Source organism: Salvelinus sp. IW2-2015, linkage group LG23 (genome assembly GCF_002910315.2).
Source record: "Salvelinus sp. IW2-2015 linkage group LG23, ASM291031v2, whole genome shotgun sequence".
NCBI lineage: Eukaryota > Metazoa > Chordata > Actinopteri > Salmoniformes > Salmonidae > Salvelinus > Salvelinus sp. IW2-2015.
The window spans coordinates 47,844,785-47,916,873 of record NC_036863.1 but is presented as its reverse complement, the minus strand read 5'-3'; the positions used below and the strand labels follow the sequence as shown (position 1 = coordinate 47,916,873).

The following is a 72,089-nucleotide window of genomic DNA, read 5'->3' as shown; positions in this document are numbered from 1 at the left end:
AGTCTGATGGCCTTGAGATAGAAGCTGTTTTTCAGTCTCTCAGGCCCAGCTTTGATGCACCTGTACTGACGTCGCCTTCTGGGTGGTAGCAGGATGAACAGGCAGTGGCTCGGGTGGTTGTTGTCCTTGATGATCTTTATGGCCTTCCAGTGACAGCAGGGGGTGTAGGTGTCCTGGAGAGCAGGTAGTTTGCCCCCGGTGATGCGTTGTGCAGACCGCACCACCCTCTGGAGAGCCTTGCGGTTGTGGGCGGTGCAGTTGATGATGATACGGTGATACAGCCCGACAGGATGTTCTCAATTCTGCATCTGTAAAAGTTTGAGGGTTTTGGGTGACAAGACAAATTTCTTCAGCCTCCTAGCTGAGCATGCAAACGTGTGGGGCCCCAGTGTTGAGGATCAGCAAAGTGGAGATGTTGTTTCCTACCTTCACCACCTGGGGGTGGCCCGTCAAAGTCCAGGACCCAGTTGCACAGGGTGGGGTTGAGACCCAGGGCCTCAAGCTTATGAGCTTGGAGGGTACTATGGTGTTGAATGCTGCGCTATAGTCAATGAACAGCATTCTTACATTGATATTCCTCTTGTCCAGATGGGATAGGTCAGTGTAATGGCGATTGCATTGTCTGTGGACCTATTGGGGCGGTATGCAAATTGAAGTGGGTCTAGGGTGGCAGGTAAAGTGGAGGTGATATGATCCTTGACTAGTCTCTTAAAGCACTTCATGATGACAAGTGAGTGCTACGGGGCGATAGTCATTTAGTTCAGTTATCTTTGCCTTTTTGGGTACAAGAACAATGGTGGCCATCTTGAAGCATGTATGGACAGCAGACTGAGATAGGGAGCGATTGAATATGTCCGTAAACACACCAGCCAACTGGTCTGAGCATTCTCTGAGAACGTGGCTAGGGATGCCGTCCGGGCCAGCAGCCTTGCGAGGGATAACACGTTAAAATGCCTTACTCACATCTGCCACGGAGAAGGAGAGGGGGGCCCCGCAGTCCTTGGTAGTGGGCCGCGTTGGTGGCACTGTATTATCCTCAGAGGGCAAAGAAGGTCTTTAGTTTGACTGGAAGCAAGACGTCGGTGTTCGTGACGTGGTTGGTTTTCTTTTTGTAGTCCGTAATTGCCTGTAGACCCCGCCACATACGTCTCGTCTCTGAGCCGTTGAATTGCGACTCCACTGTGTCCCTATACCGACATTTACCTTGTTTGATTGCCTTGCGGAGGGAATAACTACACTGTTTATATTCTGCTATATTCCCAGTCATCTTTCTGTAGTTAAATGCAATGTTTTGCTCTTTCTGTTTTGCGCGAATGCCGCCATCTATCCACAGTTTCTGGTTAGGGTAGGTTTTAATAGTTTTAATAATACAACATCTCCAATGCACTTCCTTATAAACTCACTCACCAAATCAGCGTATAAATCAATGTTATTCTCTGAGGCTGCCAGGAACATTTCCCAGTCCGCGTGATCAAAACAATCATGAAGCATGGATTCCGATTGGTCAGACCAGCGTTGGATAGTTCTAGTCACGGGTACTTCCTGTTTGAGTTTCTGCCTATATAGAACGGTAGGAGCAAAATGGAGTCGTGGTCGGATTTGCCGAAGGGAGTGCGGGGGAGGGCCTTGTATGCATCGCGTAAGTTAGAGTAGCAGTGATCCAGTGTATTGCCCGCACGAGTGCTACAATCAATATGCTGATAGAATTTAGGTGTCCTTGTTCTCAAATTTGCTTTGTTAAAATCCCCAGCTACAGTAAATGCAGCCTCGGGATATATGGTTTCCAGTTTGCGTAGAGTCCAGTGAAGTTCCTTGAGGGCTGCTGTGGTATCAGCTTGAGGAGGGATATACACGGCTGTGATAATGACTGACGAGAATTATCTTGGGGGATTATTTGGTCAGCATTTGGTATGTAAGGCATTCTAGGTCAGGTGAACAAAAGGACTTGGGTTCCTGTATGTTATGATTACACCATGTGTCGTTAATCATGAAGCATATACACCCCCACCCTCCTCCTTCCCAGAGAGATGTTTATTTCTGTCGGCGCGACGCATAAAGAATGGCTGTACCGACTAATTTCGTCTACCTTGTTATCTAGATACTGCACATTGGTGAGTAATATACTCGGAAGAGGTGGGTGGTGTTGCATGCCTTCGAAGTCTGACCAGGAGGCCGCTACGTCTACCTCTTCTGCGGCGACGTTGTTTTAGGTCGGCCTCTGGAATCAGATCCAATGTCCTTGGGTGGTGGTGCGAACAAAGGATCCGCTTCGGGAAAGTAGTATTCCTGGTCGTGATGTTGATAAGTTGACGGCGCTCTGATATCCAATAGTTCTTTCCGACTGTATGTAATAACACTTAAGATTTTCTGGGCTAACAATGTAAGAAATAATACATTAAAAAAAGAAAATAATGCATAGTTTCCTAAGGAATAGAAGCGAGGCGACCATCTCTGTCGGTGCCATCAATCCAGACTAATAATTTGCAAAAGATAAGATCATAATGAATACTAGTATTATATGGACAGAGTAGACCTGATCCTAGATCAGCACTCCTACTCTAATGGCGAATTCTGTCTCTCCCTCATCCTTTCTGTAACTTCAGATTGACCCCCTGGTCTATGCTTAGTAGATGTGAGTGGACATACCTATCTGGGACTTGCCTAGCAACAGTAGCTCTTAACTATTGGAAAGGATTTATTAGATATCCAATCACCATGAGAGATGCTTTATCCTTTTCAACACTTCTTTTGCAGGAGAGGTGAGCCCCTTGGTGCATTCTGCTGAACATCGCTGAGGCCAGGAAGAATTCCGAAGTAGGAGCCATGTTCATCTCCATGCAACGCTCTACTGACCGAGGTAGACTATGCTTTGAGTAGCAACTGAAACGCACTCACATTTGACTTGACCTTATAGTGACAGCACTCTACTCACAGGTAGCCTCATCTTCCTTTCTATCCCATTCACCTCCCTTTCTCCACTTTAGGTGCCACGTGGTCTCCCATCTACTTCATAGTGGCCTCAGCTGGCTTTGGCTTCCAGGTGGATTACAGTTACAATCCCGTTTGCTTCCACCAGCCTCATTTATCAACTAGGGTCTTCACATTCTTCTAGAGGCGCTGATTTTACTTTATAAATTAAATGTTATCAGGGTCGGATGACTTACAATAGTGAATGATTATATTCCCTCAGGGGACAGTACCGGGGACTGTAAGTGGGCTGTTGCCTGATTAGGAGTTTACAGAAGTTTTTGGGGAATAAATTATTTTCTATATTATACTGAACAAAAATATAAACGCAACATGCAACAATTCCAAGGATTTTGCTGATTCACAGTTCACATAAGGAAATCAATCAATTGAAATAATTAAATTAGGCCCTAATTTATGGATTTCACATGACTGAGCAGGGGCGCAGCCATGGGTGGGCCTGGGAGCGAAAGGGCTTTATTACAGACAGACATACTCCTCCGTTTCATCAGCTGTCCGGGTGGTTGGTCTCAGACGATCCCACAGGTGAAGAAGCCGGATGTGGAGGTGCTGGTGTAGTTACACGTGGTCTGCGGTTGTGAGGCCGGTTGGACATACTGACAAATTCTCTAAAATAACACTGGAGGCAGCTTATGGTAGAGAAATGAGCATTCTATTCTCTGGCAACAGCTCTGGTGGACATTCATGCAGTCAGCATGCCAATTGCACGCTCCCTCAAAACTTGAGACACCTGTGGCATTGTGTTGTGTGACAAAACTGCACATTTTAGAGTGGCCTTTTAATGTCCAACACAAGGTGCATCTGTGTAATGATCATGCTGTTTAATCAGCTTCTTGATATGCCACACTTGTCAGATGGATGGATTATCTTGGCAAAGGAGAAATGCTCACTAACAGGGATGAAACAAATTTGTGCACAACATTTGAGATTAAAACCTCTACTTCATCACCCTCCCGGATCCGGGATCCTCCTCATCAAAAAAGCTGACTAGCATAGCCTAGCCTAACGGGACAGGGATATCATATAATATAATTTTCATGAAATCACAAGTCCAATACAGCAAATGAAAGATAAACATCTTGTGAATCCAGCCATCATTTCCGATTTTTTAAATGTTTTACAGCGAAAACACTATGTATTTCTATTAGCTAACCACAATAGCCAAACACACAACCGCATATTTTCACCATGTTTCCACCGCATAGGTAGCTTTCACAAAACCGACAAAATAGAGATAAAATTAGTCACTAACCAAGAAACAACTTCATCAGATGACAGTCTTATAACATGTTATACAATACATTTATGTTTTGTTCGAAAATGTGCATATTTGAGGTTTAAGTCATAGTTTTACATTGCAGCCACCATCAAAAATAGCACCAAAGCAGCCAGAATATTACAGAGAGCAACGTGAAATACATAAATACTCATCATAAAACATTTATGAAAAATACATGGTGTACAGCAAATGAAAGATAAACATCTTGTGAATCCAGCCAATATTTCCGATTTTTTAATTGTTTTACAGCGAAAACACAATATAGAATTATATTAGCTTACCACAATAGCCAACCACACAAACGCATTTTTTCATTGCAATGGTAGCTTTCGCAAAAACCAGCAATAGATATAAAATGAATCACTAACCTTAGGACAACTTCATCAGATGACAGTCTTATAACATCATGTTATACAATACATTTATGTTTTGTTCGAAAATGTGCATATTTAGAGCTGCAAATCGTGGTTATACATTGTGAATACGTAGCAACATTTCCCCAGAATGTCCGGAGATATTTTGGACACTCACCTAATGTGACCAAAGAACTCATCATAAACTTTACATAAAAATACTTGTTGTATGGCAAATGAAAGATACACTGGTTCTTAATGCAACCGCGGTGTTAGATTTTAAAAAATAACTTTACCACAACATACAGCTTGGGTTATTGTGAGACAGCGCTCACCAACACGGCGGAGAATAGGCATCAACATATTACACAGAAATACGAAATAACATCATAATTCCATCAGAATGTTGTGCAAGGAGTCCTATTTCCAGAATAAATCGTTGTTTGGTTTTAGAATGTCCATTTCTTCTGTCGAATTCGCGCCACAATGCTAGCCAAGGTTGCTAACATTCCCATCCTCTCTTGGCGCAAAGAACGGAAAACTCCAAAAGTCCCAATAAACGTTGAATAAACTGATAAAACTCGGTTGAAAACCTACTTTATAATGTTATTATCATATGTATCAAATAAAATCAGAGCCGGAGATATTCGCCGAACGTATATGTATACCGAACGCTTTTCAGAAGACAATGTCGAGGTCCCTCGCGCGCCGTCGAAGACAAAGAAAATACCGGACCTGTCACTCCAAAAGCTCTTGTTCGGCCTCAGCTCAAGCTAGACACCCCATTCCACCTTCCACTGCCTGTTGACATCTAGTGGAAGGCGTATGAAGTGCATCCCCCCAAGTAAGGGATGTTGTGACACCAAATTGGCCTAAAGTTGCCTGGTTACCGCCTCCTTTCTCCGAAAAGTAAAATGCATGCACTTTTTATATTATGTGTATCCTAATTGACGTGCTTGTATCTCCATTCCAGAAACCACAAACGTTGCTTCCTACCACAAGCATCCTACAGTACTCAACTCCAACTACTGAGCCTCCACTCCAACCAACTGTGTTTCATTACCTGAAAATGTTGAAATACCCTCCTGTTGTGATTCAGAGCATATTACTTAACTCTTCTCCTTGCATGTCATGCCCTCTGCCTCTTTATAACCTGTAGTCCACCGGTGTTTGTGGTCGATCACCTCTTAGGGGAGCAGGACCTCACAGGCCATCCCGTTGCACCGCAGCTCAGATTAATAGAACTCCCTCATTGTGCAAGGGCAGTGTTTCCCTACTCCGTTCCTCAACAGTACACATTTTGTTGTAGCCCTGGAAAAAACACACCTTATTCAACTCAAGGGCTTGATGATTAGTTGACAAGTTGAGTCAGGTGTGCTTGTCTGGGGCTACAATAAAAATGTGTACTGTTGGGGGTACTTGAGGACTGGAGTTGTGAAACACTGCGCTAGGGCAATAATGCGGATACGGCAGTGACGTAGGAATGCCGGATGTCCCAACTCCGCCCGTTCCTCAATGCCAAACTGACGTTTTTTTTACGTGCAGACGTATAAGCCGGTACATTGTGGGAGGCAACCCGTCTGAGACTACCAGCCGGCTATGTATTATTGATTGATGACTGTTGGAACTGGCTAACAAACAGGAAGTGCCAGTTGTTTTAATCTTGTAACTTAAAAATACACTTTTTATAAAGTGTTGCCTGGTCCATTGTAATGCTCAGAACTCATTAACCAATTCAATGGGTGGCTTGACACGAACCAGTCTTCCTATGGTTCCCCCTCAGTAAAAAGGAACTGCTGTAGTCTGGTAGTTGGGCCATGTTAGGTAACTCTATAGGCGGTAGGTGTTACATAGTCATATGGCCAATGTATTCTGTAAATATAATTACAATACAGACATGTACATGCTCTTTAGTGAAGTTCTGTCCACTTTGTTGGAAACCTACATTGAACAAAAATATAAAAGCAACATGTAAAGTGTTGGTCCCATGTTTCATGAGCTGAAATAAGATTCCATACGCACAAAAATATTATTTCTCTCAAATGTGCACAAATATGTTTACATCCCTGTTAGTGAGTGTTTCTCCTTTGCCAAGATGATCCTTCCACCTGACAGGTGTGGCATATCAAGAAGCTGATTAAACAGCATGATCAGTACACAGGTGCACATTGTGCTGCACTCTAAAATGTGCAGTTTTGTCACACAACACAATGCCACAGATGTCTCAAGTTTTGAGGGAGTGTGCAATTGGCATGCAGACTGCAGGAATGTCCACCAGAGCTGTTGCCAGAGAATTACCATAAGCTGTTTTCGAGAATTTGGCACTACGTCCAACCGGCCTCACAACTGCAGACCACGTGTAACCACACCAGCCCAGGACCTCCACATCCGTCTTCTTCACCTGCAGGATCGTCTGAAACCAGCTACCTGGACAGCTGATGAAACTGAGAATTATTTCTGTCTATAATAAAACCCTTTATTGGGGGAAAAACCCATTCTGATTGGCTGGGACTAGTTCCCCAGTGGGTGGGCCTATGCCTGCACCCCTGCCTAGTCATGTGAAATCCATAAATTAGGGCCTAATCCTTATATGATCTGTAACTCAGTAAAATAGTTGGAATTGTTGCATGTTGCGTATATATTTTTGTTTAGTATAGTTGCGTACTACTTAGAAAAATTGTAACAAGGCACTTGTCATCTCCCGTCTGGATTACTGCAACTCGCTGTTGGCTGGGCTCCCTGCCTGTGCCATTAAACCCCTACAACTCATCCAGAACGCCGCAGCCCGTCTGGTGTTCAACTTTRCCAAGTTCTCTCACGTCACCCCGCTCCTCCGCTCTCTCCACTGGCTTCCAGTTGAAGCTCGCATCCGCTACAAGACCATGGTGCTTGCCTACGGAGCTGTGAGGGGAACGGCACCTCCGTACCTTCAGGCTCTGATCAGGCCCTACACCCAAACAAGGGCACTGCGTTCATCCACCTCTGGCCTGCTCGCCTCCCTACCTCTGAGGAAGTACAGTTCCCGCTCAGCCCAGTCAAAACTGTTCGCTGCTCTGGCACCCCAATGGTGGAACAAACTCCCTCACGACGCCAGGTCAGCGGAGTCAATCACCACCTTCCGGAGACACCTGAAACCCTACCTCTTTAAGGAATACCTAGGATAGGATAAAGTAATCCTTCTAACCCCCCCCCCCTTAAAAGAGTTAGATGCACTATTGTAAAGTGGTTGTTCCACTGGATATCATAAGGTGAATGCACCAATTTGTAAGTCGCTCTGGATAAGAGCGTCTGCTAAATGACTTAAATGTAAATGTAATGTAAATGTAACCTGTTTGTTGAACACCAGTGCATTTTTAGGACAAGAATGACTGCGTAACCTTTAGGACAATGTTTCCATCATAGGTCCACAAGGCTACAGTAAGGGTATATTGTTAAATGTTCAGATTGGCCATGACAAATCAATGAACTAATGATATCAACGTTATTTACATTATACCTCACACAACCTTTTCATGTTGACAGTGGCAAGTAACCACTTGATATGCATTTATTGTAGGATTTTCTATCTCGTGAAACAAGATGTATCTTTAAAAGTATTGACTCAAGCAACAACTTTATTGTTCAAGCAAATATGGTGTAAACAGTAGTGGAGGGACAGAGCAAGCAGATGTGCTTCCCCCATCTTTGGGGATACACTTAGGGTGGAGTTTCAGAGGAAGCCAAAGATGGTGGATAAATTCAGATTGTTTACTCAGGCCGTGTACCATTGTCTATTTAAGGGGGTGGCTCTCCCATAGACACCCAATCTGATAGCAGCTGGGTCTGCTCTACTTAGTTCATTGACTTGAATTGAAACAGAAAACATTTGGGAGTGGGATGTCTCACTTCTACTTCCGCCTCTGGTGAAGCTCTTGATTCACCTTTCTAGACCAAGAGGTTATGCAGCGGGGTCCAGCTAAGGCTACTATGAAGGAGATGGGAGACCACTTGGCACCTAAGGTGGTGAAAGGGAGATCAATGGGAAGGGAGAAGCGGGTACCTATACCGACGAGTAATGTAAAATGTGTGTGTGTGTGCCTGCCTGCCGGTCAGTTAGTTGCTACTCAAAGAATAGTCTACCTCGGTCAGTAGACCGTTGCATGGCGATTAACATGGCTCCTACTTTGGCTGGTGGGAGTTATTCCTGGCCTCAGCGATGGTCAGCAGACTGCACCAAGAGGCAAAGGACAGCAGGGGGATCTGATAGGTGCTCTCCTCTCCTGCAATAGAAGTGTTGAATGCAAGATAAAGCATCTCTCCTGGTGATTGGATGTCAAATGAATCCTTGCCAATAGTTGAGAAGAGCTGCTGTTGCCAGGCTAGTTCCAGATCTGTATGTCCACTCACCCACATCTACTAATCATAGACCAATCTGAAGTTATAGAAAGGATGGGGGAGAGAGAATTCGCCATCAGAGTAAGAGTGCTGATCTAGGATCAAGTCCAATCTGTCCATATTCATTATGATTTTACCTTTTGCAAAATCTTAGTCTGGATTGTTCTCTTGGGTCAAAGTGGACCCTGTACATCAATGAAATATGATTAGTTCTGTAAATCCATATGTACATGTACTAGCTAGCACTGTAGTAGTGCCTAATATAGAATAGTCCAAGACAGACGGACAGGCTGGCAAACAAACACACAATCTGAGACCTGGGCAAAATAGGCAAATGCTAAACAAATGTTGCTATTCATAGGTTGCACCTCAGTCATTGGGCCATGTCATGCCATTGGTGGAGTTCGTTTTGCATGTCCAGATGCCCCGGGTGAGGGGATATTTCACTTAAGAAATAATGCAATGGAATACAATTGACAACCTCCGCTCACCCGGGGCATCGGGCCATGCAAAATTAACTCCACCATTAAGAACGTTCTCAAGCCGTTCTTACATCTGGACATGCAAAACGAACTCCACCAATGGCATGACATGGCCCAATGACTGAGGTGCAACCTATGAATAGCACCCTCTACCGGTGGCGCCATACTGGGATCGGAGGGTCTAATTGGCATCTACACCCTCAGTTTTGGGTTGCTTCCGCATAATGACAGGCGCGTGTAAATGCCCAAATGGGAAGGGAAGTGGAGAGGTTTGGAGGCGGACTTCAGGTTCCAGGAAATCGAGGAATACGGGAGAAAGAGAGCGTTGAGGTAGATATTGGTAAAGAAGAACATCAAGACGAAGTGGCTGCTTTACAAGTGGGATGCATTGTTGAGTGCTACATCCGGAGGGGTTTGTGCTGGTTGTACGGAGATTGTGACAGCTGGTTAAATGGTCATAAGGCAAGAACAAGATGTATGTCAAGAGAAGTGCAGCATTATCATAAGGAGAAAAAAGAGGCGGTCAGAGAGAGGGAGGAAGAGGGTGAGCTTGAGTTGGTTAAAAATTGTGGGAAAAAGGAGATGGTTTGTTAAAGAAGAATGGTAGAAAGTGTAAGCAGAGGGAGCTGAAGACAGACGGAGAAATGGAAGTGAATGAGGGCGAAGTATTGGAGGTGGTAGGTGTGAAGTTCTCTGAGCACGAGGCTTGCACCAAGGGTCAGGATAAAGATGAGTCTGTGACAGCAGGAGTGACGTTTTTGGTAAAGTGGACCCTTGCCTTTTGGCTGATCCATTTGAGGTTTCAGGGTGGGTGAAAACAGTTGGGTGCTGTGGAATCGGTGAGGGTAACCAGAAGTGGTCTTGTGATAATTGTATGTGTTTGCTGGTTAGAGGGAGCAGGTGCTCCGTGTTTAAACTAATGGGGGCAAGAGATGTGAATTGTTTTGCTCTCAAGAAAAGGGTGCCATTGAAAGAGTGATTACTGGGGGTAGCAGTAAATGTGAAAGCTGACCAACTGAAGATTCCCTGTGTTTGTGATGCTCGCCGTTTGGTGCGACGCAGACAGGATGGCGTGAGTGGAGAAACAGAGGAGTCATTGTCTGTTCTGTTGAGTTTTGATGTTGAGTCTTTGCCTGACAAAGTGATGTTAGGAAATATAAATGATCCTGTACAAGCTTTTGTGCCGACTACATTATGTTGTTACAGGTGGCAAGCTTATGGGCATGTGGCAGCAATGTGTTGGAGGGAGGTTCCAACGTGTGAGATGTGTGCAAAAGGGCATGAGACAAAGAAATATGTAGCATTGGGGAAAGTTGTGGTATGTGTTAATTGTAGGGGTGCCTATGGGGCTGGAGATCAGATGTCCAGTGCGAGAGAGGCAGGTTGAGGTTTTGAGTAGTGCAGAAGTTGTCATATGCTGAGGCAGTGAAGAAAGTAGAAGATTGGTCAAGGGGGAGGGTTTCTGAGAGGAGGGGTGTGAGTAGTAGATCTGTACCAGTACAAGTGATATATGTTTCAGTAAGATTGGACTTTTGGCATTTATAGTAATGGTTATCAACTGTACTGCAGGGATGGAACGTAAGTCGTGGAAAATAGAGGTTGTGGTGGTAGCTGCAAAGAGGTATTTGGGTGTGTGAGACATCAGAATAGTTACAGGGTGTGTTAAGTGGTGGTGTCCCATCCTTTCAGGCTGTTGGCCTGAAGTAGAACTAAATAGATTCAAATAGTGGAGTATGGTATTTATTGTTATTTTTTGTGAGTATAGTGTTAGATGGTAGGGTATTTGTTATTTGTATTATTATTATTATTATATATATATATATACAGTGGTTGGCATCCAATAAATGTTGCATTACCGCCATCTACTAGACTGGAGTATAACTCCCTTTGCTTAAAAAAAAAATATATATATATATATTAAGCAAAGTATAAGGGAGTTATACTCCAGTCTAGTAGATGGCGGTAATGCAACATTTATTGGATGCCAACCATCGTTAAACCTCGAAGAAGAAGAAGGCGCCATACTGGTGCCCAAAAGTCGTGATAGATGGAGGCTAACGACATTTATGTCTAAATAACACTATAGTGACTTGGAAATAAGATATTGCTGGAGTAAGCAGATGTTTAGTAGGAAACAACTTTCCCATCATTAACATGTTGTCAAATGGATGGGAATGTTGTCAATAGCTAAAAAAGTTAGCCCAAAATAGCTAGCAATGCTAACGGTAGCTAGCTAAAATCCGAGTTGGAAATCCGTGTTGGTCTCCCCCCAATGTTAGCTAGCTAACGTTATACTGCATCTGAAGTCAATCTGGTGACATTAAAATGATGACTAAAGGTTTTTCTACACATTTTTAGACTCCCTTTAAAATGTTTATTTTATGTATTTAACGAGGCAAGTCAGTTAAGAATTAGTCAGTTAAGAATTATTTTCAATGACGGCCTAACCCAGACGACGCTGGGCCAGTAGTGCGCCGCCCTATGGGACTCACGATCACGGCCGGTTGTGATACAGCCCGGGATCGAACCCGGGTCTGTAGTGATGCCTCTATCACTGCCGATGCAGTGTCTTAGACCGCAGCGCCACTCAGGATCCCTTTGTAATGTCGTTGTATTTCCAAGTCACTGTAACACGGAACCCAAACTGGCTGCGTGTGTGCGCCATCGTGCATACATTTATTTTGTCCCCCCACACGAAACGCGATCACGACACACAGGTTAAAATTTCAAAACATACTCTGAACCAATTATATTAATTTGGGGACAGGTCGAAAAGCATTAAACATTTATGGCAATTTAGCTAGTTAGCTTGCTGTTGCTAGCTAATTTGTCCTAGGATATAAACATTGAATCGTCAACCGAATCGTTTCTAGTCATCTCTCTTCCTTCCAGGCTTTTTCTTCTCTTGACTTTATATTGCGATTGGCAACTTTCATTAATTAGGTGCATTACCGCCACTGACCTCGTTTGTCTTTCAGTCACCCATGTGGGTATAACCAATGAGGAGATGGCACGTGGGTACCTGCTTCTATAAACCAATGAGGAGATGGGAGAGGCAGGACTTGCAGCGCAATCTGCGTCAGAAATAGAACTGATTTCTATTTTAGCCCTTGGCAACGCAGACGCTCGTTGGTGCAATAATTGTATAACATAGATTTCAAAATGTATTTTGCAACGCTCGCGCACGCGACGCGAGTGGTGTGCTCAGCCTGTAATGCGCTTTTGATTAAATCAGCGCTCATCAGTCAGTCGGACATGCTTCTTAGATAGAGGCTTGCTTGTTCTTGAGAATAGCCACAGCTAGCTACAATAGTGATCCCCTCGAGAGTAGTTAATTTCAGTGCATCATTCAGATAAAGTTAGTTGTTGTGCTAGAAATGATATAATAATGTTAGCTAATTGTTTCACCTTCCAAATGTGAAATTACAAGACAAAAAGGACACTTACCTAAACTGTTCCTCCATGTCCTCTTAGTGGTGAAGGTAAGGTAGCTAGATGATCTCCTTCCAAGAGACTTCTGACAAAATGCACAGTCCCATGGGGGTCTAGAAGTAAATGCCTGACTGTGTTTTGGGTCACCACATAACCCGTTCGGATGCATTTAAGATGCATTAGTTTGTATCCATTAATTTGTCCATGTCCGCCCAGTTGATCAAGAAGCAATAATGCTATGTTAAGGAGGTCCGATTGTTTTTCCATCTGCTGTAGAGCAATTGATAACTCACATTTCACCGCAATGTATGTAAACTAATGACAACACCATCTACTGTATATTGCTCAATGACACTAATATCTCCAAATGCCTCGAACCAAGGACAAAATAAAAGTTGATAAACTCAAGCTAACCATCCATAATATGAACCTGTGCATGAGACGAAGCCAAGCTTACCAAGTAGCCTATGCTAACGTTTCAGGATAATAAATGCTATTTTGCTAAATAATGTACAACTGGATGATTTCAGAATAACGATATCTTTCTCATAATAACGTTATCTTTCTGATAATAACAAGATAATGGACTATTTCATTATGAGTGATTGAATTATTTCATAATAACGTGATCTTATCTCATTTTTTATATATATATAAGTCGGAAGTTTACATACACCTTAGCCAAATACATTTAAACTCAGTTTTTCACAATTCCTGACATTTAATCCTAGTAGAAATGTCCTGTCTTAGGATCACCACTTTATTTTAATAATGTAAAATGTCAGAATAATAGTAGAGTGATTTATTTCAGCTTTAATTTCTTTCATCACATTCCCAGTGGGTCAGAAGTTTACATACACTCAATTAGTATTTGGTAGCATTGCCATTAAATTGTTTAACTTGGGTCAAACGTTTCGGGTAGCCGTCCACAAGCTTCCCACAAAAGTTGGGTGCATTTTGGCCCTGTCACGTTCCTGACCTTATTTCCTTTGTTTAGTTGGTCAGGACGTGAGCTGGGTGGGCATTCTATGTTATGTGTTTCTATGTTGGGTTTATTGTTTGGCCTAATATGGTTCTCAATCCGAGGCAGGTGTTTGTCATTGTCTCTGATTGGGAACCATATTAAGGTTGACTGTTTTCACTGTTTGTTTGTGGGTGATTGTTGCCGTGTCTGTGTTTGTTCGCCACACGGTACTGTTTTTGTTCATTTGTTCACGTCGTTTATTGTTTTGTATTTTGTTAAGTGTTTTTCGTCTTCATTTAAATATTAAAGTATGTATTCAAACCACGCTGCGCTTTGGTCTGATCCTTGCTACTCCTCAGACGAGGAGGATTACGACGAGCGTTACAGGCCCATTCCTCCCAACAGAGCTGGTGTAACTGAGTCAGGTTTGTAGGCCTCTTTGCTCGCATACGCTTTTTCAGTTCTGCCCACAAATTTTCTATGGGATATGGGACTTCCTCTTGAATTTGCAGAGGTGTTGCTGTGCATTTTGTTGCTGTGCGTTTTGTTGCCAACTTTACTTTGCTAGCTGACAACTTTACGTTTTTTCTTCTTTTTAATTACCGTTTATATTTTTAGTTTTTCCATCACAACTTTTTTCCCTCATTCAACTTTTTCACTCCGGACGCTTTATCTGGACATGGTTCGTCAGCACCTTCAACAGCCGAAGCTAAGTAGTAACATTAACATGATGTCTTTTAATTGCAGTCGCTGTACTCATAATATACAGGAGAACGATCGCCTTATGGCGAGGATAGCTGTGCTGCAAGCCCAGCTTCAGACGCAATCGTTAGGCAAGGGTAATTTCAGTGTAGGAAAGGATGAAACAGCGTCTGTGCCACCAGTAAGTACAGATAGTAACGTTAGTATAAATCCCCCCCGCACAGTCCCCGCAGCCGGACAACTTTCTCATGGCTTCTGGAGGGAAATGCTGTTGGAATGCTCAACTGGTGTCGGCCATCTAGCGACAAACTTTCAACCCGGTTTTCCCATTAAGTAGCGAGTCGGAGTCTGAGGCCGAGTCTTCTCTTGTCTCTACTCCTCCCGTTACGGGGTCTGAGACGCCGAAGGCTCCCACCATTAGCTCTGACAAATTGAAAACCCTAGTCATTGGCGACTCCATTACCCGCAGTATTAGACTTAAAACGAATCACCCAGCGATCATCACTGTTTACCAGGGGCAGGGCTACGACGTTAAGGCTAATCTGAAGATGGTGCTGGCTAAAGCTAAATCTGGCGAGTGTAGAGAGTAATAGAGATTGTTATCCACGTCGGCACCAACGATGTTAGGATGAAACAGTCAGAGGTCACCAACGCAACATAGCTTCACGTGGTAAATCAGCTAGAAAGTGTGTCGGTATCGAGTAATTGTCTTGGCCCCTCCAGTTAGGGGGAGTGACGAGCTCTACAGCAGAGTCTCACAACTCAATCGCTGGTTGAAAACTGTTTTCTGCCCCTCCCAAAAGATAGAATTTGTAGATAATTGGCCCTCTTTCTGGGACTCACCCACAAACAGGACCAAGCCTGACCTGCTGAGGAGTGACGGACTCCATCCTAGCTGGAGGGGTGCTCTCATCTTATCTACTAACATAGATAGGCGCTCTAACTCCTCTAGCTCCACAATGAAATAGGGTGCAGGCCAGGCAGCAGGCTGTTAGCCAACCTGCCAGCTTAGTGGAGTCTGCCAATAGCACAGTCAGTGTAGTCAGCTCAGCCATCCCCATTGAGACTGTGTCTGTGCCTCGACCTAGGTGGGCAAAACTAAACATGGCGGTGTTCGCCTTAGCAATCTCATTAGGATAAAGACCTCCTCCATTCCTGCCATTATTGAAGAGATCGTGATACCTCACATCTCAAAATAGGGTTACTTAATGTTAGATCCCTCACTTCAAAGGCAGTTATAGTCAATGAACTAATCACTGATCATAATCTTGATGTGATTGGCCTGACTGAAACATGGCTTAAGCCTGATGAATTACTGTGTTAAACGAGGCTTCACTCCTGGTTACACTAGTGACCATATCCCCCGTGCATCCCGCAAAGGCGGAGGTGTTGTTAACATTTACGATAGCAAATTTCAAGTTACAAAAAAAAAAATGACGTTTTCGTCTTTTGAGCTTCTAGTCATGAAATCTATGCAGCCTACTCAATCTCTTTTATAGCTACTGTTTACAGGCCTCCTGGGCCATATACAGCGTTCCTCACTGAGTTCCCTGAATTCCTATCAGACTTTGTAGTCATAGCAGATCATATTCAACATTTTTGGTGATTTTAAATTCATATGGAGAAGTCCACAGACCACTCCAAAAGTCTTTCGGAGCATCATCGACTCAGTGGGATTTGTCCAACATGTCTCTGGACCTACTCACTGCCACAGTCATACTCTGGACACTAGTTTTGTCCCATGGAATAAATGTTGTAGACTTCTTAATGTTTTTCCTCATAATCCTGACTATCGGACCACCATTTTATTACGTTTGCAATCACAACAAATAATCTGCTCAGACCCAACCAAGGAGCATCAAAAGTCGTGCTATAAATTCTCAGACAACACAAAAATTCCTTGATGCCCTTCCAGACTCTCTCTGCCTACCCAAGGACGTCAGAGGACAAAAATCAGTTAACCACCTAACTGAGGAACTCAATTTAACCTTGCGCAATACCCTCAGATGCAGTTGCACCCTAAAAACGAAAAACATTTGTCATAAGAACTAGCTCCCTGGTATACAGAAAATACCCGAGCTTTGAAGCAAGCTTCCAGAAAATGGAACAGAAATGGCGCCACACAAACTGGAAGTCTTCCGACTAGCTTGGAAAGACAGTACCGTGCAGTACCGAAGAGCCCTCACTGCTGCTCGATCATCCTACTTTTCCAACTTAATTGAGGAAATAAGAACAATCCAAAATTTATTTTTGATACTGTTGCAAAGCTAACTAAAAAGCAGCATTCCCCAGAGAGGATGGCTTTCACTTCAGCAGTAATAAATTCATGAACTTCTTTGAGGAAAAAGATCATAGATCATTAGAAAGCAAATTACGGACTCCTCTTTAAATCTGCGTATTCCTCCAGGGCTTAGCGTCCTCGCGATCTGCACAGCTCTGCCAGGTCTGGGATCGGGAGAGACACTTAAGTTTTTAGTACTATATCTCTGACACAAGATGAAAATAATCATGGCCTCTAAACCTTCAAGCTGCATACTGGATCCTATCCTTACTAAACTACTGAAAGAGCTGCTTCCTGTGCTTGGCCCTCCTATGTTGAACATAATAAACGTCTCTCTATCCCCGGATGTTGTACCAAACTCACTAAAAGTGGCAGAATAAATCCTCTCTTGAAAAAGCCAAACCTGGACCTGGAAAATATAAAAAACTATCGGCCTATATCGAATCTTCCATTCCTCTCAAAAACATTTGAAAAAGCTGTTGCGCAGCAACTCACAGCCTTCCTGAAGAAACAATGTATACGAAATGCTTCAGTCTGTGGTTTTAGACCCCATCATAGCACTGAGACGCACTTGTGAGTGGTAAATGACCTTTTAATGGCGTCAGGTCTAGTAGCATCTGTCCTCGTGCTACTAGACCTTAGTGCTGCCTTTGACACCATCGATCACCACATTCTTTGGAGAGATGAAACCCAAATTGGTCTACCACGGACAAGTTCTGCTGGTTTAGATCTTACCTGTCCGGAAAGATATCAGTTTGTCTCTGTGAATGGTTTGCCCTCTGACAAATCAAGCTGTACATTTCGTGTTCCTTCAAGGTTCCGTTTTAGACCACTATTTTTCACTATATAGTTTTACCTCTGGGGATGTTATTCGAAACATAATGTTAACTTGCACTCTATGCGGATGACACACAGCTGTACATTTCAATGAAACATGGTGAAACCCCAAAATTGCCCTCGCTAGAAGCCTGTGTTTCAGACATAAGGAAGTGAATGGCTGAAAAATTTCTACTTTTAACTCGGACAAAACAGAGATGCTTGTTCTAGGTCCCAAGAAACAAAGAGATCTCTCTGTTAAATCTGACAATTAATCTTGTGGTTGTAACAGTCGTCTCAAATAAAACTGTGAAGGACCTCGGCGTTACTCTTGACCCTGATCTCTCTTTTGACAAACATATCAAGACTGTTTCAAGGACAGCTTTTTTCATCTACGTAACATTGCAAAATCAGAAATGTTCTGTCCAAAAATGATGCAGAAAATTAATCCATGCATTTGTTACTTCTAGGTTAGACTACTGCAATGCTCTACTTTCCGGCTACCCGGATAAAGCACTAAATAAACTTCAGTTAGCGTAAATACGGCTGCTAGAATCCTGACTAGAACCAAGAAATTTGATCATATTGCTAGCTTCCCTACACTGGCTTCCTGTTAAGGCAAGGGCTGATTTCAAGGTTTTACTGTTAACCTATAAAGCGTACATGGGCTTGCTCCTCCCTATCTTTCCGAGTTTGGTTCTGCCGTACATACCTATACGTACGCTACGGTCACAAGACGCAGGCCTCTAAATTGTCCCTAGAATTTCTAAGCAAACAGCGGGAGGCAGGGCTTTCTCCTATAGATCTCCATTTTTATGGAACGGTCTGCCTACCCATGTGGAGAGACGCAGACTCGGTCTCAACCTTTAAGTCTTTACTGAAGACTTATCTCTTCAGTAGGTCATATGATTGAGTGTAGTCTGGCCCAGGAGTGTGAAGGTGAACGGAAAGGCTCTGGAGCAACGAACCGCCTTGCGTCTCTGCCTGGCCGGTTCCCCTCTCTTCACTGGGCTCTCTGCCTCTAACCCTATTACAGGGCTGAGTCACTGGCTTACTGGTGCTCTTTCATGCCGTCCTAGGAGGGGTGCGTCACTTGAGTGGGTGTGAGTTACTGACGTGATCTTCCTGTCTGGGTTGGCGCCCCCCTTGGTTTGTGCTGTGGTGGAGATCTTTGTGGGCTATACTCGGCCTTGTCTCAGGATGTAGAGTTGGTAGTTGAAGTTATCCCTCTAGTGGTGCGGGGCTGTGCTTTGGCAAAGTGGGTGGGGTTATACCTTCCTGTTTGGCCCTGTCCGGGGGTATCATCGGATGGGCCACAGTGTCTCCTGACCCCTCCTGTCTCAGCCTCCAGTATTTATGCTGCAGTAGTTTATGTGTTCGGGGGCTAGGGTCAGTTGGTTATACCTGGAGTACTTCTCCTGTCTTATCCAGTGTCCTGTGTGAATTTAAGTATGCTCTCTCTAATTCTCTCGTTCCTCTTCTTTCTCTTCTCTGGAACCTGAGCCCTAGGACCATACGTCACGGCAAACCGGGCATGATGACTCCTTGCTGTCCCCAGTCCACCTGGCCTTGCTGCTGTTCCAGTTTCAACTGTTCTGCCTGCGGTTATGGATCCCCTACCTGTCCCAGACCTGCTGCTTTCAACTCTTAATGATCGGCTATGAAAAGCCAACTGACTTTTATTCCTGATTTATTATTTGACCATGCTTGTCATTATGAACATTTTGAAAATCTTGGCTCTCTCTAATTCTCTCCTCTCCTCTTTCTTTCTCTCTCTCGGAGGACCTGAGCCCTAGGACCATACGTCAGGACTACGCGGCATGATGACTCCTTGCTGTCCCCAGTCCGCCTGGCCTTGCTGCTATTCCAGTTTCAACTGTTCTGCCTGCGGTTATGGAACCCCTACCTGTTCCGACCTGCTGTTTTCAACTCTTAATGATCGGCTATGAAAAGCCAACTGACATTTATTCCTGATTATTATTTGACCATGCTTGTCATTTATGAACATTTTGAAAATCTTGGCTCTCTCTAATTCTCTCCTCTCTCTCTCTTTCTCTCTCTCGGAAGACCTGAGCCCTAGGACCATATGTCAGGACTACCGGGCAGGATGACTCCTTGCTGTCCCCAGTCCACCTGGCCTTGCTGCTATCCCAGTTTCAACTGTTCTGCCTGCGGTTATGGAACCGCCACCTGTCCCAGACCTGCTGTTTTCAACTCTTAATGATCGGCTATGAAAAGCCACTGAAAATTATTTCATGATTATTATTTGACCATGCTTGTCACTTATGAACATTTTGAACATCTTGGCATAGTTCTGTTATAATCTCCACCCGGCCCAGCCAGAAGAGGACTGGCCACCCATAGCCTGGTTCCTCTCTAGGTTTCTTCCTAGGTTTTGGCCTTTCTAGGGAGTTTTTCCTAGCCACCGTGCTTCTCAACCTGCATTGCTTGCTGTTTGGGGTTTTAGGCTGGGTTTCTGTACAGCACTTCGAGATATTAGCTGATGTACGAAGGGCTATATAAAAAACTTGATTGATTGATTGATTGATTGAGGTCAGGGCTTTGTGATGGCCACTCCAATACCTTGAAGTACTCTTGGCGTCATTGTCCATTTGGATGACCCATTTGAGACCAAGCTTCTCTTCCTGACTGATGTCTTGAGATGTTGCTTCAATATATCCACATAATTTTCCTCCCTCATGATGCCATTTATTTTTGTGAAGTGCACCAGTCCGTCCTGCAGCAAAGCACCCCACAACATAATGCTGCCACCCCCGTGCTTCACGGTTGGGATGGTGTTCTTCAGCTTGCAAGCATCCCCCTTTTCTTCAAACATAACGATGGTCATTATGGCAAACAGTTCTATTTTTGTTTGATCAGACCAGAGGACATTTCTCCAAAAAGTACGATCTTTGTCCCCATGTGCAGTTGCAAACCGTAGTCTGGCTTTTTTTATGGCGGTTTTGGAGCAGTGGCTTCTTCCTTGCTGAGCGGCCTTTCAGGTTATGTCGAGTATAGAACTCTGTTTTACTGTGGATATAGATACTTTTGTACCTGTTTCCTCCAGCATCTTCACAAAGTCCTTTGCTGTTGTTCTGGGATTGATTTGCACTTTTCGCACCAAAGTGCGTTCATCTCTAGGAGATAGAACACGTCTCCTTCCTGAGCGGTATGACGGCTGCGTGGTCCCATGTTGTTTATACTTGCGTACTATTGTTTGAACAGATGAACGTGGTACCTTCAGGCATTTGGAAATTGCTCCCATGGATGAACCAGACTTGTAAAGGTCTACAATTATTTTTTCTGGGGTCTTGGCTGATTTCTTTTGATTTTCCCATGATGTCAAGCAAAGAGACACTGAGTTTGAAGGTAGACCTTGAAATACATCCACAGGTACACCTCCAGTTGATGATGTCAATTAGCCTATCAGAAGCTTCTAAAGCCATGACACCAATTTTCTGGTATTTTCCGAGCTGTTTAAAGACACGGTCAACTTAGTGTATATAAACTTCTGACCCACTGGAATTGTGATACAGTGAATTATAGTTGAATAATCTGTCTGTAAACAATTGTTGGAAAATTACTTGTGTCATGCACAAAGTAGATGTCCTAACTGACTTGCCAAAACTTTAGTTTGTTAACAAGAAATTTGTGGAGTGGTTGAAAAACTAGTTTTAATGACTCCAACCGAAGTGTATGTAAACTTTTGACTTCAACTGTATATATAGATATTTATACACAGTACCAGTCAAACGTTTGGACACCTACTCATTCAAGGGTTTTTCATAATTTTTTTACTATTTTCTACATTGTAGAATAATAGTGAAGACATCAAAACTATGAAATAACACATGGAATCATGTAGTAGCCAAAAAAGTGTTAAAGAAATCAAAATATATTTTTGATTTTAGATTCTTCAAAGTTGCCAACCTTTGCCTTGATGACAGCCTTGCACACTCTTGGCCTTCTCAACCAGCTTCACCTGGAATGATATTCCAACACTCTTGAAGGAGTTCCCACATATGCTGAGCACTTGTTGGCTGCTTTTCCTTCACTCTGCGGTCCAACTCATCCCTAACCATCTCAATTGGGTTGAGGTTGGGTGATTGTGGAGGCCAGGTCATCTGATCAAGGTCACTAAAATAAAGATCACAGAATTTTTAAATGTTCCTCTTTGTGATGACACGGGGCTTAGATTTTTGTATCCACACATCTCTAACACAAACAACTGGGCAATGGTCACTAATGTCTTGGGCGAAGACACCAGTAGAAACATATTTCTCTGGTGTATTCATTAAATTAAGATCAAATCAGAGTTGACTTTGCAGGATCTCTAGGGTTGGGCCGTGTAGGTTTAGTCACAAGCTGGGTTAGGTTTAGATCATTACACATGCTTTTTTGATTGACTGAAGCCTGCATTTCCCAATCGTAATTTAGGTCACCCAGGATACTAACTTCTAGTTTAGTAAAAGAAGACAACAAACTAGTTAACTCCTCGAGTACACAAAGGTTAGCCATGTGGAGGACGGTAAACCCCTATATCAGTTATGGATACATTTTTCCCCAGACCAAAGTAAAGAGGTAAAAACATAATTTACCCCTGAGTCAATACTTTGTAGAAGCACCTTTGGTAGCGATTACAGCTGTGAATCTTTCTGCATAATTATCTAAGAGCTTTCCACACCTGAATTGTGCAGCATTTGTCCATTATTCTATTGAAAATTCTTCAAGCTCCGTCAAATTGGTTGTTGATCATTGCTAGACAACCATTTTCAGGTCTTGACCTTTTTAAATAGAGTCAAGTTAAAATTGTAACTCGGCCACTCAGGAACATTCACTGTCTTCTTGGTAAGCAACTCCAGTGTAGATTTGGCCTTGTGTTTTAGGTTTTTGTCCGGCTGAAAATTGAATTAATCTCCAAGTGTCTGATGGAAAGCAGATTGAAACAGGTTTTCCTCTACGACTTTGCCTGTGCTTGGCTCCATTCAGTTTCCTTTTTATCCTGAAAAACTCCCCAGTTCTTAACAATTACAAGCATACCCACAACATGATGCAGCCACCACTATACTTGAAAATATGGAGAGTGGTACTCAGTGAATTGTTGTATTGGATTTGCCCCAAATATAATGCTTTGTATTCAGGACATAAAGTAAATTTATTTGCTACAGCTTTACTTTAGTGCCTTATTGCAAACAGGGTACATGTTTTTGAATATTTTCTTTTCTGTACAGGCTTCCTTCTTTTCATTCTGTCATGTTGTTGATCCATCCTCAGTTTCCTGAGGACATTTCAGCTTTTCATTTTTAATTAATTTGTAAAAATATTGTAAAACATAATTCCACTCTGGCATTATGGGTTATTGTGTGTAGACCAGTGACAAGAAATCTCAAGTTAATCCATTTTAAATTCAGGCTGTAACAACTTTTTCCACATTTTGTTAAGTGGTGTGAATACTTTCTGAAGGCACTGTAGCTTGAGCAAACATCCTACCCATTTGATTTATCATAGTAGCAGGCTAACAGAAGGCAGCATCAAGAAATGACCAGACCGAAACATGCAACTTCGGGTAAAATTACGAAGCGAAGCGAGTGGATTTAGAAATACATTGTCGCTTTATCCAGTCAGAGCAGCAGGATCAACATACAGCCTGCCCATTTCTTTACAGACACATAGCACCTTGAATGTGATTGAAAGATGCGCGCTGGCACCCGATTTGAAAAATGATCACGGATAATAACAAAAAAAAAACTGATCATAATCGTATCAGGACAATTTCCCATATCCGTTATAATACTTGTTTTGTCCAACTACTCGGCACACCCCTAATTGTCAGCTATACTCTGGTCATTATTTGAATTGGCCAACCAGCTAGCTAGCAACGAACCTGAAACATTGTTTAGAAAATTGCTTGTTGTTGCCTGGCTTGCTAGGTGGACATTTACAGAATATGTTTTAAACGCATGGGTTTATTGGTGTTAACATTCTGGAGAGAAATGCACACATATATATATATATATAAAAACATAGCTGATATGGCTGACATGCTTTAAAAGAATTGGTTTCTACTGACAATTGAGATCTCCAAACTATGTCATAAGGGGACAACGAGCAGATAAGAGGCAATCTGTAATTTCGATTAAGACAATGAGTGAGCTAGGATGGACGTAGTCAATAACTATTTGTTCAGCACTTTTGAAGTGTACAGCGACAGAATTCAGAATATGGGCCTTTCTTACAGTATTCTCCTTGTACACCAAGTCAGAACCGTAGGATAAATAAAGGGGGTATATAAGCAGACAATGAAAGCTCTTACAATATTCGATGATTACATTTCTCTAAAATAGACTATAGTCTACATGTGCACCACCAAGTCAGAACAGTAGGCTAAATTATGGGGGGGAAAGGGGGACCTAATTATTAGGTTGAGGCACATGGGCTACTAACAGCTTACTACGCAACATACACTTAGTATTATTATTTTGTTAGCTACAGTATACATATCTCCCTGGCATATTACATCATTTAAGCAGCAGCATACAATACATTTTTGGACTCACTTTGTTGTGCTGTGCTCACTTAAACAGGAAGGTGCCACGGCGGTCCTTCTTGGGAAATTTTTGTCATCAATGTCTAACATTCTCTGGATTTATGGTGCTTTCAAGACAACTGGGAACTCATAAAAAAAACAAGGTTGAATCATGACGTCAGTGATCTTCAGGTCAGAGCTCTAGAAAGAGGCCTGAGTTCCCGACTTGGAATTCCGAGTTGGATGACCGTTCCCAGTCGGAGCTCGTTTTTTTACGATTTCCCAGTTGTCTTGAACTCACTGAAGTCTTAGATTTCCCAGTTCTGAGTTTCCAGTTGTTTTGAACGCATCAAAAGTCATGCTGGATTGACAGCATGTTCAATGTGGAATGTTTATCCTTTTAAGCTTGGAAGAGAGACCCTTTTTATTTTTTATTTCACCTTTATTCAACCAGGTAGGCAAGTTGAGAACAAGTTCTCATTTACAATTGCGACCTGGCCAAGATAAAGCAAAGCAGTTCGACACATACAACAACACAGAGTTACACATGGAGTAAAACAAACATACAGTCAATAATACAGTATAAAAAAGTCTATATAAAATGTGAGCAAATGAGGTGAGAAGGGAGGTAAAGGCAAAAAAGGCCATGGTGGCAAAGTAAATACAATATAGCAAGTAAAACACTGGAATGGTAGATTTGCAGTGGAAGAATGTGCAAAGTAGAAATATAAATAATGTGGTGCAAAGGAGCAAAATAAATAAAGAGGAGGAGGTAGTTGTTTGGGCTAAATTATAGATGGGCTATGTACAGGTGCAGTAATCTGTGAGCTGCTCTGACAGCTGGTGCTTAAAGCTAGTGAGGGAGATAAGTGTTTCCAGTTTCAGAGATTTTTGTAGTTCGTTCCAGTCATTGGCAGCAGAGAACTGGAAGGAGAGGCGGCCAAAGGAGGAATTGGCTTTGGGGGTGACCAGAGAGATATACGTGCTGGAGCGCGTGCTACAGGTGGGTGCTTCTAAAACACAGATTTGGGCCACGCACCCACTCCAATGAATAGCAGGCTAGTGATTACTTTGCAAGGCTTGCAGTGAGCCACTGATTCCTTCCAAACCACTCATTGTTGAAAATGCAATTTCCAACTTGTTGTGTAATGGTTATGTCCAATGGCCAATGAGCACCGATACGTTTTATCTTCATACTTTCTCTTCATATGACAAGGATTGAAAATGATTTGCCAGTAGATTGTTGACTTGATTCATGATGATGACTGCTAGCTTGCTAGCTAAGATTTTGAAAGTATGATGTTGACATGATCAGTCCAATCAAAGCTACGGTAGATATAACCTGATTTGACATAATATTATCTGGTGCCAATGACCTTGAGCCTTCTTGGAGGGGTACTTCTAATGTAACTATGGCAGCACCCAGGGGGGTTGAATTTGAGTTATACCCGTAGTTTTTGCTGTGACGTAGAGTCCCCATGAGTCACAGAACACTGAGCCAATCACTGCGCAACTAGACAACATTACCAACCCCTACGCTCCGTATTTTCCGCTGGTTGCCCCACCACCACAGAAAGCACTGAGCTAGGCTTAAACACCTGCATTTTAGAGCTCCCTTATTCAAGAAAGCAAAAAAAAAGATAATGTTTGTATGCAGAGCCCCACCTGTTTTGAGCCCCACCTGCCCTAAATGACAGGTCGCCACTGCATAGGCCTATGCACTTGTGATTTGAAACAATCCACAGTATTTAAAAAAAAAAGAAGGTAATGATCCTGTGTAGCTAAGTATTTTAAATGATTTCATTTAGACAGGAGTAATTATATAGTTGTGGAAAAACATCAATTTGGTTTAGGGGAAGTCAGCATCCGAACAATGCACCCGCCAACTTTTCTTTCTAATTTGCAAGTGGCTGAAACCAGAGATCCATATATAATGACAAGGCAGTAATGCAGTCGACAAATTTAGGTCTGCATATTATTTTGATCGAAACGCATTGAGCTTATTCAGGACAGATTTTAGCGAGAGTGACCCCTCTCGCTTCGCCTCTTCCTCTCTGCTGAAACAACACCCCTGTCTTACATTGACTACATATCTGATACTGTCTGGACAGAAAAGGTGACACGCCATACTCCTTTTGTCCAGACAAAAGATTGAAACGCTATTAGCGAGCACCACCGCTAACTAGCTAGCCATTTCCCATCGGTTACACTGACTTCGGTAGTCAGTTGGACGGTGTTCCCTCCGACATATTGGTGTGGCTGGCTTCCGGGTTAAGCGGGTGGGTGTTAAGAAGCACGGTTTGGCGGGTCATGTTACGGAGGACGCATGACTCGACCTTCGCCTCTCTGAGATAAGATCGAAATTGGGGACAAAAAGGGGGTAAACATTTTTTATAAAAAAATAACCTGCCAACCTGTTGTCAGCTATCAGCATACAGTTCCCTTTGAAAGCCTCGATAGTTGCATCCTTTCTAAAAACATCTTTGGGATGTCCAAATGCAATTGTTTTGTATTCTCATTTTTTWAATTATTGTTAGATTACAAAACAACTTTTTCCTAGCATGTTTGTCACATTGGTCTTCACACTGACTTTTGTGGTAACTTAAACAAAGACAACTTGGAGCTTATGATTCAGATGGTCTAAAGTAAATGCAAGTCTCATGTCCAGGGTGAATACATTTGTATTCATGTATATCAGACATCACACAGGTGTGTCAACTAAAATATATCCCAGACAAGATTGAAGAATGGGACAAGTAGACATTGTGAATATAAGTCAGTGATTGCATCTGTAGTGGTTCGCATGAATTTGAGTGGTTACATAAGATGCATGTTGAAAGAATGGCTGTGAGACAGAGAGGGGCTTTGTGCTTCCGGCACCACTGAAGGTGGAGTGCAGTGCAGTGGCCTGATAAGAATATGACAATAAAAGCATTATGTACCTTTCATCACCAAAGCCATGTTAGCATTTACTGCACATGTTGCTTAACAATTCAACTCTTTTGTTAGTGTCATATAGAAATTCACATACAATATTCAGTTCATAAGCATTGACTAATGGTGTTTTCAAGACAACTGGGACCTCGGGAAGAAACAAGGTCAAATCATGACGTCAGTGAGCTTCAGGTCGGAAAGTCAGAGCTCTAGAAAGATGCCCGAGTTTCCGACTTGGAATTCCGAGTTGGATGACGATTTCTCCCCAGTCGGATCTAGTTTTCTTTCCGAGTTCAGAGTTGTCTTGAACCCACTGAAATATGTAGTCAACCCTGGTCTTGGTGTGGCGCAGGCACTTCATGTTTGTTATTTAACCGACCTGGAAGACCAGGCGTGTTGAAGTGAGCTGATCAATTAGCTCAGTTGGTCAGGGCTGCGTTGAATACATACAAATTGTACAGAACATCCAATTGAAAAGGAGCGGCGTAACCAGTTGAAAAACGGGGAAAGGTTGGCTTGTGGGTTCAAAATTCACCGCTGCCCTTTAAATAGGTCACTCGTTGCTGCAAGCCACACCCCCGCACACATATCTCCAAGTCTGTTCAAGAACGTTTTGGGAAAACGTGTCGTTAAGTACAAGCAGTTCTGCAGCGTAGCAAACGTTCAAGCAAACTGAACGTACCCCTGGTTTAAGGCCTAGTTGGATCAAAATCCGGTCATTGACGGAGCAAGTTTGTTTTGACAGACACCGAAGGTACGCGATCCTAGCCGTCCGATGACCAGCTGACAGCAACATGGACCACATATCGACGCCTGTCAGGTTACGTAGCAGCTTCAAACCTGGTAAATTCGGGATGCAGTCATGGGATCTAACCCTTTGAAATAGCAACTGCAATATTATTGAAAAAGAGCCTACGCTCTGTTCTATATATGATTTAACATTTTCTACTTTTACTTGCAGTTATGGTGTAATGTTGGATAATGTTTTTTTTGTGCAATAGATGGTCTATATTTTAGTTTATTCTGCTATAGTCTATTTCATTTTTATTTTTTACTGATATCCGTTTGGCCAGGTCAGACAGTTTTACATTGATCAATTCATCTCTTTATTGATTGAACAGCATGTTATCTTCCCATAACTTCTTGTGTCCTCCCTACCCTCTCCTCTGGTCTCTATTCTGCACTCTGTTCAGACATCCAGGTAGGACCTTTTAGTACCCCATTCATAGACTTTAGCGCCTATTAACGATAGTATCTTTGTTAAGAGCCCAACACTTCCTCTAAACATTAACCCACATTGCTTGCCGTACCGTTTTGGAAACATAAGGAATATATCTTTCACATCAGCAAGAAATAATAATAAAAAAACTAAAGGTAAATTACTACACACCTTTTTATAGGGTTAAGGTTAGTGTTCCCACATTGCCAGATCTCCATGTTACAGCACTTGTTTTCGGGAAAGACTGGCCCCCACATATGCTAATTAGCTAACTGCTTTGAACACCTGTGTGTAGCTAACTGGGGAGGAAGTGTAGTTTCTCAACTGGAGGCACACACGGTGTATGGATCTGTGCAAAACTGCTACAGTAAGTGTATCTTTTTAATTTGAAAGATTCTCGTTTAGCTGAAAGATAAGAGGCACATCAGTATATGTTTAGAAAAACCTTATTGAAAGTGCTGATTTTTGACGTTTCTAAACGTTAAAATAGTGTCGGAATTGTAGTTTACACAGAGCCAAATGTGGGCAAATGTAATTGCTGAAAACCCTACATACGGAGAAGAAGAGTTTAAGCTCTAGACCTTTAGTTACATCTATATTTGTTAAATTGTTGTAGGTTACAATGTACTGTAGTAGGTAAACAAGTGTGTGTTCGTGTGCTAGACTAAGTCGCCAACCCCCCCTCCCCCTCTTACCGGAGATCAGCGTATTAGAGAGAGCCTAGCGTTAAGCCCGTTGTAGTGGGTTGTGGGTAATATGATGTGACGGGTAGGACGTTGGTCCCATAGAATTAGAATGATTAGAACAGTGGTAACCAACCGGTCACAATCGACTGGTCGATCTTCAAGGCATTCTTAGTCGATCACCAAACATTTCTGTAAAAAAAACAACGAAAACCTTGCATTACAATTATATATTTTTTGCGGTGTTGGTGATAGGTGCACTTCAATTAGTAGCCCTAGCGCTGGGAAGGCAAATAGTGTCCAGAGAGCAAATCAAGTGCACATACAGGCTTACCACTGGCCAATCAGATATCTCAGATCCCTGTGTCTGTACAGCAGAGATCATCAACTAGATTCAGCCACGGCCCAATTTTTTTTCTTGAGCAGATGGTCGGGGATCCGGAACATAATTGCAAATCATTTGTAGACTGCAAATTGACTGCAAGAAGCCCAAACATATGTTTGACTAAAACATACATTTCCAACCTTGCTTACATTTGCACACAATCACGTGTCTCTTTATTATGTGTGGGAATACTTGGGAACAGATTTCTGAAATAAAATCAAATGGAGCTAATTTCCTGGTGTTTTTACAGTCTTATGTCCAGCAAAAAAAAATAATAATAATAAAAAAAAATATATATATATATACAGTGGGGAGAACAAGTATTTGATACACTGCCGATTTTGCAGGTTTTCCTACTTACAAAGCATGTAGAGGTCTGTAATTTTTATCATAGGTACACTTCAACTGTGAGAGACGGAATTTAAAACAAAAATCCAGAAAATCACATTGTATGATTTTTAAGTAATTAATTCGCATTTTATTGCATGACATAAGTATTTGATCACCAGCAACAGTAAGAATTCCGGCTCTCACAGACCTGTTAGTTTTTCTTTAAGAAGCCCTCCTGTTTCACTCATTACCTGTATTAACTGCACCTGTTTGAACTCGTTACCTGTATAAAGACACCTGTCCACCCACTCAATCAAACAGACTCCAACCTCTCTCGCAATGGCCAAGACCAGAGAGCTGTGTAAGGACATCAGGGCTAAAATTGTAGACCTGCACAAGGCTGGGATGGGCTACAGGACAATAGGCAAGCAGCTTGGTGAGAAGGCAACAACTGTCGGCGCAATTATTAGAAAATGGAAGAAGTTCAAGATGACGGTCAATCACCCTCGGTCTGGGGCTCCATGCAAGATCTCACCTCGTGGGGCATCAATGATCACGAGGAAGGTAGGGATCAGCCCAGAACTACACGGCAGGACCTGGTCAATGACCTGAAGAGAGCTGGGACCACAGTCTCAAAGAAACCTTAGTAACACACTAGCCGTCATGGATTAAAATCCTGCAGCGCACGCAAGGTCCCCCTGCTCAAGCCAGCGCATGTCCAGGCCCGTCTGAAGTTTGCCATGACCATCTGGATGATCCAGAGGAGGATTGGAGAAGGTCATGTGGTCTGATGAGACAAAAATAGAGCTTTTTGGTCTAAACTCCACTCGCCGTGTTGTAAACCCAGAACACCATCCTAACCGTGAAGCTTGGAGGTGGAAACATCATTCTTTGGGGATGCTTTTCTGCAAAGGGGACAGGATGACTGCACCGTATTGAGGGGAGGATGGATGGGGCCATGTATCGCGAGATCTTGGCCAACAACCTCCTTCCCTCAGTAAGAGCATTGAAGATGGGTCGTGGCTGGGTCTTCCAGCATGACAACGACCCGAAACACACAGCCAGGGCAACTAAGGAGTGGCTCCGTAAGAAGCATCTCAGGTCCTGGAGTGGCCTAGCCAGTCTCCAGACCTGAACCCAATAGAAAATCTTTGGAGGGAGCTGAAAGTCCGTATTGCCCAGCGACAGCCCCGAAACCTGAAGGATCCGGACAAGGTCTGTATGGAGGAGTGGGCCAAAATCCCTGTTGCAGTGTGTGCAAACCTGGTCAAGAACTACAGGAAACGTATGATCTCTGTAATTGCAAACAAAGGTTTCTGTGCCAAATTTTAAGTTCTGCTTTTCTGATGTATCAAATACTTATGTCATGCAATAAAATGCAAATTAATTACTTAAAAATCATACAATGTGATTTTCTGGATTTTTGTTTTAGATTCCGTCTCTCACAGTTGAAGTGTACCTATGATAAAAATGACAGACCTCTACATATTTTGTAAGTAGGAAAACCTGCAAAATCGTCAGTGTATCAAATACTTGTTCTCCCCACTGTATATATATATACACACACACACACACACACACACACACACACACACACACACAATATACCAGTCAAAAGTTTGAATGCACCTACTCATTCCAGCGTTTTTCTTTGTTTTTACTATTTTCTACATTGTAGAATAATAGTGAAGACATCAAAACTATGAAATAACACATATGGTATCAGTTAGTAACCAAAAAAGTGTTAAACAAATCAAAATATATTTGAGATACTTCAAAGTAGCCACCCTTTGCCTTGACAGCTTTGCACACTCTTGGCATTCTCTCAACCAGCTTCATTAGGTAGTCACCTGGAATGCATTTCAATTAACAGGTGTGCCTTGTTAAAAGTTAATTTATGGAATTTCTTTCCTTAATGCGTTTGAGCCAATCAGTTGTGTTGTGATAAGGTATGGTTGGTATACAGAAGATGTCCCTATTTGGTAAAAGACCTAGTCCATATTATGGCAAGAACAGCTCAAATAAACAAAGAGAAATGACAGTTCATCATTACGTTATGACATGAAGGTCAGTCAATCCGGAAAATGTAAAGAACTTTGAAAGTTACTTCAAGTGCAGTTGCAAAAACCATCAAGCGCTATGATGAAACTGGCTCTCATGAGGACCGCCACAGGAAAGGAAGACCTAGAGAAACCACTACTAAAATACCCTAATAAGAAGACTTGCTTGGGCCAAGAAACACGAGCAATGGACATTTATACTGATGAAAATCTGTCCTTTGGTCTGATGAGTCCAAATTTTAGATTTTTGGTTCCAACCGCCGTGTCTTTGTGAGATGCAGAGTAGGTGAATGGATGATCTCCACGTGTGTTTGCCACCGGGCAGCATGGAGGAGGAGGTGTGATGGTGCTTTGCTGGTGATACTGTCTGTAATTTATTTAGAATTCATGGCACACTTAACCAGCATGGCTACCACAGCATTCTGCATTGATACACCATCCCATCTGGTTTGGGCTTAGTGGGACTATTATTTGTTTTTCAACTGGACAATGACCCAAAACACACCTCCAGGCTGTAAGAGCTATTTGACCAATGAGGAGAGTGATGGAGTGCTGCATCAGATCACCCGACCTCAACCCAATTGAGATGGTTTCGGATGAGTGAAGGAAAAGTAGCCAACAAGTGCTCAACATATGTGGGAACTCCTTCAAGGCTGTTGGAAAAGCATTCCAGGTGACTACCTCATGAAGCTTGTTGAGTGAATAGCAAGAGTGTGCAAAGCTGTCATCAAGGCAAAGGGTGGATACTTTGAAGAATCTAAAATATGTTTTGATTTGTTTAACACTTTTTGGGGTAATACATGATTCCATATGTGTTATTTCATAGTTTTAATGTATTCTCTATTATTCTACAATGTAGAAAATAGTGAAAATAAAGAAACACCCTTGAATGAGTAGGTGTGTCCAAACTTTTGACTGGTAATAAATATATACAGTGGGGAGAACAAGTATTTGATACACTGCCGATTTTGCAGGTTTTCCTAATTACAAAGCATGTAGAGGTCTGTAATTTTTATCATAGGTACACTTCAACTGTGAGAGACGGAATCTAAAACAAAAAATCTAGAAAATCACATTGTATGATTTTTAAGTAATTAATTTGCATTTTATGGAGGATGTCTTCCCTGTAACGCACAGCGTTGAGATTGCCTGCAATGACAACAAGCTCAGTCTGATAATGCTGTGACACACCGCCATGACGGACCCTCCACCTCCAAATCGATCCCGTTCCAGAGTACAGGCCTCGGTGTAATGCTCATTCCTTCGACGATAAACGCGAATCCGACCATCACCCCTGGTGAGACACAACCGCCACTCGTCAGTGAAGAACACTTTTTGCCAGTCCTGTCTGGTCCAGCGACGGTGGGTTTGTGCCCATAGGCGACATTGTTGCCGGTGATGTCTGGTGAGGACCTGCCTTACAACAGGCCTACAAGCCCTCAGTCCAGCCTATCGCAGACAGTCTGAGCACTGTTGGTTGGATTGTTTGTTCCTGGTGTAACTCGGGCAGTTGTTGTTGCCATCCTGTACCTGTCCCGCAGGTGTGATGTTCGGATGTACCGATCCTGTGCAGGTGTTGTTACACGTGGTCTGCCACTGTGAGGACGACCAGCTGTCTGTCCTGTCTCCCTGTAGCGCTGTCTTAGGCATCTCACAGTACGAACATTGCAATTTATTGCCCTGGCAACATCTGCAGTCCTCATGCCTCCATGCAGCATGCATAAGGCACGTTCACACAGATGAGCAGGGACCCTGGCTATCTTTCTTTTGGTGTTTTTCAGAGTCAGTAGAAAGGCCTCTTTAGTGTCCTAAGTTTTCAGAACTGTGACCTTAATTGCCTACCGTCTGTAAGCTGTTAGTGTCTTAACGACCGTTGCACAGGTGCATGTTGATTTAATTGTTTGTGGTTCATTGAACAAGCATGGGAAACAGTGTTTAAACCATTTACAATGAAGATCTGTGAAGTTATTTGGATTTTTACAAATTCTTTGAAAGACCGTGTCCTGAAAAAGGGACGTTTCTTTTGTTGCTGAGTGTTATATACACATATGCATACAGTTGAAGTCAGAAGTTTACATACACCTTAACCAAATACATTTAAACTCAGTTTCTCAACTCCTGACATTTAATCCAAGTAAAAATTCCCTGTCTTAGGTCAGTTAGGATCACCACTTTTATTTTAAGAATGTGAAATGTCAGAATAATAGTAGAGTGAATGATTTATTTCAGCTTTTATATCTTTCATCACATTCCCAGTGGGTCAGAAGTTTACATACACTAAATTAGTATTTGGTAGCATTGCCTTTAAATAGTTTAACTTGGGTCAAACATTTTGGGTAGCCTTCCACAAGCTTCCTACAATAAGTTGGGTGAATTTTGGCCCATTCCTCCTGACAGAGCTGGTGTAACGGAGTCAGGCTTGTTGGCCTCCTTGCTCGCACACACTTTTTCAGTTCTGCCCACAAATGTTCTATAGGAATGAGGTCAGGGCTTTGTGATGGCCACTCCAATACCCTGACTTTGTTGTCCTTAAGCCATTTGCCGCAACTTTGGAAGTGTGCTTGGGGTCATTTGTTCATTTGGAAGACCCATTTGCGACCAAGCTTGAACTTCCTGACTGATGTCTTGATGTTGCTTTAATATATCTAAATATTTTCCTGCCTCATGATGCCATCTATTTTATGAAGCGTACCAGTCCCTCCGGCAGCAAAGCACCCCCACAACATGATGCTGCCACTCCTGTGCTTCACGGTTGGGATAGTGTTCTTCAGCTTGCAAGGATCCCCCTTTTTCCTCCAAACATAATGATAGTCATTATGGCCAAACAGTTCTATTTGTGTTTCATCAGACCAGAGGACATTTCTCCAGAAAGTACAATATTTGTCCCCATGTGGAGTTGCAAACCGTAGTCTGGCTTTCTTATGGCGGTTTTGGAGCAGTGGCTTCTTCCTTGCAGGGCGGCCTTTCAGGTTATGTCGATATAGGACTCGTTTTACTATGGATATAGATACTTTTGTACCCGTTTCCTCTAGGTTCTTTGCTGTTGTTCTGGGATTGATTTGCACTTTTCACACCAAAGAACGTTCATCTCTAGGAGACAGAACGCGTCTCCTTCCTGAGCGGTATGAAGGTTGTGTGGTCCCATGGTGTTTATACTTGCGTACTATTGTTTGTACAGATGAAAGTGGTACCTTCAGGCGTTTGGAACAGACTTTCCAAAACTATAGTTTGTTTACAAGAATTTTGTGGAGTGGTTGAAAAATGAGTTTTAATGACTCCAACCGAAGTGTATGTAAACTTCCAAATTCAACTGTACATACACACAGTGTATTCAGACGCTGTCCCTTTTTCCACATTTTGTTACGTTACAGCCTTATTCTAAAATTGATTAAATAAAACATTTTCCTCATCAATCTACACACAATACCCAATAATGACCAAGCAAAAGCAGGTTTGTAGAAATGTTTGCAAATGTATAAAAAATGAAATACCTTATTTGTGTAAGTATTTTAAACCCTTTACTATGAGACTTGAAATTGAGCTCAGGTGCATCCTGTTTCCATTGATCATCCTTGATGTTTCAACAACTTGATTGGAGTCCACCTGTGGTAAATTCAATTTATTGGACATCATTTGGAAAGGCACACGCCTGTCCATATAAGGTCCCACAGTTGACGGTGCATGTCAGAGCAAAAACCAAGCATTGAGGTCGAAGGAATTGTCCTTAGAGCTCCGAGACAGGTTTGTGTCAAGACACTGATTTGGGGAAGGGTATCAAAACATTTCTGCTGCATTGAAGGTCCCCAAGAACACAGTGGCCTACATCATTCTTATATGGAAGAAGTTTGGAACCACCAGGACTCTTCCTAGAGCTGAGCAATCGTGGGAGAAGGGCCTTGGTCAGGGAGGTGACCAAGAACCCGATGGTCACTCTGACAGAGCTCCAGAGTTCCTCTGTGGAGATGGGAGAACCTTCCAGAAGGACAACCATCTCTGCAGCACTCCACCAATCAGGCCTTTATGGTACAGTGGCCAGACGGAAGCCACTGCTCAGTAAAAGGCACATGACGTTCTGCTTGGAGTTTGCCAAAAGGCACCTAAAGGACTCTCGGACCATGAGAAACAAGATTCTCTGGTCTGATGAAACCAAGATTGAACGTTTTGGCCTGAATGCCAAGCGTCACGCCTGGAGGACTCCTGGCACCATTCCTACGGTGAAGCATGGTGATGGCGGCAGCATCATGCTGTGGGGATGTTTTTCAGCGGCAAGGACTGGGAGACTAGTCAGGATCAAGGGAAAGGTACAGAGAGCTCCTTGATGAAAACCTGCTCCAGAGCGCTCAGGATTTCATACTGGGGCGAAGGTTCAGTTTCCAACAGGACGAAAACCCTAAACACACAGCCAAGACAACGGAGGAGTGGTGTCGTGACAAGTCTCTGAATGTCCTTGAGCTGCCCAGCCAGAGCTTGGACTTGAACCCCATCTCACATTTCTGGAGAGACCTGAAAAAGCTGTACAGCGACGCTCTCATCCAACCTGACAGAGCTTGAGAGGATCTGCAAAGAAGAATGGGAGAAACTCCCCAAATACAGGTGTACCAAGCGTGTAGCATCATATCCAAGAAGACTCGGCTGTAATCGCTGCCAAAGGTGTTTCAACAAAGTACTGAGGAAAGGGTCGGAATACTTTATATAAATGTATTAGTTTATTTTTTATTAAATAAAATAAAATAAAACTGTTTTTGCTTTGTCCATTTATGGGGTATTGTGAATAAGGCTGTAGCAAAATGTGGAAAAATAATACTTTCCGAATGCAAGGAGCGAGGTGGAACTCAACAAAGTGCAGGATGCTACTGATGTCAGGGCAGAAGTCCTTTCCTCATTTTCAAGAAATAAAAATACCAAACTGGTCTGGTCCTCCACAACACCGGACCAGTGGCAAGTGCCTGTGTGGCTGGGGCAGGTGAGAAGTGCAATCATATGGCTGGACTTCTGGGCTTTTGGATACAATCAGCACCGGCATCAACACTGCAGACCCAAACTGTACTTCCCAGGAGCAGAGATGTTACCAGCTTTCCAGAAAGTTCAAGAAAAATACTCGACCAGTAAGAATAGGTAAGTCTCCTGACCTGTTTCAATAATTTCCAGTTTCGTAATGTCATCTAGACACTCTGTGGCTCCTCTCAAAAACAATAACACCAATTCACACCTGCAACATACTTGTAGTACAATAATGTTGAACTGATCTTCATTCACTGTCTCCACAGCGCTTGAGGTGCCTTCTCCCACTGTGTGCACGAACCCAAGAGGAGCCTGAACGAGACAAAGGAGATATATTATTCTTGCCTCTCTGAATCAATAACACTAGTATAATATACACTGTTGCATGTACTCACAAATGGCCTACACAGCAAGGCGTTATTGTAGAGGTAAGTTATTAGGTCTATAGAGGCCTTACGAGGCTTCGGCCTATTCCTATTTCCCTTTTAACCACTGTGGTAAGAATTAATGCATGTGAAACAGACAAGGATCTCGTCCTTGCCCCAAGCGGGGATCATGAAAGTCACATAGTCCAGCATGCTTTTTGAGGTGCAATGGGTAGCATGACTTCATGAACGCGTAGCAAAACCTTTTAGTGGCCGCCCTATTGACAGCAGAGATACATTTCTTAAGTTTTAGAGTTCATTCTGTGCAATTCACTTATTTTGCCTTGGGCGGAGAGGAAAATGAGCTGTTGTACAACAAATTTCCTGCAATTCTACACATTTTGCCATAGGCTGGAGAGAAATGTTTGCAGTTTTTAATATGATATCTGAGTGGGACTGACCAACAAAGTAAATGGGGGGGAGGGGCCCCCGGCTGTTCATTTCACCATGATAACAAGTTTAGATAGTTTAGCGGCCAGCTAATTCAGCAATCTAAAAAAAATATCTGACATGGGCTAATTGACTATCAGTGACTGACCTAACAAGAGAACTGCTAATGCACTATCCTAACTCGCAACAGTAGTTGAGACCTAGACCGAGTTCCTAAAAAAAAAAGTGGAGGGGGATTGATCCGAGGGCCTTCAAAATGGGGACCACACATCCCTGCCCAAGACAGTTTTCTTTATGTCACAATTAGATGACAGCCTCTCTTTGCTCACAAACTACTCTAAAGTAGTGGAACGTGTGGACTAGAATAGCCTAGTTATTTATAAGCCTGTTATTTTAGGAGTACCTAGCTAGTTACCTAATCATTCTCTTGCAGTTCTTGGCCATTACTCAACACTTGATAAAAAATAAAAAATGTGGTTTTGAACAGTGTCTCTACTCTTAATTTTTTTGTTTGTAGGATAGCCCAATACCAGATTGTGGCTTTAGCTAGCTATGAAGCTGTGCCTTGTAAGACCGCTACATAGATAAAGCCAGGCACAGTCCACATTTAGGTATGGGCTGAATAAAGCAGAAACACCCTCTTCATTATGCTTGTATTAATATTATTGTTGGCTGCCAAAAAGAGCACCGTAAGCAACCTGGTTAGCTACAAAAGATCTGTTTAACTAGCTAGCTAATTAACAACAACATGCGTCAAGCTAACTTAGCTAGCAAGCAGATGATGGTCCTCTTCGTCTGGGCGCAGCTGGTTTCTTCCAAAGGCCTTTTACAGTCGATGGGGCAAGTTGGGGTTCATTCAGGGGAATTTGTGCATTAGGGTAGGTAAGGTTGTGTGTTTTGATTATGTCAGGCCATTCCTTGAACCATTGAAATATTGTTGACGTATTCTGGTCATATGCCCTGGCACCCTCTCAAAATGCAGTCTACATACAGATGTCCACTTACTACTTTTACGAATGTCGTTCCAAATTAAAGTGTTCCAAATTGCTTGTTGTTTTGGGTCAGTCGGTAGTTGGTGAAATTGCACGTTGTGTTGTGTGGAATCCAACCGGCAGTAGGGTACACAGCAGTTTACTTTGGGTATGTTGTGTCAGCACAGGACCCCGTGTTTCACCTAACTCAGTCAGTGTTTACCTCATACTTTGCAAATTTACCACCTATCGATCCCAGAGTGAAACGCGCTGTTTAAGGTGTGAAGTAGGGCAATTCTATGGTTAACTAGTGTGAGAAGGTAGACGGGCCTGTTGATCAGACAGTTAGTGTGAGCTGACTGTGTATTCTTCCCTACGAAGCCCTACATTCAGCACAGATCCACCCCCCCCCCCCCCCCCCCGCCAGGAAGCGATGTACAGGAAATGGCCTAAGCATCTCAATAGTCTAAAGAGGCTTCCTTTACTCATGTCCTTTAACATAAAAAAACGAGACAGATGTTAGTAATGTGGTGGACAATCTGTTCTGCCTGTATATATCCTAGTTTCCCTCCTCCACTATGTTTCTGCTTTGCTTGCGCTTCAGTGTCTAGGCCGGTATTTGTTAAGCACTTTCAGACAACTGCTGATGTAAAAAGGCTATATGATTGATATTTGGCTTTATAACCCCCTCCTCCCCCAGTTGTCCAGTCTGTCTATCGAGGAGCCAGAGGATGCAGAGCTGGCCTACACCATGAGAAACCTGCCCCCCACCCCCCCACCCCGGGGTGCATCTGTGGACCAAAACACAACCCCGGGATGCCACACACCTGTCGTTGACCGAGAACCAGAGGGAACTGGGCTCGAGATGGGGCGACCCCCTCACACCCCAGGAGGGACACCCCTGCTTTCTCGGCCCTCCCCTGGTGGCCCCCCTCCCTTCACCCCCCCCAGGACCAAACGTGCCCCCCTGGAGGGAGAGTTTGAGCCGCTGCAGCTGAGGAAGTACCAGCTGACCTCTATGGGGTCGCGGTCCATGGACTCCTCCCCTCTGTCCCGACCACGCAGCCCCTGGGGACACTTTGACCCGTACGACTCTGCAGAGGTGGGTGAGGGGTGGACACGTGTGTGAGTGAGACCTATGTGTGCACAGATGTAGTGCTAGAATCATTCTGAACTTCAGGAAGAGTGTGCAGAAGTGTGATAGCATTTGTATCTAATGATGTCGTGACCAATAAGCATCTTTTATAATGTGAAACTACAGTGCTTTCGGGAAAGTATTCAGACCCTTGACTTTTTCCACATTTTGTTATATAACAGACTTATTCTAAAATATATTGCATTGTTTTCCTCCTCAATCTACACACAAGTCAAAACAGGTTTTTAGAAATGTTTGCAAATGTATTACAAATAAACATACCTTATTTACATAAGTATTTAGACCCTTTTGCTATGAGACTCTAAATTGAGCTCAGGTGCATCCTGTTTCCATTGATCATCCTTGAGCTGTTTCTACAACTTGATTGGAGTCCACCTGTGGTAAATTCAATTGATTGGACATGATTTGGAAAGGCACACACCTGTCTATATTAAAGGTTCCACAGTTGACGGTGCATGTCAGAGCAAAAACCAAGCCATGAGGTCGAAGGAAATGACCGTAGAGCTCATGGACAGGAATGTGTCGGCACAGATCTGGGGAAAGGTACCAAAAAATATCTGCAGCATTGAAGGTGCCCAAGAACACAGTGGCCTCCATCATTCTTAAATGGACAAAGTTTGGAACCACCAAGACTCTTCCTAGAGCTGGCCGCCCGGCCAAACTGAGCAATCGGGGTAGAAGGGCCTTGGTTAAGGAGGTGACCAAGAACCAGATGGTCACTCTGACAGAGCTCCAGAGTTCATCTGTGGAGATGGTTGTCCTTCTGGAAGGTTCTCCTATCTCTGCAGCACTCCACCAATCAGGCCTTTATGGTAGAGTAGCCAGACGGAAGCCACTCCTCAGTAAAAGGCACATGACAGCCCGCTTGGAGTTTGCCAAAAGCCACCTAAAAGACTCTCGGACCATGAGAAACAAGAATCTCTGGACTGATGAAAGCAAGATTGAACTCTTTGGCCTGAATGCCAAACGTCACGTCTGGAGGAAGCCTGGCACCATCCCTACGGTGAAGCATGGTAGTGGCAGCATCATGCTGTGGGGATGATTTTCAGCAGCAGGGACTGGGAGACTAGTCAGGATCAAGGGGAAAGACGAACGGAGCAAAGTACAGAGAGATCCTTGGTGAAAACCGGCTCCAGAGCGCACGGGAGCACAGCTGGCCCTTTAAAAGTACACAGAGCTAAAATTAATGACATGCATGTCAGTCTCTCATGGCTTAAAATGGAAGAGAGATTGACTTCATCACTACTTGTTTTTGTAAGAGGTAATGACAAGCTGAATGTACCGAGCTGTCTGTTTTTAAAATAGTTGGACATCCATGCATACCCCACAAGACATGCTACCAGAGGTCTTTTCACAGTCCCCAAGTCCAGAACGGACTGTGGGAGGCGCATACTACTACACAGAGCCATGCCTACATGATATTGTTGTATGGTGGTATCAAACATTTTGTATTGTAGATATGTTGTACTGTGTTATCTTTTGTTTTATATGTAATGTGGGTGCTTTAATGTGTCTGGACCCCAGGAAGAGTAGCTGCTGGGGATCCCTAATAAATACAAATACCTCAGACTGGGGCGAAGGTTCACCTTCCAACAGGACAACGACCCTAATCACACAGCCAAGACAAATCAGGAGTTGATTCGGTACAAGTCTCTGAATGTCCTTGAGTGGCCCAGCCAGAGCCCAGACTTGGACATCTCTGGAGAGACCTGAAAATAGCTGTGCGGCGACGCTCCCCATCCACCCTGACGGAGCTTGAGAGGATCTGCAGAGAAGAATGGGAGTAACTCCCCAAGTACAGATGTACTTGTAGCGTCATACCCAAGAAGACTCCAGACGTTAATCACTGCCAAAGGTTCTTCAACAAAGTTCTGAGTAAAGGGTCTGAGAATACTTATGTAAATGTAATTTTCACTTTATTTTTTTTATATATTAGCAGCATTTCTAAAAACCTGTTTTGTTTTTCATTATGGGGTATTGTCTGTAGATTGAGGGAAAAACTTTTTTCCTTTTTAGAATAAGGCTGTAACAAAGTAGAAAAAGTCAAGCAGTCTGAATACTTTCCCAATGCACTGTAAATGGCCCAACATACAGTGCCTTCAGAAAGTATTCATACCCCTTGACTTATTTCCTGTTTTGTTACAGCTTGAATACAAAATGGATTAAATTGATATTTTTGCACATTTATTGAAAATGAAATACTGAAATATTTAATTTACACAAGAATTCACACCCCTGAGTCAGTACTTTGTAGATTCTCCTTTAGCAGCGATTACAGCTTCGAGTTGTCTTGGGTATGTCTGTATCTTTGCTTTGGGGATTTCCTCCCATTCTTCTTTGCAGATTTTCTCAAACTCTGTTAAGCTCTGTTTCTCAAGCTCTGTCAACGTCAACAGTGAAGAGGAAACTCCGGAATGCTGGCCTTCTATGCAGAGTTGCAAACAAAAAAGCAATTTCTCAGACTGGCCAATAAAAAGAAAATATTAAGATGGGCAAAAGAACACCGACACTGGACAGAGGAACTCTGCCTAGAAGGCCAGCATCCCGGAGTCGCCTCTTCACTGTTGACGTTGAGACTGGTGTTTTGCGGGTACTATTTAATGAAGCTGCCAGTTGAGGACTTGTGAGGCATCTGTTTCTCAAACTAGAAACTCTAATGTACTTGTCCTCTTGCTCAGTTGTGCACCGGGGCCTCCCACTCCTCTTTCTATTCTGGTCAGAGCCAGTTTGCGCTGTTCTGTGAAGGGAGTAGTACACAGCTTTGTACGAGATCTTCAGTTTCTTGGCAATTTCTCACAAGGAATAGCCTTCATTTCTCAGAACAAGAATAGACTGATGAGTTTCAGAAGAAAGTTCTTTGTTTCTGGCCATTTTGAGCCTGTAATCCAACCCACAAATGCTGATGCTCCAGATACTCAACTAGTCTAAAGGTGGCCAGTTTTATTGCTTCTTTAATGAGAACAACAGTTTTCAGCTGTGCTAACATAATTGCAAAAGGGTTGTCTAATGATCAATTAGCCATTTAAAATGTTAAACTTGGATTAGCTAACACAACGTGCCATTGGAACACAGGAGTGATGGTTGCTGATAATGGGCCTCTGTACACCTATGTAGATATGCCATAAAAAATCTGTTGTTTCCAGCTACATTTGTCATTTTACAACATTAACAATGTCTACACTGTATTTCTGATCAATTTGATGTAATTTTAATGGACAAAAAATGTGCTTTTCTTTCAAAAACAAGGACATTTCTAAGTGAACCTAAACTTTTGAACGGTAGTGTAAGTGAGATATTTCTGTATTTCATTTAATACATTTGCAAACATAGCGTGTTTATATCCTGTCTTCTGTCTTCCCTACAGGACATGGACAGGGAGTATGTGGGCTTTGCCACTCTGCCCAACCAGGTACACAGGAAGTCAGTCAAAAAGGGTTTTGCCTTCACCCTCATGGTAGCAGGTGAGACATCTAAATTACTCAGATTACTACTGAAATGAATTATAGACAGAGAATAATCTATTCCAAATAACTTTGTTTTTTATTTAGGTGAACATTGCCCAACATGTATTTGCGCAGAGAAAAGTAGATGATAGAAGAATGACTGATTTGCCTTCTTTCTCTAGGAGAGTCTGGTCTGGGTAAATCCACTCTGGTCAACAGTCTGTACCTTACAGACCTCTACAACAACAGGAAGGTGCTGAATGCAGAGGGTGAGACAGAAATATTGTCAGTAAAACTCATTTCTCAGTGTGTCCGTTACTATTAACTACTATTATTGTTTTGCTAGAACAGCAAGTTGTGTCCTTTTTGGAATGATTTGCCTCTACTGTTACAACCTTGATCTTCAAGATTGCTTTTATACATCCGTGTGTGTGTGTAGAGCGGATCGCACAAACCGTGTTCATCACCAAACACTCCGTGGGTATCGAGGAGAAGGGGGTCAGACTCAGACTCTCCATCGTAGATACACCAGGGTTTGGTGACGCTGTCAACAACACAGAGAGGTACATGGGTTATCTAGGCCGGAATCATGATTATCTCATGACGATTTGCTGCTATCATAGTCCCTCATGGAATGACGATTCAGTGGCCACGCCCCTTTACTGGGGCACAGATGTAAAAAATCCCTCAATCTGCCCGTTGGCACCAAGTCACATTAGTCCCAAGGTTATCTTGTTAAATCTTGTTCCTACTTTTAAATGAAATACTCATTAGCTAGGAATGCTGTTCGAAATGTCTAATACAGCATACTTTGGTGATATTGTTATCAACCTGCTGCATACCCCTTAGAAATATACATTTACGTGTGCAGGTTGTGCCAACACTCATTAATACAGACTGGTAGATTAGCTAGCTTAGCTAGCCATTGCTAGCATTCACTGGTTAAGTAACTTTTGAGTGTAATGGAGTTGACTGATAACTATGACATATATACTTGTGTGTGTTTACTGTATATCATTCATGACATTTGGACGGGAGCTATAATTGAAGAAATGCTTTTAACTATGCGCGTTGTTATTGCTTGAATTCGGGCTTGTCTTGATTACTTTCAATGAGGTAAGATTGCTTCTATGCCCCACTTCCGTGATTTTCGTAGAAAACGTCACTTTGCCGTGTGGAGCTATAGTGGAGAGTGTACATCTATCATCATGTTGATCCACCATGTTTGTAGTTTCCTCTGAGTGGTGTTTGTGCTCTTTATAGTTGGAAAGAGATAGAGGACTACATTGACCAGCAGTTTGAGCAGTACTTCAGAGACGAGAGCGGCCTGAACAGAAAGAACATCCAGGATAACAGAGTCCACTGCTGCCTCTACTTCATCTCTCCCTTCGGACATGGGTACCAGACTACACACACATGCTACACACACAATACATATTTTCTTTCTCTCTCTCTCTCTCGACACAAGTACGAGGTAGATACACACAGCTCTTCGACAGTAAACCTGCTTTTCCACGATTTATTTTAATAATTGTGTCTGTGTGTGTGACTCTCCAGTCTGCGGCCGTTGGATGTGGAATGTATGAGGGCTCTGCATGAGAAGGTGAACATAGTCCCTGTTCTGGCCAAAGCTGACAGCCTCACGCCCACTGAGGTCCGCAGGAAGAAGATGAAGGTAAGAGACTGTACTGTACCTGTGTTATGGTAATCTTTAATTATCTTTACCAGTGCTAATTTTACCTGTGATATTCCTATCTGTGCTACAGAATTTCTGGAATCTATATCTGTTCTATAATGTTTGGTTATATACTTGTGCTGTAATGTTGGGTTATATACTTGCCCTGTGCTATAATGTTGGGTTATGTACTTGCCCTGTGCTATAATGTTGGGTTATATACTTGCCCTGTGCTATAATGTTGGGTTATGTACTTGCCCTGTGCTATAATGTTGGGTTATGTACTTGCCCTGTGCTATAATGTTGGGGTATATACTTGCCCTGTGCTATAATGTTGGGGTATATACTTGCCCTGTGCTATAATGTTGGGGTATATACTTGCCCTGTGCTATAATGTTGGGGTGCAAAATGGGATTCAAATGGATTTGTCTTTTTTTTTTTCAATCTACACAAATTACTCTGTCAACATGGAAGAACATTTTTTTTTAAATATGAAAAATAAAACACATATCTTGATTAGATAATTATTCAACCCCCTGAGTAAGTACAGAATTACCTTTTATCAGCGATTACAGCTGAGAGTCTTTCTGGGTAAGTCTCTTAAGAGCTTAACACACCTGGAATGTACAATATTTACCCATCCTTCTTTTCAAAATTCTTCAGCTCTGTCAAATTGGTTGTATATCATTGCTAGACAACCATTTTCAGATCTTGCCATAGATTTTCAAGCAGATTTAAGTCAAAACTGTAACTCGGGAAAATTCACTGTCTTCTTGGTAAGCAACTCCAGTGTAGATTTGGCCTTGTGTAGTAGGTTATTGTCCTGCTGAATGGCGAATTCATCTCCCAGTATCTGTTTCTCTAGGAATTTGCCTGTGCTAAACTTCATTTCTTTTTTATCCTGAAATGACCCAGTCCTTAACGATTACAAGCATACCCATAACATGATGCAGCCACCACTATGCTTGAATATATGGAGATTGATACTCTGTAATGTGTTGTATTGGATTTACCTTAAACACAACACTTCATATTCAGGACAAACAGTGAATTCCTTTGCCACATTTTTTGCAGTATTTCTTTAGTGCCTTGTTGCAAACAGGATGCAAATTATTGTGATTTGTTAAGCACATTTTTATTCCTGAACTTATTTAGGTTTTCTTAAAAGGGGTTGAATACTTATTGACTCAAAACATTTCAGCTTTTTATTATTTTATTCATTTGTAAAAATCAAGACATCTATTTGACATTATGGATGCAATTGAATCCATTTTAAATTCCGTCTGCAACACAACATCGTGGAAAAGTCAAGGGGTGTGAATACTGCATGTGTGTGCCTGTGTAGATCCGAGAGGAGATGGAGAAGTTTGGCATCAACATCTACCAGTTCCCAGACTGTGACTTTGATGAAGATGAGGAGTTTAAACAGCAGGAGCAGCTGCTCAAGGTGACTTCAGACCTGGAGAGGATAGAAGGATATTAGGGCATCTGTATGTGTTTTGTCCATTGCATATAACGCTGACCACATGGCTTAACCATGAAAACCTCTCTCTCTCTCTCTAGGACAGTATTCCTTTTGCTGTAATAGGCAGTAACATCCAGGTTGAGAGTAAAGGACGCAAGTTCAGAGGTCGGCTCTACCCCTGGGGTGTGGTGGAAGGTACGCTGCACAGGCACACCTTCACGTTTACACTACAGATCTCACACACACACACAACTGAACTTTCCTCGCTGCGGTGAACAGCAGAGTTGGGCCTCACTGAGCTTGCCTGTAAAAAAAAAAATACACTTGATTTACATTTGAACCAGCATCCGCACAGATTACGGTGAACGAAATCTCCGCGGACTACAAGGAAATGACTTGTCGACAGTGTACCTTCGATTGAATCCCAGCCTAAATGTCTTTCTATGAAAACACACTGACCTAATACCAGTGTTGTGTTGTCAGTGGAGGACCCGGCCCACAGTGATTTCCTGCTGCTGAGGAACATGTTGGTGAAGACTCACATGCAGGACCTGAAGGATGTCACCAGAGAGACACACTACGAGAACTACAGAGCACAGTGTATACAGAACATGACACGCATGGTGGTGCAGGAGAGGAAACGCAGGTTGGTACTAGACACACACACACACACACATAGAATAGACGCACACAGAATTACCCAGCCCCATACACACTAAAGTTGTACTGATGTACAACACATTTGGCACAACGGTTGTGCTACGAAGTTTTTCTGCACAAAAATAATGACATCATTTATTTTACCTTTGTTTTGTTCTGTGTGTTAGCTTGCGTGATAAGATTGGGAGTGAGAGCAGCGTTGACTTCCCCATGACCCCACTCCCACTGGCCCCCGTACACCGCGAGACAGAGAGGCTCATCTGGGAGAAGGACGAGGAGGTGAGAACACACACACACACGTGCACTCCTAGACCGACACCATACACACCCGTACCTGGACGTATTGCACTGCATAGAAGTTGGTCTTCTTCCAGTCTACGTTTGGAGCGTTCTTCTTCAGCGTCTCAAGAAACCTAGACCGACACACACTCACTTTCCTTACTTTCTCTCTCACTTCTAGTTGAGGAGGATGCAGGAGGTGTTGGAGAGGATCCAGGAGCAGATGCAGCAAGGACAGAAACCAGACGACTGATTTACCAATAATCCTCCCGGGCCTCTGAGATCCATTCCGTAGACACCTAGAAAAGGGAAGGAGAAATTTGCATCAAGAGGAAGAAACGTGACCACCTCACTCAAACCAGCACCATTCACCTCATTGGTGTATATGCCTTCCGAGGTCTCCATGGAGATGAGATCAGGCAGGACTCCTCTGCATCTGAATGTTCTGAACCCATGTCATTTTTGTCCCCCACCCCCACCCAAACTGTTTTATGAGAAATAAGGAGGGTCCTGTAAACGTTTGTTACTAATGCTGTGGCCTAGTCTTGATTCCCTACATACCCAAGGTGTCAATTCAGGAAGTGAACTTAGACCGTTGGAAGTGTCAGAAAGAAAGAAGCAGCACAAACAGTGTGTAGTAAATGTAATATGATTTATTAAGAATCTTCATTATTATTTGTTTTCATCATACTTTTGTCCTAATGACTAGTTTGTAGTACTGTTGTTATCTTTTAAACATGGTGGACAGTTGGATCCGAAAGGCAGCCCAAAATGTACAGGCGATATATAACTTCAACTTTCTCCATAGGGAAAACATCTGTGTTTTTATATTTATATATAATAACATTGTAGCATGAGGTCCAACATCCTGCCCACATCATACAATATTGTACATGGTCCCGGAAAGAAAGAAAGAAAAAAGTACAAAAAAAACCTACATTGAAACGGAACCTAAAATCGCAATCTACATGCAAGGTTAAAGAGTAAAATACACACACGTATATGCAAAACAGCGTGCATACAATCACACATATACAAAAATACATCCATACGTACCTACACACATATTAGAAAAGGCAAACATCAGTGTTCCAAAGAGAAAATATTCAGTTCCTCCACGTTTCAGTCTCTCTCCTACCAAACACACACACTTGAACACAAAAAGGGACATCACACACCCACTGCTATTCTGCTTGCTCTCAGATCATCTCCGTGTGTCGATCAAGGTTGTCACAGTGCTATGGTTGAAGGAGAATGTTTTATGACTGATTACACACCGACAGGAGCGCGCTGCATGCACACACACGTCAAAATGCTACAACAAAAATAGAACCATGCACCAGGAACAGTAGGTTTATCCACCGTAGTGTAGAATAGAAAACCTACTGAATATAGGCATACGCACACACACYCACCTGAAACAACCAGTAGGACCATATGAGATTGCTTACATACATATATGATGGTGACTCGAACGTAGTCAGACATGCATAGGCTGGCAAAGGGGCATATAATTCACTATCTCTTACACACACACACAGCAGGTATGCTATGTGTCCAGCCCGCAGAGCTGATCTCTTGTTCTAACACCAGGATAAGGTTTTCAGTGGCTATGATGGGAGAGGGGCAAAAGGGGGGGCTATTGAGCAGGAGAAGAGAAGTCCTTCTGGATGACACTGCCATGTTGTGGTACTGTTTTATGAATGAGTAGGGACCCTGATGCCTGAGTGAATACTCATCTTATGTTAGTGCGTCTGAGGAGATGAGAGGAGGGAAAGAGAAAGACTGGCAGCGGGTAGACTGAACCTATACCTGTGTCTACAGAGAACTTCTACCCAAAGCAGGCTGTAACAGGAGTCAGTGTCCTCTAGAACAATTCATGTATGAGTTCATCCACGGTTCTGTCCCAAATGGCATCCTATTTCCTATTCACTTCCTATTTTGACTAGGGCCCATAGTAGTGCACTATATATGGAATAGGGTACAATTTGAGTGCTACCCATAAGTCTTGAGAGTGAATGTTCTGGGGAGGAATGTTCTGGTCACAAATCCTGTAGTCTGAATCAACCTGATGATGTACTCCTTGGTACCTGGGATCAATGCTCCAATGAGCACCAATGCCTTCGCTCGCTCTTTCTCTTCCTGCCCTCTGTCAGGTTGTGATTGAGCCCAGGGTTGCATTCAGTACGGCAGAACGGTGTGCAACGTTGAATTCAGCGGAAACTGTACTGAACAACCAGTTGATAAACTTTGATTATGGAGGCAAAGAGGGCGATTACTATATGGTGTGCTGCATGAGTTTTGCGAGTTTTTCAAATGGTCACACCCATATTGATCAGGCCACACCTCGCTTTACTCACCAAACGGGAGCAAACGTTGAAGAATGGTACAAACGTCACACTGCGTAGCAAACGTTGAAGCGAACTGAACGCACCCCTGCTGTCCCCACTCTCTGTCGCGCCCTCCCCCTCTCTCGCCCTCCCCCCCTCTCTCTCTTGCCCTCCCTCTCTCTGTCGCGCCCTCCCTCTCTCTCTCTGTCGCGCCCTCCCCCTCTCTCTCTGTCACGCCCTCCCCCTCTCTCTCTGTCGCGCCCTCCCCCTCCCCCCCTCTCTCTCTTGCCCTCCCTCTCTCTGTCGCGCCCTCCCCCTCTCTCTCTGTCGCGCCCTCCCCCTCTCTCTCTTTCTCTCCCTCTCTCTCTTTCTCTGTTTCGCCCTCCCCCTCTCTCTCTGTCGCGCCCTCCCCCTCTCTCTCTGTCGCGCCCTCCCTCTCTCTGTCGTGCCCTCCCCCTCTCTCGCTCTCTCTGTCGCGCCCTCCCCCTTTCTCTCTGTCACGCCCTCCTTCTCTCTCTCTGTCGCACCCTCTCTCTCTGTCGCGCCCTCCCCCTCTCATTCTGTCGTGCCCTCACTCTCTCCCCTCCCTGTCCTGTCTCTCAGGCCAGTTTGAGTGTGCTAACAGGGAATGGTGGTACAGTCACCATGGTGACCGGGTTGAGGACGGTGGTTTGTCCCACCAGCTGTGGGTGGTGGTGGTGGTGGTGATGGTGGTGGGCCAGCATGGTTGTGGGCTTCCCCAGGGACGAGCCACACTGGCCAGGCACTGCCGCCCCATTGACCTGGGGCACGTTAGCGGTAGCATGGCTAGCCTGGACGTGGGGAAGGGTGTGGTGGGTGAAGGTGTGGGTGATATGCCCCAACACCGTGGGCTGGGAGACCGTCAATCCCTGGGGGTACATGTGGGGGGGCAGGGGACCCCCCAGGTGGGCCACAGGGTGGACGGTGATGTGTCCGATGGGCTGGGCCGTGATTGTCTGGTGGGCAGCGGCGGCGGCTGCTGTGATTGGCTGCGAGATGGAGGAGGCAGGACTGGGGGAGGGAGCGATGTGCGTAAGGTGTTTGTGATTAGCCGGGAGGACGTGATTGACAGCCTGGATGACGGAGGGGTGGGCGATGACTTTGGGCGAGACTTGGACGGTCGGATGGGGGTGAGGTGGCGGGGCGGGGGCGATAGTTTGGGGGTGAGGAGGGGGGGCCAAGAGGGAGGGGCTGGTCAGAACCCCAGAGGAAAGGGTCTTGTGTGTGATGGAGAGGTGAGGAGTGAGGAATGATTTGGCCTGTATAATGGGGAGGGAGAAGGGTGGAGGAGGAGGGGAGAGGTCTTCATCAATGTCCTGGTTAAAGTTGTCTTCCCCTTCTGAAAGAGAGAGAGGGAGAGCGATTACTCATACGGCACATGTCACTATAAGAACACATCACACATATTGACATGTATGTCTACACCAGGGTTTCTGTGGCGCTGGACATCGTGARCGAGAAGATTTCAATTTACCCTCCATCTGACAAATGACCCGGACCCATATGCATTGGGTGCGTAACCCATTAGGGAATCCACTCACTGTGCTCAAAATGACAGAAATCACAAATAGATTATGGTCATTCTTTTTTAGAAGAAAATGCAACTCCTGTATTGAAGTAGGCAATAAAACACAATTTTCAAACAAAAATGTAATTTGAGGGAAAAGTCCATTCTAAACAGTGAAACTGAGAAGAGCAGTTGTGATAGAGATTAACTTAGATTTGTTGCTAATATGACTAGGATAATGCCTTTGGCTTCTGGACAATGGAAGAAAGTTGATATGAAAACCAATAGAACAGGAGAGAAATGGCGGCGAGTCAAATAGGTTAGGAAGTAGACAAAGTTATAAATAATTACTCCTGTCTATACATCAAATAAATCACCAGAAAGCATGACTTAGCCACAAAGGAATCGAGGATCATTCACTTTTTTTTTTATATAGCTGTGGATTGTTTCAAATCACAAGCTTGTAGGCCTACGCCTATTTGGGAATACAGCAATTTGGCCAGAGCGCATGGCAATATGCCTAGCTGATTGAGTTGCGGCTGTCAGTGAAAAGTATCTAAGATATGTGTGAAGATAAGGTGCCTCGAGTATAATTTAAAAATGTTGAGACAAGAAGGGGAGAGGTGTGTGTGGCATAGATATAGGGGAGTCTCTCTCCAGAATGGCTGGCTCAGCTGTCTCCTGACAATTCTTGCACATTCATTGTGTAAATTATTTGCCCTTTTGATTGTTCATTTTTGTTGGTCAATTCCCCATTACATATGTCCCCAGCAGTAAACGTATGTAGGCCTAATGGGGAATTGATTTTAAAAAAGAGAGAAAGGGGGGCAGTGAGGCTGAGTAGAGAGATGAATGAACCTGAATTGATCATGTTTTTATTTGTCGGGTTTTAGGCATTTCGACTTCGTTGAAAATGTTATAGGCCTACTGCTGCATTGGCCTATAGGCTATGAGTTCCATGCGCTCATTTCTTTAACTGCCAAAGGATCACGTGTATCAATGTGACGACGTGCTCTCGCATTAGTTACATTTTTACTTTCACATTTTTATGATGAACCACGTGACAATGATTTTGAGAAACAAAAACGGTGTTATTGAAATGAAACTGTTCCACGAACATGCGCATATGAAAATCATGACTGGCACACAGATCGATAGAAATGGTAGGATAAATTGTAACGTTCCCAAAATGTGAAACTCACGCGTCGCCTATGAAGTCTATAAAATAATTGCCTCCACGTTTCCATGGTCAGATTTGCCTATAGGCTGCTATGAAGCAAGGTAAGATGTCCCTGGTCAGATTTGTCTATAGGCTGCTATGAAGCAAGGTAAGATGTCCATGGTCAGATTTGCCTATAGGCTGCTATGAAGCAAGGTAAGATGTCCCTGGTCAGATTTGCTATAGGCTTGGCTATGAAGGCAAGGGTAAGATGTCATGGTTCAGATTTGCCAAAAGGCTGCTCTGCTATGAAGCAAGGTAAGATGTCCTGGTCAGATTTGCTAAAAGTGTGTCTGCTATGAAGTAAGGTAAGACGTCCATGGTCAGATTTGCCAAAGGCTGCTCTGCTATAAGGCAAGGTAAGATGTCCCTGGTCAGATTTGCCTATAGGCTGCTATGAAGCAAGGTAAGAGTCCTGGTCAGATTTGTCTATAGGCTGCTATGAAGCAAGGTAAAACGTCCCTGGTCAGATTTGCCTATAGGCTGCTTGCTATGAGCAAGGTAAGATATCCCTGGTCAGATTTGCCTATAGCTGCTATGAAGCAAGGTAGAGGTCCATGGTCAGATTTGCTATAGGCTGCTATGAAGCAAGGTAAGACGTCCATGGTCAGATTTGCCTATGGCTGCTCTGCTATGAAGCAAGGTAAGGTCCTGGTCAGATTTGCCAAAAGGCTGCTTGCTATGAAGCAAGGTAAGACGTCATGGTCAGATTTGCCAAAGGCTGCTCTGCTATGAAGCAAGGTAAGACGTCCCTGGTCAGATTTGCCTATAGGCTGCTATGAAGCAAGGTAAGACGTCCTGTCAGATTTGCCAAAGGTGCTCTGCTATGAAGCAAGGTAAGACGTCCCTGGTCAGATTTGCTATAGGCTGCTATGAAGCAAGGTAACACGTTCGTCAGATTTGCTATAGGCTGCTGCTATGAAGCAAGGTAAGAGTCCTGGTAGATTTGCCTATAGGCTGCTATGAAGCAAGGTAAGATTCCGTCCTGGTCAGATTTGCCTAAAGGCTGCTATGAAGCATATGGTAAGGAGTCCCTGGTGGCTAGATTTGCCTATCGGAATAGGCGTTGAAGCACAGGTAAGTCGTCCCTGGCCAGAATTTTGCCTATAGGCTCGCTCTGGCATGAAGCATGGTAGAGGACGTCATGGTCAGAATTTGCCTACAGGCTGCTATGAAGCAAGGTAAGATGTCCCTGGTCAGATTTGCCTATAGGCTGCTATGAAGCAAGGTAAGACATCCCTGGTCAGATTTGCCTACAGGCTGCTATGAAGCAAGGTAAGACATGCCTTTATAATATGAAGTAAAACAGTCAGGTTTCGAACTATTAAGTAGGCCTGTGTGTTCAGAATGCATACTGCCTCCAGCTCACATTGTAAAGTGGTGGTGACGCACTGGTAGCCTGTTGCCTGCCCTTTAATGGTGAATGGGAGGTGTGCTTCAATWTGGCTACCAGTTGACAAATACAAATAGTACGCCTAGTTCTTTTTAATTGTTCACCGAAACTTAACACAAGATTGCATTTCAAATTGTTGCACAATGAACGGGCTTACAAAAGCACACGTTGTACTTCAGTAGCACCAGCCGAGGAGAAACATCCTGCTCAAAATAGGCACTGTGTGCTGTGCACGTGTGACAGTTGTGTTGGATAAATAAGAGAGGCTACATGATGACTAACGAAAATACACACACACACACACACACACACACACACAATTTAATTCCACAATATTATGCAAATGAACCTGTAGGCCAGCATTTCCCAAACTCGGTCCTGGGGACCCCAAGGTGTCCCTGTTTTGGTTTTTGCCCTAACACTACACAACTGATTAAAATAATCAAAGCTTGCTGATTATTTGAATCAACTGTGTAGTGCTAGGAGACCCTTTGGGGTCCCCAGGACCAGGTTTGGGAAATACTGCTATAGACTGATAAGCATGACGGTCAAATGTGTTTCTAACGGAAACCCTGGTATGCACACAGCATGCTTCCTTCTGCAAGTGTCTGTGTGTGTGTACCTGAGGCAGTAGAAGTAGAAGCCTGGTCGTCCTCTGGTTGTACGGTCTGTCTGAGGACCTTGTCTATCTCCATAACGTCCATACACTGACTTAGCTCGTTCTTCAGCTCAGCCAGTCTCTGCTGCGTGGAGATCTTCTCTCTCGCCAGACGCTCCATCTCATGTTCATACTCCTTCTCCTTTCGCTTCAGAGTCTGGGGGACAGGGAGAGGCACACACATCAGCATATGTAATACCAACACACTTGTTACACGTGACCATAAGTTAAACTCATTCACAAAGTCGGAGAAAAGGGACATGAACACACTCCTTGCTCATAACACACATGCAAACACACGTATCACGTAAACCAATAACAGCTGCCCAAAACTGACCAAACCGTGTGTGTGTGTGCACTCCAGACAACACGGAGAGAGGAGAGTAAACTTATGAGAGGGAGRGAGGGAAAGAAGTGATGGGGGAAAAGGAAGGAAGGGAGAGAGAGGCACGCAGTAGTCATGCAGACAAATGGTTCTCCGGCCAAGTTACTGAGTGGTCTGAGGGGCTCCTAAACACAGGGACACGCAACTCTCTACTGAGAGGGAGAACGGGGGAGTGAGAGAGCACAGGGTGGAAAGAAAGAGTTAGAGAACAGAAGATCACAAGATGGCGGCGATAATAGAGATGGGATCGAGGAGAAGACGGATAGAAAACAAATGAAAAAGGGAGAGAGAGAGGGACATCACATGATCCGACTACAGGGCACTGAGTTCAGTGAGCAAAGCGGTTTACTCTTAGCAGGCACGTGATGGAGTCCCACACGCAAGGTCAGTTTCTCTCCCCACCCCTCCAAACACACTACATTCACTGCTAGCCAGGAACACTCCATTCCGGCTCAACATTCAAAGGGCTCCCATTTCTCTCTGCAGAGGTGTTACTGGAGCTTTGTAAGAGAGCTGTGTGTGTAGTCCAGTGATCAGGATTAGCCTATACGCTTGTACCGTCTGTGTGGTTTGTTGTACCATTAATCATATTGATAATCCTATCATGTGAGACAAAGCATTCATTTTTACATTGCCTATTCATTCATCAATATCCGCGAAGAAATGAAACGAGTCATTTTGATAGCTATATGTATGATAGCCTTTCCTTCTCTCCGTGCACTACTGACTATTCATTGACCAACTGGCTCGGTGTCTGGATGCGAGTGTGTTTGTCTAACTGTGTGTATTGGTGTAATTGTGTGTGTTGGTGAACAGACCAGCTCAACACACACACACCTTCCCGATGATGACACGCATGGTGGTGCAGGAGAGGAAAACGCAGGTTGGTGGGTGTGTGTGTGTGTGTGTGTTCATTAGGTCTACTTGCGTCTCCAACACCACGGCAACAGCAGCCACACATAGCCGTTTCCTTGGTAACAACATCCACAAGGGTTTCTGCGGTTGAGCAGGGGAGTGACAGTATATAAGGAGGAATCTAATTGGAAGATATAAAGGTGTAATTTCATCTAAAATGTCATGTAATTGGCTGTTTTCCAGCTTACTGCTCTAGCTGACGTCTCCCCTCTCTTCCTTAATCCCCCCTTCAATCCCCCTCTCCTTTTCTCCATCCCCCACTTCCATATACACTATAAGGCCAAAYGTATGTGGACTGGTCGTCGAACATATCATTCCAAAATCATGGACATTAATATGGAGTTGGTCCCCCTTTGCTGTTATAACATCCTCCACACTTCTGGAAAGGCTTTCCACTAGATGTTGGAAGATTGGAATCAAGTCCCCGCAGCATTCAGCTGAGGTCGGGCATTGATGTTGGGCGTATAGGCCTGACTCGCAGTCGGCGTTCCAATTCATCCCAAAGGTGTTCGATGGGGTTGAGGTCAGGGCTCTGTGCAGGCCAGTCAAGTTCTTCCACACCGATCTCAACAAACCCTTTCTGTATGGACCRCGCTTTGTGCACGGGGGCATTGTTCATGCTGAAACAGGAAAGAGCCTTCCCCAAACTGTTGCCACAAAGTTGGAAGCACAGAATCATCTAGAATGTCATTGTATGCTGTAATGTTAAGATTTCCCTTCACTGGAACTAAGGGGCCTAGTCCGAACCATGAAAAACCAGCCCCAGACCATTATTCCTCCTCCACCAAACTTTACAGTTGGCACTATGCATTTGGGCAGGTAGTGTTCTCCTGGCATCCGTCAAACCCAGATTAGTCTGTGGGACGGCCAGATGGTGAAGCGTGATTCATCACTCCAGAGAATGTGTTTCCATTGCTCCAGAGTCCAATGGTAGCGAGCTTTACACCACTCCAGTCGACGCTTGGCATTGCGCATGGTGATCTTAGGCTTGTGTGTGTGGCTGCTTGGACATGGAAACCCATTTCATGAAGCTCCCGACGAACAGTTTTTGTACTGACGTTGCTTCCTGAGGCAGTTTAGAACTCGGTAGTGAGTGTTGCAACCGAGGACAGACAATGTTTATGCGCTACACTCTTCAGCGGTTCTGTTCTGTGAGCTTGTGTGGCCTACCACTTCGCAGCTGAGCCATTGTTGCTCCTAAACGTTTCCACTTCACAATAACAGCACTTACAGTTGACCGGGGCAGCTCTAGCAGAGCAGAAATTTGACAAGCTGACTTGTTGGAAAGGTGGCATCCTATGACGGTGCTACGTTGAAAGTCACTTCATTATAGCCATTCTACTTCCAATGTTTGTCTATGGAGATTGCATGGCCGTGTGCTCGATTTTATACACCTGTCAGCAACGAGCGTGGCTGAAATAGACATCCACTAATATGAAACTTTTGGCCATGAAGTGTATCTCCTACCCCCCTCTAAGGTTCCCTCATCCCTTTCCCTCATCTCTCTTTGCTCCCCCTCTCTCTCTCCGTCACTAGGATGGAGATCTCCTGTCGATACCCTCCCAGAGATCATTGTATCAGTGACCAGTGTGCTTCCAGAGATATCATCCTCAAAACAACCACAGCACCTGTTTTTGAAAAGCCTTCGTCATCATGATCCTCATCATCAATCAGCATATTTTTCATTTTGTCTGCCCTTGTTAAAAGGAGCAGTGTGCTGGTGTAAGTACAAACCCTGCAGACTTAACACACAATTCCACAAACACATCCTTGAATAAATACACCCGCGAACACACACACACACACACACACACACACACACACACACACACACTGAGTAAAGAACTGGACCTCCTGCAGTGTTCTGACCACCTGCCGCCTGTCTCTATGGTTACCAAGTGTTCTAAAGGGCAGAAACCGAGAGAGGGGGGAGGAGAGGAAAAGGGGGAGAGAAAGGGATGTATAACCGGAAAGAGAAAGCATGAGAAGGAAAGAGGGATGACAGTGCGAAAAAGAGAAAGAAACAGAGGTAGACAGAAAGAGAGAGAGGGAGGTAGAGACAGAGGCAGCAGCAGAACAGAGTGTGCTCAGTGTGTCTCTCCCACTCTGCCATGAGGGCGAGGGAGGGGCATAGCCAAGCAGGCCAGAGGGAGGGGGTAGAGGGAGGGAGGGTTGACGTCACTGAGCTCCCGTTAGCCATGTGCTCTCAACTCACGTGGCCAGGGATCCAGGAAAAGAGAGGGAGGGAGGGAATGAGAGAAAAAGGAAATGGTAGCTTAATTAGAATACAGCTCAGATCGCTTTGTTTTCCGTGAATTTTGGCTAATAAAGAAAAAAACATTTATTTGAAATGGAAGCGAGAATGAGAGCAAAAAAAGCAAGATAAAAGGCAGAGGGAAAGGGAAAAGGAGAATGCACCACCCTAARGTCACACACACATGTAGCCTACCTGTATGTATCTCAGGGCGCTGCGTAGAACACTGAGGTTGGAGGTCTTCTTCTCATCTACGTTTGGAACGTTCTTCTTCAGCGTATCAAAACAATCCTTCAAGTGAGCTCTTCTGTTCTTCTCCAGTTTGTTGTGCACCTCTCTGGTTCCAGCTCTGCAAAACACAACATCTGCATAAAACTGACTTCCACACCAATTGTTGGTGTTTGACTACACTGTTTGTGTTCATAACATTGCCATCATGTGTTGACTACACTGTGCATGTTCGATTACATGCTATCATGTTTGACTACACTGTTTGTGTTCGATTACATGACATCAGTGTTTGAAACTAACACTGTTTGTGTTCAATTACATGCCATCATGTTTGTGTTCGATGACATCATCATGTTTGACTACACTGTTTGTGTTCGATTACATGACATCATATTTGACTACACTGTGCGTGTTCGATGACATGCCATTCATGTTTGACTACACTGTGCATGTTCGATGACATGCATCATGTTTGACTACACTGTGCGTGTTCGATGACATGCCATCATGTTTGACTACACTTGCGTGTTCGATGACATGCCATCATGTTGACTACGACTGATGCATGTTTGATTACATGCTATCATGTTTGACTACATGGTGCATGTTCGATTACATGCCATCATGTTTGACTACACTGTGCATGTTCGAAATGACTTAAATGTAAATGTAATGTTCGATTACATGCCATCATGTTTGTGTTCGATGATATGCCATCGTTTGACTACACTGTTTGTGTTCGATTACATGCCATCATGTTTGACTACACTGTGCATGTTCGATTACATGCCATCATGTTTGTGTTCGATGATATGCCATCATGTTTGACTACACTGTTTGTGTTCGATGATATGCCATCATGGTTGACTACACTGTTTGTGTTCGATTACATGCCATCATGTTTGACTACACTGTGCATGTTCGATGACATTCCAATTTGTTCAACTACACTTGTGGTGTTCCACTGTTGACTGGCTGATCTACAAATCACCTTGCATCCTAAATAACTACTCATTTATTATTTGTAGATCATTCAGTTTCCTTAGTCGGTGATCAGTGAAAATCCATGCAAAATGTATGCCCTCAAAAACGAGGACTCTCTCTCACCCTCCAGGTCGTCTCTTCCCGTCCAACCCTCTCAGGTCATCCATGATGGTTCCGTTTGGGCGTGGCTGCGTGGGAATGGCTTGCTGGGGAAGTAGTGCATGTTGGGAAGCGGCTTTGGTGATGATGGAGGTCGGGTACGGAATCTGAATTGGAGGTTGGGATTGGCTAGGGCTTCCACCCGTCTGTGGCGTCATCGAGTTAGGCTCCGCCTTCACCTGGACTGCCAGCTGGCGCTGGATTGGCTGCTGCCGAGTAGGGGAGGAGCCTCCCTTCATCACCTGGGCGCCTCCGAGGTGGAGTGAGGTTGCCGCGGCAGCAATCGTCGTGATGACGGGAAGGGGCGGTACAGAGGGCGTAGCGGTGACAACGGGTACCATGGGGATGACAGCGATGGAGATGGGGGGAGGAGGGAGGGAGAGGGGAAGAGGGTGAGAGGAGGGAGAGAGGTGCTGGTGCTGACAATGTTGTGATGACTCAGGCCAATGCTGTGATGACCCCCAGGTGACATGGTTGAATCTGATTGGCTGTTCCGCACAGGTCACAACCTCTGCTCGTCTGGACTCTGCCTCCCGGCTGTGAAGCTCCGCCTTCTCTCTGCAACGCTCCTCCTCTTTGGGCGAGGAGAAGAATAACATAAGAGGAAAGAGAGAGGGGGATGATGGTTAGAAATGTAGGGACTTCAAGGCTTCATCTCGTATAGCAGTACAAAAATGTAGTAGAATTCATATTTCACAGACAAAACTGTCTTAGGTGAAGTAGTGAACACACACCCCCTCCCCCCCTCCCCACACACACACACAATGATGTCATCCTAGAGGCAGACCGACCAATGGGACGTGAGGACAGGGTCTCTCGCTGAAAGCCCTTGGTCCAGGCCTGTGATAGGCTGGTGGGTTGAATGGGGCGTTGGCCTGGGGTGGTTGTAATGGGTCTACCCAGCGGTGTCATTGGAGCCGGCAACATACGGCAATCCACACCAAACACGGTGTGCGCTTACACACATGCACACGTACACACACAGGTCAACACATATGCACATCAATAAACACAGCAGACACACAGGCAAGCAAAATCACACACACACACANAATCACACACACACACACACACACACACACACACACACACACACACACACACACACACACACACACTAGACAAAAGGGGTTTGTCTTAAATGAGCATGCTCAATGAAACGGCAGTAACCATAGATCCATAGCAAAATTAGATGCACACGACACGAGGGATCCCACAGGCAAGAACACTAACTAAAAAGATGACACACGGAGTTCACTCATCCTTAAATGTACTACATATCAAATATACACCGTACATACAGTATTCACGTTACTAAACCAACTGTGTGTACATTGCTAGAAGTTTGACAGACACGCACACATTGGAAAAAGGCACAAGTTTCAGTTTGTTCCACCTGAGCGAGTCTGACCACAAGTCAGAGACCATATTGACACCAAATGGGTTTGATGAATCGCTGGAAAAGGCTTTTGTAGGCTACAGTCCAAGCTATGTCTTCCAATGGTGTGACTGCTGTCAGCATCCAAGGATTATCCAGTACATCCAACTGGAGGTAAGGACGACAGCAGGGGTGTGGCCTACGGGCAATATGGATATCACTTATTATTGATATCTACATAGCACACATGTGAATCACACTGCTGCTCTCTCATTTAACTACAATCCGTAAGGTGCAATTAGCTGTTTTTATTTAACCTTAATTTAACTAGGCAAGTTAGTTAAGAACAAATCCTTATTTACAATGAAGGCCTACCCTGGCCAAACCCGGGCCAATTGTGCAARGCCCTATGGGACACCCAATCACGGCCAGATGTGATTCAGCCTGGATTCGAACCAGGGACTGTAATGARGCCTCTTGCACTGAGATGCAGTGCCTTAGACCGCTGCGCCATTCAGGAGTTCGTTGTTGTGGAAGGCTGTAAACAAATGTAGGCCTATGTCTGTATTTTAACCCAATAATAGTTGAATTGAAGAAGTTTAAGCTGCCTTTCAAGCATCGTTTTAGCAACCAGTGGACAGCCAGTGAAAAATGCGCTCTTGCAGCTGCATAGTGTGGATCAGTCTGTGGAATAAACGTTTGAGGGTGTTTCTCCCTTCTAAACTCCTCCGTGGTATTGTGCTTTACATACTGGCAAAAAATGACTTTAATTTAACACGACCATGACTGGGGCTTTTATTGCTCAATCTAATTTGTCCTGGGATTTTTTTCTTTCTTTCATAGGCCTAACGGACACATGCTCAAACTCGCACACTTTCGATAGACTTAAACAGCTGCAAATGATCAAGATATCAAAGTGTCACCAACAAAAACCGTAAACAATAGGCCTATAACAAATGTAGCATATTGCATTCATTTTCACATGCAAATAGACCGCCATTGTAAATAAGAATTTGTTCTTAACTGACTTGCCGAGWTAAATAAAGGTACAAAACAAATGTTGGGTAGTGCACAAAGCATGCCATTCCACGAGAGCAGTACTTATTTTTCAACTCGAAGCAATGAGCCCCGATCAGTTCTCCATGACAACAAAATAAACAACAGAGTAGGCTAATAAGTCCTTTGTTTTTGGGTTATGCTCAGGTAAAACAATTTGGCTAATCTATATATTTCTAAGTCCTATTCTTGAAGATCAAGTGGTATTAAATGAATTGGAATGACTGGAAATCTGACAGCCATTGGTTTTTAATGTAAAGATATAGCCTAATCAAATGAATATCTCTATTGAAGTAGAAAGCAATGAGTTAGAAGAATCCTACATAACCCATACATTTAAATGCAGCATCCATTTATGGCCAGCTATGTAAACTCTAAGATTGATTTATCCTAATATATATATATATATATATACACCTGTGGACGTCGGGCCCTCATACCACCCTCATGGAGTCTGTTTCTGACCGTTTGAGCAGACACATGCACATTTGTGGCCTGCTGGAGGTCATTTTGCAGGGCTCTGGCAGTGCTCCTCCTTGCACAAAGACGGAGGTAGCGGTCCTGCTGCTGGGTTGTTGCCCTCCTACGGCCTCCTCCACGTCTCCTGATGTACTGGCCTGTCTCCTGGTAGCGCCTCCATGCTCTGGACACTACGCTGACAGACACAGCAAACCTTCTTGCCACAGCTCGCATTGATGTGCCATCCTGGATGAGCTGCACTACCTGAGCCACTTGTGTGGGTTGTAGACTCCGTCTCATGCTACCACTAGAGTGAYAGCAKCGCCAGCATTCAAAAGTGACCAAAACATCAGCCAGGAAGCATAGGAACTGAGAAGTGGTCTGTGGTCACCACCTGCAGAATCACTCCTTTATTGGGGGTGTCTTGCTAATTGCCTATAATTTCCACCTTTTGTCTATTCCATTTGCACAACAGCATGTGAAATMTATTGTCAATCAGTGTTGCTTCCTAAGTGGACAGTTTGATTTCACAGAAGTGTGATTGACTTGGAGTTACATTGTGTTGTTTAAGTGTTCCCTTTATTTTTTTGAGCAGTGTATATATGTTGTTTTCATGGGGGATATATGGAAATTGTATGTCGTTCAATTGGTAATATTAATTTTGGTCTAAAAAGTCATCTAAAAGTTACTGAAAGTAATTAGATTACGCTAATCCAAAATTGTTACTGATTACAATTTTGGACATGTAACTAGTAACTAATGGATTACATTTAGAAAGTAATGGATAAGTAAACGAGAAAACAAGAGAGAGGTAGGTTGGGAGGGAGAGATGCATTGCAACAGGGGGGGGGGGGGATAAGCACACTTTTTCAGACTCCCTGACCTTTCTCTTCTGCTCTGAAAAGGTTCTCACACATACATACACTATATATACAAAGGTATGTGGACGCCTTTTCAAATGACTGGTTTTGGCTATTTCAGCCACACCCGTTGCTGACAGGTGTATAAAAWTGAGCTCACAGCCATGCAATCTCCATAGACAAACATTGGGAGTAGAATGGCCTTACAGGAGAGCTCAGTGGCTTTCAACATGGCACCGTCATATGACGCCTCCTTTCCAACAAGTCAGTTCGTCAAATTTCTACCCTGCTAGAGCTGGCCCGGTCAACTGTAAGTGCTGTTATTGTGAAGTGGAAATGTCTAGGAGCAACAACGTCTCAGCCACGAAGTGGTAGGCCACACAAGCTCACAGAACGGGACCGCCGAGTGCTGAAGCGCGTACAAATCGTCTGTCCTCGGTTGCAACACTCACTACCGAGTTCTAAACTGCCTCTGGAAGCCTGGAAGCAACGTCAGTACAAGAACTGTTCGTCGGAACTTCATGATATGGGTTTCCATGGCCCGAGCAGCCACACACAAGCCTAAGATCACCATGCGCAATGTCAAGCATTGGCTGGAGTGGTGTAAAGCTCGCTGCCATTGGACTCTCGAGCAGTGAAATCACATTCTCTGGAGTGATGAATCACGCTTCACCATCTGGCAGTCCAATGGACGAATCTGGGTTTGGCAGATGCCAGGAGAACACTACCTGCACCAACGCATAGTGCCAACTGTAAAGTTTGGTGGAGGAGGAATAATGGTCTGGGGCTGGTTTTTTGTTCTTTTTTCTCTTTTTTGAATTGTACCCCATCTTCTCCCCAATTTGTAGTTATGATTTTGTCTCACCGCTGCAACTCCCCAACAGGCTTGGGAGAGGTGAAGGTCAAGTCATGCGTCCTCCGAAACATGACCCGCCAAACTGCGCTGCATCTTAATTAACACACTGCTCGCTTAACCGGACGCCAGCCGCACCAATGTGTCGGAGGAAACACCGTTCAACTGACGACCGAAGTCAGCTGGCAGGCACCCGGCCAACCATCGCTAGAGTGCGATGAGCAAGGAGACACCCCCCCCCCAGCCAAACCCTCCCCTTACCCGGACGACGCTGGGCCAATTGTGAGCCGCCCTATAGGGCTCCCGGTCACGGCCGGCTGTGACACAGCCTGGGATCGAACCCCTGGGGCTGTCTTTCATGGTTCGGGCTTGGCCCCTTAATTCCAGTGAAGGGAAATCTTAACGCTACAGCATACAATGAAATTCTAGACAATTCTGTGCTTCCAACTTTTTGGCAACAGTTTGGGGAAGGCCCTTTCCTGTTTCAGCATCACAATGCCCCTGTGCACAAAGCCAGGTCCATTCAGAAATTATTTGTTGAGATTGGTGTGGAAGAACTTGACTGGCCTGCACAGAGCCCTGACCTCAACCCCATCGGACACCGTTGGGATGAATTGGAACGCCAACTGCGGGACAGGCTTAATCGTCCAACATCAGCGCCCGACCTCACTTAATGCTCTTGTGGCTGAATGGAAGCAAGTTCCCGCAGCAATGTTCCAACATCTAGTAGAAAGCCTTCCCAGAAGAGAGGAGGCTGTTATAGCAGCAAAGGGGGGGACCAAATCCATATTAATGTCTGTGATTTTGGAACGAGATGTTGGATGAGCAGGTGCCCACATACTTTTGGTCATGTAGTGTACATACATGCAACACACACACACACACACACTGTTTCTGTTCAGCCCTGCTCCAGATGTAAAAACATGCAAACATTAATTACATAACTCTTTCATTGAGAGAGGGAGAAAGGTGTCCATATACTTWTGATTAGAAAAAAAGGGAGGAGATAGAGGAGGGGGAGAAAAGAGAGAAGGGGGTGTTGCCCTACTTTCCCCCCACTGTGACCTGTGCGCCAGTCATTCTGGCATGCACGTGGTGGTCGGGGGCAGGCCCTCTAAGGCACATGTGCCACTAGGGGCGTGTGGATGAACTGACACGTCACCAGATGAGTGAAACAAAAAGCCCTCTTCCCAATATGTGGCGATAAATCACCAACCGTCGATGAAATATCCTGTGAATAACTGTGATTCAGTTCTCAACCCCGTTAAACGAACACCCATGCTGTGTTTAACGTTTCACACACACAGCTCTGTCATAGGGAGGGAGTTACTTTAGTGGACAGGGAGTAGGGTTGTGTGTGTGTCCCGCCCCGCAGTGTCATAAGATATCTGAGCAATGTCAGAGCATTATGTAAAAGAGAGAGCCTGCTTGCAGGAGCCTCTCCGGTCGTTCTGCTGCCTGCCACCGCCCTATGCAACCTGGTATCAGATCATTTTGTATTATTCTGTACGTAAGTCCGAGACACTCCATTAAGTGTGATATGTTATGTTTCGTATAGTATGTACTAATTTGTGGATGTCCAGCACCCATTTCGTACGATATGTTACAAATTACAATTCATAATATATGCTACGAATTTGCTAAACGTATATGTTACAAATTCTAGTTAGGTGGCTAACGTTAGCTAGCTTGCTAACATTAGCTAGGCCAGGGGTTTGGGTTAAGTTTACAAGTTAACTAAGATGTTTACAAATTAACTACATATTAAATAGTTGCAAAGTAGCTAAAATGTAGTAAGTAGTCGAAAGTTGCTAATTAGCTAAAATGATAAAGTTGTCTATGATAAAATTTGAACTCACAACCTTTGGGTTGCTAGACTTCACATTATACACCCACCCGTGTCCACCTCAACCAACCACCCTTCTTTCGTTTTTGCCTTAAGTAACCATCTGTCTTATGATATGTTATGTTTGGTATGGTTACATATTAAATAGTGTCTCGGATTTATATAAAGAATAATACGAAATGCTCTGAGACCAGATTGCAACATCGACCATCAGTAGCCTTGCCAAAACTCTGCAATCATTAGTCTACTACTGCAAAACAAGCTTAACATATCACCCTACTAGACCTATCTTTTACGCCCAAAACATGTTTAGAATTTCCAAGAGTATAAAAGACTGAACGCTGTAATGACGACATAGTACATGTAATGGTACTGTTGTAACATAGTAACACGCGTGTGTGTGATCCACAGTTGCAACATTGTAGCAAGCAACAACACACGCTTTGAAGCCAACCCGAAACAAACACAGAATGGTTCTGGAGTGCAGAACGCGCGGCAATATGTCAGTAGATACAGCGTAACTAGCCACACACAGACAGAGTGCGCATATGAGTAGCAGCGAAGCTATATATAGCCGGGATTTAACCCGGAAACCGAGGTAGAAAAATACCTCCTGCTCCCCGTATTGATAAATGAAAATAAATGCATTCGTCAAAACTATAGAGGGTCAGTCAGGCTATGTTCATGAATGACCGATAAAGGGTCCATGAACAGGCTATTGAGTGAAAACGATGTTTCCCAGCAGGACGTAGGCTGATCGGTGGGAATGCATGACCGTTCGGGGTTAAAGTAGGTGTGGACCCCCCCAATAAACCGACCAAGCCAAATCGTGCTATTCCAAAGGCTTACCTAGACTGTGAACTCCCACAGGCCCCCCGCCGGTTCCCACCCGAATACCCCGTTCTTACCATGTGTGATCTGTTGTTGCTGGGCTTGCCATTCCAGATATCTGGCCGCTTCCAGAAGAGTGTCGATGCTCATCGTGCGCCCCTCACCGTAGGCTACCCGATCGCCCAGGACAGAAGAAAAAAAGGCACAGCCGAGATCCGCCGGGGAGCACTGTCTGGAACGCAGCAGACACGAACGCGCACTCTGTTTATTCCTTTCTTCCTCTCACCGGAAAGAAAATGAGTAAAAATATATTCCTTGGATAAATGATTTCTCACACGTAAAAGAGGGATTGCAACAAGATGGCGATGCGATCACGGGAATACATAACAAGGCGAATGCAGTCAGGGCCCGCCCTCCACGTTTCTACCCCTCCCTGTTACTACAGCCTGGGGTAAAAGACGGATGGCGAGCGCTACTGTATGTAGAGGACATCAGACCCAAACAGAGGGGTTATCCCGCCTGTGGCCTGCTGCCTGCACACACTACAGGCCAGACACCGTCGCTCCAAAAGTCCAACGTTTATTGCGTCTATGAATATGAAAGCGTTTGGGTCGCTTTTTGACGTTAAACTGCGTGGCATCAACGCCTGGCGGGACTCTGGAGTCCCTGAGAGATTCCGTCCGTGTGATCCACTCGGGACCGCTCTCCAGGGTTTAGCCCCGCCCCTGGCCCGCAGCGCATTAAAACATGTCGATGCGAATTGGCCAATGAGTGCACAGAACAACAAGGCATGGTGCCTGTCCACATGGGCACCCGCTCCGCCCGAGCGCGGCTCATTTACATGAGCTCTCTCGGGTCCAGACCTGTCAGTCACACATAGAGGGGGGCGGGGCATCCGCTCGACAACATAAAGATGTCATGTTATATTTGTAATAGTGCTAATCTGCTTTTAATGTCTATGGTGCTAATATGGGATAGGCAAAAATAGACGTGTTTTTGTTCGGGAACAAAACATTTCATGTGACAGTGTCCCAAAGTGTCATTTGTTTTTCTTATCTTTTGTGTTTCCATTTTTGTGTGCGCCTTTTCCTGCCCTTCCTGTCCTGCTTGGCTAGTTTATCCTTTTCATTCTGTATCTTGTCTGTTTCTTRGTATGTAAGTCTTAGCCTGGTCCCTCTGCTGCTTCATCCTGTTCAGAACCTCCTCCATGTTGGAGTTGTTAAACAGGGATTTATCACCACTGGGGGGAAGCAGCTATTGGCATATTGAGCCAGGATTGCTTCTTTAGCTTATTTCCTCTTGCTGGACTTCTGGTTCACCACAATCTGCGCCTGCTAATCTATCAGACTGGCAATGGTCAGTACGTCAATATCATATTTGTTATTGGTTGCAGACTGAGCACAGCTCTCTACCCACTGCCTTATGATCTCTTTGCAGACCCCTTCAAGTTTCTCACCCTCCAGAAAAACGCAGATAGTATTCCAAGCAGTGTGACGTCCTTCTCTTCGTGACTCTCCTCCTAACCTAACATAGCAGGCMTAAAAGAAAACGCTTGAGTGGAGTTCCCACATCCGGTTTTCAGCAGAAAAGGAAGCTAGGTTGGTTTTCAGGGACACAGCTAATTCAGATACATCCGCTTGTTAGCAACTCCGCTGAGACCACTCTCCTACTTTTAAAATATAAGCTCCATACACCTCCTGGTCAACTTCTAAGGAGTCTAGTCGTTCATTCTGGCTACTTCTCAAACTCCTCGGCATCTGCTATGGACACCGCCATCTTGGCCGTTCCACATCCTCATCCTACCCGACCAATATGACCAACAGCAGAAAGCAGCACTAATGGATCTCACTGCCCATTTCTTTACTTTGTAAAAAATCGGATGGTCATTGTCTTGATGTTAAGGCATTTTTGTAGTTGTTGCCACTTGCAATACTACCTCAATGGCCAGCCATTCTCTCTCTGTCTCTCTCTCTCTCTCTCTACCATTTACTTTCTATTTCTCTCTCCCTAACTCTTTTACTTTATGTCGCTCCCAGCTACTCTCTTTCACTCCTTCTGCTTCTCTCACCTCCCACACGCTCACCCCTAATGTTGTCATTTTTGAGACTCGGGGGATGGCTCAGAGTTTCAACACAAGCGAGGGAACGTGTGTGTGTGTGTGTGTTGTTGGACATGCATTTGTGTGTCAATATGAGTTGTTGACTATGCGTGTGTGTGTTTGGATGTGCTGGTACAGTGTGTGTCCCTGCATGGTAACAGTCTGTGATTGGACAGAGCTCAGTGGAATACCCTCTGCTCTCATCACAGATTCGAACTGTCTCGACCAATCATAACAACTGCTCAGAAGTGCGTAAGGGCTGCTCTAGCTTTACTGCACGCTCTTTCTCTCTCACACAGACACACACACACATACACACACGTATGGATACGCCATTTACCCTCCTCATTAACACTGAACACAGACATTATCCCCTACCACCAATGTAGGTGTGAAAGAGTATGTGTTTGTGTGTAAGCGTTTGTGTGTGAGACTCAACGAGCACATTGGCCTCAGAAAAAGCCACAAAATGCACACACACCAAAGCCATGCACGATTCACTATGATCAGTTGAGGGAGAAATATTCCACCTCCATGTTGATTACAGACAGAAAAGGTGCTGATCAATCGATGAGTGCAGATATATTTGTGGTTCAGCCATTTACCCTCTTCATTAACACTGAACACCGACACTACTAGAGGGAGGGAAGAGAGCAATATAGATGAGAGCAAGCAAGAAAGAGAATATAAAGACAGAAGGAAAAGACTACAGATTCATGAAAGAGACAGGTGCGGAGCACAAGCGAATGAAGAGAAGGAGAAAGACAGAGAGACGGAGATTGTATGTCAGACAACGGTCTTTCCAGGCACATTCCAAGACCAACTGGGGATGGACACAGACAGACACGTACACGCCAGATCTGTTGTTCTCCGTTCGGACAAAATAACGATCAAATCAACTGATAAATACTGTACCAAATTAGCATGGTATGACAGTCCTGGTTTGTTATCTCTGGGATTAGTCTCACAATGTTGCGGGTGTGCAGAAAGAAGTAGGCTAGTGTTTCTGCTCGAGTGGTTCTCTTGAGAAACAGAGTTCGACTCAGGGCAACCTGGGTCTAGGTAGGTGTCTCTACTCCAACCCCTTCACACTCCATCTTTCCTCTCATCCCCTTTCTATCTTCTCTCTATCCTTCATTTTAACTCCACCTCCTTGAACTCCGTTCTCTCCTCCCATTTCCCCTTTATGATACACTATTTTCTTCCTACAGTTTTGTATTTGTATTTATTAAGGACCCCCATTAGCTGCTGCCAAGGCAGCTACAACATCTATGTGTACGTGTTTGTAGAGTGTGTGTCTTATCATATGTATGCGTGTCAGTGCCTGTGTGTTGTGTCTCTTCACAGTCCCCGCTGTTCCATAAGGTGTATTTTAATGTTTTTTCAAATCTGATTCTACTGCTCGCATCAGTTACCTGATGTGGAATAGAATAGTGCTGTGTGCCTCCCATAGTCTGTTGTTGACTTAGGGATTGACAATCCACCTCTCTCTCTCTTTACCAAGGCTGCAAAAGGTGCTCATGCATTCACCGTTGTGGCAACTGTTGCCAAGATACGGTCCTCCGTGATACAGTAATAGCTCTGTGGGTGAGTGAGTGAGGGAGGGAGTGAGCAGGTGTGTGTGAGCAGTGAACAGTGCATTATTAATAATGGTGACCTGAAAATTTGGACACGCCCACTCATTCAAGGGTTTTTCTTTAGTTTTTACTATTTTCTACATTGTAGAATAATAGTGAAGACATCAAAACTATGAAATAACACATATGGAATCATGTAATAACCAAAAAAAAGTGTCATAAATATATTTTATATTTGAGATTCTTCAAAGTAGCCACCCTTTGCATTGATGCCAGCTTTGCACAATCTTGGCATTTTCGCAAGCTTCATGAGGCATTTTAGGCCATTATTATAAATAAGAATTTGTTCTTAACTGACTTGCGTAGTTAAATAAAGGTGAAATAAATAAATAAAAATATTGAGGTAGTCACCTGGAAAGCATTTGAATTAACGTGTGCCTTGTTCAAAGTGAATTTGTGGAATTTCTTGCCTTATTAATGCGTTTGAGCCAATCAGTTGTTTCGTGACAAGGTAAGGATGGTATACAGAAGATGGCTCTATTTGGTAAAAGACCAAGTCCATATTATGGCAAGAACAGCTCAAATAAGCAGAGAAATGACAGTTTCTTCAAGTGCAAATGCAGTCGCAAAAACCATCAAGCGCTATGATAAAACTTGCTCTCATGAGGCCCGCCACCGGAAAGGAAGACCCAGAGTTACCTCTGCTGCAAATGATAAGTTCATTAGAGTTACCAGCCTCAGAAATCGACAATTAACTGCACCTCAGACTGAAGCCTAAATAAATACTTCACAGAGTTTAAGTAACACACATCTCAACATCAACTGTTCAGAGGAGACTGCGTGAATCAGGCCTTCATGGTCAAATTGCTACAAAGTTGTGGCTTGATGGTGCTTTGCTAGTGACTGTCAGTGATTTATTTAGAATTCAAGGCACACATAACCAGCATGGCTACTGTCATGGAAATTCTTACACAGGGACACTCAAAGTCAATCTTAAATTAATCATCCTTCATTGGGACCTCTCCAGTGCGCTGACCAATCAACTCAATGCAGCATGGTACATGTCAGTCAGGAGCTCTCTTTGGGCAGACCCAGCAGTTGTCTGTGTATAGCCATATATAAGACAAGTTATATATGCACGATTTAGCATAATTCATTAATCATTACCGTTTTGTTTCATTCATGTGACCGACCAACACTGGTTCATAACATGTGACCGACCAATACCGCACAAGGCTTCTTCTCTCCAAGCTGAGACCTTGAAACTGAGATATCTTTTGTTCTCGTTCTCAAAATAAGGTCTGGGTGTACTGCCAAATTCCAGATACTGATAAGTGAGGATTCGTTAAATCAGCATGAACACATCCATTGGTTATTAGAACAGCACATGAATACAGCACATGAATAGAACACAGAAATGAGTTATCAGAAAAGCACAAACATTGAAATTCCCATTACACTACCAAAGCATTCTGCAGCGATACGCCATGCCATCTGGTTTGCGCTGAGTGGGACTAAGGAAAAGCAGCCAACAAGTGCTCAGCATATGTGGGAACTCCTTCGAGACTGTTGGAAAAGCATTCCAGTTGAAGCTGGTTGAGAGAATGTCAAGAGTGTGCAAAGCTGTCACCAAGGCAAAGGGTGGCTATTTTGAAGAAACTAAAATATATTTAGATTTGTCGTTTTTGGTTACTACATGATTCCATATGTGTTATTTCATAGTTTTCATGTCTTCAATATTATTCTACAATGTAGAAAATGGTAAAAATAAAGATAAACGCTTAAATGAGTAGGTGTCCAAA

At 43.9% G+C, this 72,089-nt stretch overlaps 2 protein-coding genes and 1 pseudogene across 4 annotated transcripts; 1 reads left to right on the top strand and 2 right to left on the bottom strand.

Annotated features, from left to right (window-relative positions):
* The first annotated feature begins 27,720 nt into the window (after nt 1-27,720).
* On the top strand, nt 27,721-47,948 carry LOC111950997 (septin-5-like). Of its 3 annotated transcripts, none has more exons than XM_023968951.1 (12): nt 27,721-27,974; nt 39,296-39,697; nt 43,116-43,212; nt 43,377-43,463; nt 43,634-43,757; nt 44,458-44,592; nt 44,752-44,869; nt 46,215-46,316; nt 46,433-46,529; nt 46,818-46,980; nt 47,162-47,273; nt 47,455-47,948. In XM_023968951.1, the coding sequence occupies exons 2-12, from the start codon at nt 39,347-39,349 to the stop codon at nt 47,524-47,526; spliced, it is 1,458 nt and encodes a 485-aa protein (XP_023824719.1). In that variant the 5' UTR covers nt 27,721-27,974; nt 39,296-39,346; the 3' UTR covers nt 47,527-47,948. The 3 variants fall into 3 exon arrangements, with proteins under 3 accessions (XP_023824719.1, XP_070290783.1, XP_070290782.1); XM_070434682.1 differs by lacking the exon at nt 27,721-27,974 and adding an exon at nt 28,520-28,717; XM_070434681.1 differs by lacking the exon at nt 27,721-27,974 and having other exon boundaries at nt 39,063-39,697.
* A 2,125-nt stretch (nt 47,949-50,073) lies between these two features.
* On the bottom strand, nt 50,074-67,240 carry mntb (MAX network transcriptional repressor b). The gene is made up of 5 exons (XM_023967411.2): nt 66,690-67,240; nt 59,294-59,903; nt 58,151-58,304; nt 54,366-54,558; nt 50,074-50,963 (listed from the first exon to the last, which is right to left on the bottom strand). Exons 1-5 carry the CDS (start codon nt 66,760-66,762, stop codon nt 50,203-50,205), a joined length of 1,791 nt encoding a protein of 596 aa, XP_023823179.1. The 5' UTR covers nt 66,763-67,240; the 3' UTR covers nt 50,074-50,202.
* Nucleotides 67,241-67,545: 305 nt separating this feature from the next.
* LOC111950377 (coiled-coil domain-containing protein 43-like) lies at nt 67,546-68,388 on the bottom strand (annotated as a pseudogene).
* Nucleotides 68,389-72,089: the final 3,701 nt, after the last annotated feature.

What these genes read in the sequence shown, in the direction of transcription:
- LOC111950997 (XM_070434681.1), top strand. Translation starts at nt 39,257, where the DNA reads ATGATTGATATTTGGCTTTATAACCCCCTCCTCCCCCAGTTGTCCAGT. An exon ending in CTTCACCCTCATGGTAGCAG is followed by an intron (nt 43,213 to 43,376) that starts GTGAGACATCTA and finishes TTCTTTCTCTAG; the next exon opens with GAGAGTCTGGTCTGGGTAAA. An exon ending in TCTGGGAGAAGGACGAGGAG is followed by an intron (nt 47,274 to 47,454) that starts GTGAGAACACAC and finishes TCTCACTTCTAG; the next exon opens with TTGAGGAGGATGCAGGAGGT.
- mntb (XM_023967411.2), bottom strand. Translation starts at nt 66,762, where the DNA reads ATGAGCATCGACACTCTTCTGGAAGCGGCCAGATATCTGGAATGGCAA. An exon ending in GCAACAACAGATCACACATG is followed by an intron (nt 59,904 to 66,689) that starts GTAAGAACGGGG and finishes CCTCGCCCAAAG; the next exon opens with AGGAGGAGCGTTGCAGAGAG. An exon ending in TTCTACTTCTACTGCCTCAG is followed by an intron (nt 50,964 to 54,365) that starts GTACACACACAC and finishes TCTCTCTTTCAG; the next exon opens with AAGGGGAAGACAACTTTAAC.